The sequence below is a fragment of the Castanea sativa genome, chromosome 5, assembly GCF_040712315.1.
Source record: "Castanea sativa cultivar Marrone di Chiusa Pesio chromosome 5, ASM4071231v1".
In the NCBI taxonomy this organism is placed as follows: Eukaryota; Viridiplantae; Streptophyta; class Magnoliopsida; order Fagales; family Fagaceae; genus Castanea; species Castanea sativa.
The window spans coordinates 49,550,884-49,622,972 of NC_134017.1; the positions used below are offsets into that span (position 1 = coordinate 49,550,884).

The window sequence follows — 72,089 nt, forward strand, 5'->3', positions numbered from 1 at the left end:
TCCGAGATGCTTAATTTGAGTGGTGTGATCCTCAAGTAACTTGTTATGGATTTACCGCTGCAATAAAATTACAACTCATCATTCTACCATCATTTCGCACCCCGGTCGGTAAACACGTGTGAGGACCCACATACACGGTGACCATCCATAGATTTTGGAGCTCGGGCTTCATAACTGCGTAGACATACCACTTGCACGACTCATGCACGCATTTCGCACAAAAATTTTTCCTCGTCGACCTAGTGATCTTAAAGTTTTTGTTTTCCTTGAGGGCACAAATTGTTAATACGCGCTTCACCTCCACTTTACTCGCAAAAGTCAACCCTTTGCACAAATTCATCCCCTCTCTCCAAGTAGACACAAATGGCATCTCAATATGCGAAGGATCAACCATATTTTCCCAAGTATTTGCAGAGAATGACAACGCAGGAGGTGCGTAGGCAGGGATTGTGTTTGTAATGTTTTGGACACTAATAACATTGTCTGCATCAGGTTCACCGCCGTCCAATGTCTCATCGTCATCAATGTTCCTCTCAAAGTCCCCAAAGTCCCGAAAGTCCCCTCTCTCAATCATGTCTTCATAGTCATCTTTATCGGCAAAATCTTCACCGTTAATGGCAAGATTCTCATCAACATAGTCGTCATCATCATCATCATCATCATCATCATCATCGTCATCATCATTGTTAACGACAGTAGTCTCATCAACATAGTCGTCGTCGTCGTCGTCATCATCGTCATCATCATTGTTAACGGCAGTAGTCTCATCAACATAGTCGTCGTCGTCATCATCATCATCATCTCCATCGGCATGAACATCATCATCCTCTACATGTGTAGAATACTCATATTGAGCATCCGGAAGCGCAACTTGTAAGCTTCTAGTTGTTTGTTGGATATCCTCTTGCCATCCTACACGCGGCTCTAACTGTATGTACAACTCAATATTACTTACTTCAGCTATACTCTCCAACTTGTCAAACATGATCTTCACATGTTTGTCTTTTTCTATCAGCATATACTTGTAATTAATCCGGTGCTTCATGATTTCATTTGGCATACGATAAGTAATTTGCATGTTGTACGCATCGGATTCTTACCCAACTCTTCCATGACAAGTATCTTCAATTCATCAAGGGTTTTCAACCTACGATCAACTTCGGCATAATAGGTTTTCATACCCGGCCCCTCAAATGGCAATCCCTTGTTGGCATTGGGATTCTTAAGCGGACCACCATGGTATATGATTATAAGAATATCAGGCATTGTGAACCTGTTCAAGTCAAGTCCTATGTTAGTTAAATCACATAGTCGTAAAGTGAGGGAAAAAAGTAATGCAATCTTACCAATGAACATATTCAAGCTAGGTTATAGAGTGCCCATTAATATCTAAAGGCCAAGACGTAAACCTTCTAATCCTAGTGGATGGAGAGACGGAATTATCTATTACTCCATTGTGTGGTGACCTATAATGCCTAAAAGGTGAAAGAACTAGGTGGGTAGAGGAGCATGATTACATACCCATTCACTACATTCATTCACTACCCATTTCATACCCAAACCAATGATAAATAAAGTCAAAAAAACTTGAAAGATCATGATAAAAATAAAAGCCTAGAAATGATAAATAAAATTTTGATAATTACATACACATTCCCATTCATTACATTCATTCACTACCCATTTCATACCCAAACCAATGATAAATAAAGTCAAAGAAATTTGTAAAATCATGATAAAAATAAAAACCTAGAAATGATGAATAAAATTTTGATAATTACATACTCATTCCCATTCATTACATTCATTCACTACCCATTTCATACCCAAACTAATGATAAATAAAGTCAAAGAAATTTGTAAGATCATGATCAAAATAAAATGATGAATAAAATTTTGATAACAAAAACTATACAAATAAATACTCAAAAAATTAACACTAACAAAACAAAGTTCTATAATTCACAATATTGATAAATTAACTAAGTTATGTTAACTATCTACAAAATAAATGGTAAAACTCTTTAACCCACACCCATAGACAACATACCCAACTATAATGACAATCAAATTATGCAAACCCTTACCTTAGATATGAATTTGCTGAGAGGGAAGAGCAGTGAGAGTGGAGAATGTGGTTTTGTGAGAGTGAGTGGTGTGAGAGAGTTATGGGTGAGTGAGTTAGTGAGGGTGAGTGAGTGAGAGAGTTAGTGAGGCTGAGATTTTAGGTTTTCTCTGTGTGTTGAGCAGTGAGAGTGGAGAATGTGAGAGAGTTAAATGCCACGGGCTGAGTTTTAAATAAACATGCCCAGAGGAAATCGAGTCTATAAGACTCGAGTTACTGCATAAAACTCGAGTCTCTAAGACTCGAGTTATATGCGTATAAACTACATAATTTATAATACGATATATAGTTAAACTCGAGTTTATAAAACTCGAGTTTAGGTAGACTTAAAACTCGAGTTTATAAAACTCGAGATCCAGGTGGCATTTTTCCACCTCAGCAAGCCCAAAGCGAGCATAAAGCGAGTTTTTGAAACTCGATTTATTATGTAAATCTCGAGTTTCAAAAACTCGAGTTGCTATTTTCCTACATAGTTTCAAACTATGCCTAACTTACTATATTCATGCATCCGCATGCCTAATCTGCACATTCCCCCCAAGCAAAAGGGAAGAAACATGGTCCATCCTAGAATCATTAGGCTGCGAAAATCAACTACCGTGGCTCTGTATCGGAGACTACAATGAGATCGTTACTCAATCTGAAAAATCTGGAGGTTGGTTGCGGCCGGTTAGATAGCTTGACAGACTTCGCCAAGCCATTCATCGTTGTGGGCTTCAAGACTTGGGATTCATTGGCATGCCATTTACATGGTCAAAAACCGATCGTGTGGAAGGGCGAATGAGAATAAGACTTGATAGGGCTCTTGGCATGCCATTCATCATTGGCATGCCATTTACATGGAGATTGCTCTTTCATGGTGCTACCGTCCATCACAGCTCTATGTCAACATCCGACCATTCCATGCTCTCTCTCCGCCTTAAGGATGATCGTCACAGCCGCCGAACAGATAAGAAGCTTTTCCAGTTTGAAGAGATGTGGTTAAGCGACCCACGCTGTTCTGAAGTAGTGCAAGAATCTTGGCAAGAAGGCCTTTCTAAATCGGATGGCCTCCATATCACAAATTGCCTTGAAACTTGCCGAGCTAGGTTGCAAACCTGGAACAAAACAGAGTATGGCCATGTGGGACGAAAGATACAGTACCTACACAAAAAATTGCAAATGTTGGAAAATCAAGCCCATTGTGTGGAAACTGACAGAGAGATATATGAAGTCCGAAAGATGCTAAACACTTGGCTAGATGCTGAAAACACCATGTGGAAGCAACGATCACGGAATTTTTGGCTCACTGATGGGGACCGCAACACAAGTTTTTTCCATACTAAAGCCACAAACCGCAAGCAGCGAAACACAATCCATGGTATCTGTGACTCAGATGGTAATTGGCAGGAAGATGATCAACAAGTGGAGAATATCATTGTGGGCTATTTCACGGACATTTTCCGCACACAAGGGGAGACCGACTCAACCACTCTCATTGAAGCCATAGAACCAGTGGTCACCACTAACATGAATGACTCCCTTACCCAAGAGTTCAATGCTGAGGAAGTACACAGCTTTAAAACAGATGCACCCCAAGAAATCTCCAGGACCTGACGGTATGCCTCCTTTCTTTTATCAGCACTTTTGGTCTTTAGTAGGTGATTGTGTTACAAAAACTGTATTGGACTTTCTCAACCATGACATCACCCCTCCAAACTTCAACGAAACCCATGTTGTGCTCATCCTAAAAATAAAAAATCCAAAAAAACTCACTCAATATAGACCAATTAGCCTTACCAATGTTATATCTCGCCTAGCCTCAAAAGTCCTAGCAAATCGCCTAAGGCGTTTCCTCCCATAAATAATTAGTGAAAACCAAAGTGCTTTCATGTCTGACCGCCTCATTACAGATAATGTCCTTGTTGCCTATGAGACAATGCACCATATTAACCAAAAACGTGGTGGTAAAGTTGGGGGGATGACCTTAAAATTAGATATGAGTAAAGTTTTTGATGGAGTTGAGTGGGGATGCTTGGAAAAAATAATGTATAAAATGGGTTTCCATGTATCTTGGGTGAAGCTTATGATGAGATGTGTTAGTACTGTCACTTATTCAATAAAAATTAATAGAAGGCCCCGAGGACACATTACCCCTTCTAGGGGTTTGCGTTAGGGTGACTCTCTTTCTCCTTTCTTGTTTCTTTTTTGTGCAGAAGGACTATCAGCACTAATAAGAAAATCTGTGGAGTTTGGGTTTTTGAGCAGTGTGGCTGCATGCCCAAAGGGTCCAAAGATTTCTCACATTTTCTTTGCAAATGACAGTTTAATCTTTTGTAAAGCCAACATTGAGGAATGCTCCACACTAGAGGAAATCTTGGATATCTTTGAAGGTTCAACAGGGCAGCAACTAAATTGTGAAGAAACATCTCTCTTTTTCAACCGAAACACTCCTCAAGAGGTCCAAGAAGCCATCAAAAACCGTTTTGGAGCTGACATCATTCGGCAACATGAGGCATATTTGGGGCTGTCTTCTTTGGTGGGAAGGTCGAAGTGCAACACATTCAGAGCTTTAAAAGAAAAATTAAATAATAAGATTTTGGGATGGAAGGAAAAATTGTTATCCCATGCAGGCAAGGAAATCCTCATAAAAGCGGTGGCTCAAGCAATCCTAACATATACCATGAGCGTCTTCCAACTCCCTAATGCTCTATGTGATGAACTAACAACCATGATTAGAAGTTTTTGGTGGGGCCAAAACAATGGAAAAAACAAGATTGCTTGGTCTAGTTGGGACAAGATTTGTGTACCAAAAATTGAAGGAGGATTAGGCTTCCGTGACCTAAAAGCTTTCAACCTCGCCCTCTTGGCTAAGCAAGGTTGGCGCTTACAAATGAACACCTCCTCTCTTGTCCACCGGGTCTTCAAAGCTCGATACTTTCCGGAGAAGGACTTCCTTAGCGCTGAAATGGGGTCAAAACCTTCATATGCTTGGAGAAGTATCATGGCTGCTCAAAAGATAGTTCAACATGAATACAGATGGCAGGTTGGCAACGGGAATTCAATCAAGATCTGGGCTGATAAGTGGCTGCCCACTTGCTCCACCTTTAGAGTCACTACCCACCCACATGCCTTGCATCCTGAGTCACATGTCAGCTCGCTCATAGACAATGATACGGGGAATTGGAGAATAGGCCTTATTAAGGAAATCTTCCTCCCACATGATGCGCAAGCCATTTTGAGCATACCATTAAGTATTCGGAAGCCACCGGATCGCATGGTCTGGGCTTTCACACCAAAAGGACAGTTCACGGTTAAATCTGCATACAAGGTCGCTCTCTCACTCTCACAGGCCACTACCAGCTCTTTGGGTTCTACATCAAACAACCAGCATACTTCGGAGTTTTGGACAACTTTATGGCGCCTCAAAGTACCAAGCAAGATCCGATGTTTTGCATGGAGAGCATGCAAGAACATCCTACCAACAAAGTCCAATCTGTACTTAAGGAAAGTCCTTGATGACCCAACCTGTGAGGCATGCGGCATTAGAGTAGAGACAACCGGACATGTTCTATGGGAGTGTAACAAAGCCCAGGAAGTTTGGCGAGCTTCAGACATACGTGTTCTCAGCCATGGTTTGAGGTTCGACAGTTTCCTTGACCTCCTTTGGCACTTGATATTCAATCAACATGTTGGGGACGAATTGCTAAGTTTGGTTGTCACCATAGCATGGAGTCTATGGCTGAATCGCAACAAAGCTCGCACAGGAGGATCACGGCAAACCAGCGCAGTCATTTTGCAGTTGGCAATCAACTCGCTTGAAGAATATCGGCTTGCGAACCACAGGATTACGATACCAACCATCGCCACACCTACATACAACCTGGGCTCCACCACACAACCCCTGGTATAAGGTGAATGTCGACGGTGCCGTATTTCAACATCTCGACGCGGTGGGAATAGGGGTTGTAGCCCGGGATCATACAGGACAATGTCTGGCGGCAATGAGCAAGAAACTGTGGGTACCACTGGGTCCGTTGGAAGCTGAGGCAAAAGCCATGGAAGAGGGAATTGATTTTGCTTGTGTTCGAGACTGACTCGGAGGTGCTCCGCAGGTCTCTCACGGGCTCTATCACACCTCCAGCGACAATACACAATATTGTCTCCTCATGTATCCTAAGGCTTCAAGGCTTCAGGGCTGTACAGCTCACACACGTTCGACGAAACGGGAATAAGCCAGCCCATTTCTTGTCACAACATGCCAAAGGTTTAGAAACTTTTGTAACATGGATTGAGAATATCCCAACACCTATTGAGTCAAGATGTATTGATTTTTTAAGCAAGTTAATGAAAATTACAGCATTTCTCATTAAAAAAAATAGTGTTAGATACAAACAATTCTGAGCCTGAAGTCTAAAGAAATCAAACTAATTATAAATGCTAAAAGAAGATTAAAAAGTGAACTATAAGGGAATCAATATATATATGATTTTTTTCTAATGTTGATACAAATTTTTAAAACCCTAATTTTTTTATTATTCTTTTTTTTTTATTTGATATTTAGGGTTACCAATAACATAAATTATGTAACTTAAAACTGACTAGAACTTGCTCACTTTTTGGATAAATCAACCTAACAATAAACAAAGACTAAGTTAGGTCTAATCTTCTATAAACAAGTTCAAATAATTTTTTTTTCTAATATTGGCTCATAAACTTTTAAATGTTCATATTTTTCTATATCGTTACTTTAATATAAGATTTTGAATTTGGTTCCTGGAGTCAAATAAAAACTCTATTATTACGAAAAGTACTAAAAGTGACCTCGTTAAAACAGATTCATATTGATATTAATAATTCAAATGAATGTATGGAAGCCCTACTCTTGCTTAGATGATAAAAAGGATTTTTAAAGGTACTTGAACACAATGTTTGTAACTATAGCATTATAATTAAGTGATTTTATATTTGTAAATTGATAATTCATATGTTACACATATAATAAGATAATATGGATTTATAATCTCAAGAATGGTTTTGCTACTAATTATTCTAGCACAACTTAAAAGAGAGGAAAATGTAAAAAGAAAAAGTAGTATTAAAATTTAAAATACCAATACAAAATATGAGATATTGAGACAAACATATAAAATGATTTTTTTTTTCTTTTTGGACTAAGTGATAATATCTTTGAGAGGAAAACTACACAAACAAATAAACCAACCCTTTTAATTTATTAAAACATAAAAATAGAGATTCTTTAAAATGGTTCTTTCATCAATTGATATTTTGAAAGCACAAAGAAAAAGGGGTGAAAAAAATAACACTGATTTTTTATTTATCAAAAAATATTTGAAAATCAGTATTTATTTCAAGAAAGAAAAATCAGTAGTTTTTTTTTTTTTTTTTGAAAATCAGAATTTCATTTAAGACGTCATTTTGGTTATATCAAAGAAACTCGCACGTGCAAAAGTGCCAAGACGCAACGGCTAGTAATTATAAAACGGCTAGTCGTTTCAATTTCTCTCTCTCTCACTTTCCTTTCTTCACTTTTCTCTCTGAAAAAATTCTCACTTCTTTTCTCACACTTTCCCAGATAACCCAAACCATCTTCAAAAGCAGAAAATTTTTCCCTCAAGAAAGTCGGTTTTCCTTTCCACAAAAACAGACAGATTAAATTCAAGAAATGGACGGGTTCAAAGATCTTCCCCTCAAAAATCTGATCCTCTCTCTCTCTTCAAACGGGTTTTTAATTTTGAAATGCTTAATTTCTTAATTTTAATTTTTTTTTTCTGTTTTTGCAGACTACTGACGGTGATGAAGAGGAAAAGGGTTTGAATATTTCCTCTGGTGAGGGGGTTTTCCATGCCGCGCTGGCCGATGATGCCTATGTCAGAGAGGAAGACTAATGGTTTTTTTTTTTGGTGCTTTCATATGGTTTTGTCTAATGGGTTTTTTTTGTGCTTTCATATGGTTTAGGCTTTAGACTAATGGATTTTTTTTGTGCTTTCATCTGGTATATGGTTTAGGCTCATGGGGTTTTTTTTTGGTGCTTTCATATGGTATAAGGTTTAGACTAATGGGTTTTTTTTTTTTTTTTTTGGATTCTGATTTGTTTGCAAGTACCTGTTGATTTGGTTCTTGTTTGTAATGAAAAAAAAAAAAAAATTTATTTTTGGATTTTCTTTGGTCTCTCGCTTTTTGCAATTTCCTGGTTCTTGAATTTTATTGATTTTTATTAACTAGACTTTTAAATTTTGTATAATTTTGAACGCCTTTCTTGGTTTTTTTATTCTAGTTGGTGTGGAATATCCTTTCAAATGTATATGGGTCTTGGGTTTTGTTGGGGTTTACACGGAGAGGCTTTGTCTTTGTGTTTCCATCTTGATATTAGGCATGTTTCTTCATTGTGGGGTTTTAGTGTCTTACCATTATTGACAACATAAACATGATCTTCAGCTTCAATATTTTACAAGATTTTCTGTGATATATTCTGATGGATTCCTTAGATTTTTCAGTTAAAATTTGTAGGTGATTTTGTTGTTGATAGTTAATGTCTAGTTGTTCATTACAATAATCAACTTTCTTTTTATTTTTAATTTTTTCTCTGATCTCTCACTCTCCTTACATATTTATTCCCATTCTGTGAAAAAATAAAGAGAGTTGCTTGTTGTCTACCGTTTTGGTGGTTTCTTCAACTGATACCGAGATGCTGTTTTCTGTTGTAGGGTTTTTTTTTTTCAAAATTCAATGGTTAAATAATTCATAAACAAAAATTGATTTGTATATTGATGTGTTTGGAACTTGAAGCTCACAAAAGGGTCTTGTGGCATGAATCCTTAAAAAAATGGAAAACAAACTTAACAAAGTGATCAGCAAGTGCAGGGAAAAAAAATTATAAATATATAGAGAAAGAGTGAGGTGGAGTCAGATTTGTGCTTGTGGGTGTTACTGATTTGAGAAATATTTTAGTGTTAATAGCCAGTTGGTTATGTCTCCTTGGCTAACTGGGTGCGCCCAGGCTCCGTGGGCTTTGCTGCCGACCAAGGAAACGGTCTCTTATATGGCTCTCTTGGCATTGAAGAGAACCTTTTGTTTACAAACCCCATCTTGTGTTTGCCTTTATCTCTTACTCAGACTCACTTCTTTCTTTTTCCTTGGTTATTGTAAAAGATTCTTCACTCTCATAGTCATACTCATACCCCCATAAGCATATATCCTCACCCTTCTTTGAGATCCATCTTTGGAGACCAGGAAACTTGGGTTGGGCTGCATTCACAAATCTGGTCCCCACACCCTGGGAGTATCCCTTTCTATTTCTGGGACTTTTTCTCGATTGGGGTTGTTTTTATTTTTGTTCACTTATTAGGATGTGTGGTGGTGACTATAGGAGGTATCTGATTCAGGCATTTAGTACTACTGTTGAGTGTTGAGGAAGGTTAGTTTTGAAGGTATATTGAGGGGCTGAAGCAAGTTGATCTTCTTTTTCTTTCAAAGATGAAGTTTATGAAACTTGGATCAAAGCCAGATTCCTTTCAGACTGATGGGAACAATGTCAGGTGTGAGATTTTTTGGTGCTATGTTACTTTTCTTTTGAAACATGAATTAGGAATTGCTGATGCTGCTATCTTATGTTTGATGCATTTCAGTTCGTGTTGCATAAGCCTGTTATAGATGATTTTTGGATCTTTCAATTGTCTCTCTCTTCACTAAAATTTCTCTTTATGATCTCTTTTGTAGTAGATTTACCATTATTCTTTGGTAGATTTTCCGCTTAGCACGTACTGTTGCAGTTTGATGGAAAAGCTTGAATTTTGAGATATATTCTCTGATACTATGTAGACAGTAGACATACTCCTCTGCCCAGGTAAATAGTTGTTTGAGGTTTATTTCCTGCTCCCATTGGGGACTGCTAACAACTTTGTCACCTATTGAAATTAGGGCTTATTTAAATGTTGTTGGGTTTGAAAGTTCCTGTTTGTTTATTGTCATTCTTTTTGACCTTTCCCATTTTATGGCCCACATTTGTACTCATATCCTGTACTTTTGATATTGACGTTGAATTTTTGATGATATATATCTCTTTGGCATTTTGAGGTTTGAAGAATGGTGCTCTATTTTCTTAGTTCTAACTTCTAACTACATTAGGAAAATAGAAAATTCACTGCTTTTTTAAATTTCTAAATTTCTATAGTTGTGCTAAATTTTCTTCGGAAGATCATGACTTCACAGTTTGGATTGTTTGCTGCAGGTATTGTAGTATTGTTTTTCCAGTACCTCCTCAGTTGGCATTATTGACAATTGAATGTGATGGGATGTTCTTATTAATCAAGTGAATAAGTAGTTTTTGAGTAATTCAGCAAAATAAAAAAAATTTTGAGTAATAATTCACCAAATCTATATATATATATATATATATATATATATAAATTTATTTATTTATTTGGGACTTTGGGTTTATCTATCTACCAAAAAGTTCAGGAGTATGGATCTGATCCTCAAAATAATTATTAGCAAATTTGTATCACATATACATATATTAGGAACAGCAATCCAACTTGAGTTAAGATAGTATGATTGAAGATTTTCCCTTCTCAGAAATGTTGTGGGGAAATTGTGACCCTTGTGATTGTGAACCCTCATATTCTTTTAATAGACAACAGATGGTAACTATGAGGTACAAGTAGGTACTCTAATTTAGCTTTCATAAAGATAACTTGAACTTGGTGTATTTTAAACTTCTTTGGTCTAGCAATATTGCTTTTTGGCAAGTATTTGTAGTTTTATTCTGAATTCCAATAACTTTATGACTAAGGTCTTGCACCATCTCAGTATTGGGTCTGTTTTGGAATGTTTCCTCTGGTGAAGTGGATTCCTTGTATTAGTTTAATGCTTCAGAGAATTTGCATGGAAATGCGAAAAAGTTTGAATGACTCGTTATGCCTTGCTTATTAGTGAACTTTCCCATGTAGGTATCATATAAAGATAGTGTTGGAAGGCCTGTTGATGAGTTCAGGTATTATTGTTTATCCTTTAGGAATGCCTTTGTTCATGCTTAAAGTTTTTTGTATGCGTCATTCTAGTTATCAGTTCATTACGAGGAGCATAACCATGTGCAGGTATGTGGCAAGTGAGCTGGCAACGAACATCATTCTTATTGTAGGGGATGTAAAATTTTATCTTCATAAGGTACAGTATTCTTTGGCTGAGTAATTTAGTATGTAATGAAGATAATTCTTTTCAATGTTTTTGTTTTTATTTTTTTAAATTTTAATTTCTTGCTCTAACACCTGTATCACCGTCCTTGAATTGTGGAATTTTTGATTCATAGAAGGGACACTAGCTACTTATGCAGCATGAGTAATCTATTTGCACTGGCTGATCCTTATACAAGAATCTGCTACGATTGTTTCTATTTTTAAATTTTCGATCCACTTCCCTTTCTTTCTCTGGAAAAAGTACAAGCTTAGTTACTTATATATAAAAGTTGCTAAACTAATTCCAACATACAGAGTGACAATGATCTAAGCTAACACAGAGTTCTCACATGCTTGTTGAGCAAGGCTTAAATTTTAAGTGTGATAAATTGGTTTGTTTAAAATTCTATATATCTAATCTATTACTGGATAAAGATTATTAAAATAGTATTAGAATCCACTTAGTTGATAATTGCCTGATAATTTAATTATAGTAATCAAATTGGGCCAAAAAGGAATTATAGGCATGGTTATCAAGGCATGGAATTAAATGGTTTGTTAAGAGGCATTGGTGGGATTACCTTTAGCTTATAATTTTAGAACTTAGCCACTTTGATCTTTAATTTACAACTTCAATGATAAAACTGAGCAGACTAGGGAAAACATGTCTCAATCAATTCAATTGCACTCATAATAATCCAAGGCCTGTGTTGATGTTTCCAAGGTTGACTGGTCCTATACCTATAACCGAAAGAAGCTTCCAGAGGAAAATGGGAATGATCCAAACTGGAATGGCGTTAAGGTTGACTGTGTTGATGTTTTACATTAAGTGCAGTTGTACAACACTGATTTGAGATGTTATGTTTATTTGATTGTGGATGTTGTTTAGTTGAGGCACTCAAAGAAATAACTAGTATGATAGGTGTGAAGTATTGGAGGTTTAACGCTAGTTCTTGCCAAATTGAAATGGTTGGGGTAACACCAGAGAGACCAGGGAATGCTGAGAGCAGCATCATTTGTGATTGTAAGAATAATAACACATTCTGCCATGTCATAATGATGTATAGTTCCCTCATCTTATTACTAATTACTATTACTGCAATTCTTCTATCTGATGCGTGAGTGTATGTCTCCACACGATGGATAAAAGTCTAAAAGTTACTCATCTATATATTGTTATTGCTAATAATTTTATCATGAAAGTGAAAAAATTTGTTGTGGACCATACATTGTAAATGTAGTCCAGTAAACATTATTTTTAAAAGACATTATTTTTAAAAGAATTCTGTTTACATCTCTTAGCATGTTATCATTGATTTGGTTTTCATGACAGTAGTTACCAATACTCAATATTTTATTTCTCATGTGTATAGAGTGCTAAAGGGTTATAGTCTTCCTGGCATGCTTCCACCTCAACTTGTCAAACTTCCTCATCTCTGAGAAATGTAAGATTGTTTTCAAATGCTTCAATTACATGTTTGATGGTAATATTTTGCTGCACTTATTTCTAGCAAAATTCACAGGGTTTGAATAATCATTTTTTTCCAGTGTTTTTCAATTTATGCCTGTCTTCCTCTAATTGTAGTGATTTATGTACACCTATCTCAACGGAACGATACCACTGGAATAGGCTTCAACACAATTAACCTCAATGTGATCTTTTGTAAAATTGTATTGATAAAGTTTATGTTTATTTGCTCTTATCTTAAATTAACCAGCAAGTAATGTGCAGCTCTGTTTTTGTGAATCGCTTGTCAGGGGAAATTCCAAAGGATTTGGGAAATACTACTACTCTCACATACATGTACGTTTTGAACTTTGGTTTTACTCAATCGTGTATATCTTGTACAATGGACATTTATGGTGATTGAAGTCTTTGTGAGTGGGATACAATTGTGAAATGAAATAGAAAGGCTTTGATTTCCCTGTTAAATGTATTGTCATGACCTCAAAACCTAACTTTTCATCCTTTTATCTGTTACATAATAGATTTGATATCCCTGCACTCCATAGTGACCTCATGGAGGGTTTAATCATGTTTTTTTTATCAAGCTTTTTTAGTAATCTCAATATTTCGTTTTTTTATCTTGTTTTTCCCCCTTTTCAAGCAGGTGCCTTGAAGCAAACCAATTCTCTGGAAGTGTTCCTCCTGAGCTTGGGGATTTGATCAAATTGCAAACTTTGTGAGACGCCTCATTTCTTCATATTGGTGTTCTATAATTCTTAAATTTTCTCTTCACTTTTAACACTTTTCTGAAGGATTTCTGTGGTTCATTGCTTCAATGTTGTAATTGCAGGGTGCTCTCCTCCAATAATTTGACAGGGAACTTGCCTATGGGTCTTGCTAGGCTGAGAAACCTAACAGATTTGTGAGAATTTATTATATCTACCTCTTTTTATATATTTGCCTTTCTTCAAAGCTTAAATATTTACCTCTATTTACATATTTGCCTTTCCCTTAAAGCATAAATATCAACCTTTCCTGATCAACAATCATTTTATTGCACAATGCAGTAGGATAAATGATAACAACTTCAGAGGAATTATACCTGATTTCACACAGAATTGGAAACAATTGACAAGATTGTGAGATCCTTGTTCTTTTCGAAAAATATCTCAAGTGCTTTGAGTTCTTAATGGTATTTAAATCTAAATTCAGCGTATATTCTCATTCAAATTTAAATTCTTGAAGAGAAATGTATGCGAATGGACTTGAGGGACCCATCCCACCAAATATCTCTTCTGAATAATTTACTTGAGTTGTGAGTAAAAAACCTTCCCATTTCCATCCAGAAGTATGATAGGATGTGAGTTTGATTTTGTATATTAATCGATGGTTTTGGCTTATGGTTTGCATCCTTACAGTAGGATTAGTGATGTCAAGGGGCCAAATCAGGATTTTCCTATGTTGAGAAACATGACTGGCATAGGAAGATTGTATGTTTAGTACTTACACTGTCAAATTATATAAATTTTTTCACTTGATGATGGTTGATATGATATTCGGTTATGCACTTTAGGGTTTTGAGAAATTGTAAGATTTTAGGGGAGATACCTGCATACATTTGGCAATGAAAAATCTAGAGATGGATTAGGCAGATATCTGGAAGAGTTTCTGGTGGGGTTTCAGAGTTTTTTCAATGGGTGGTATTTGTAGTTTTTTCATTGAATTTAATTTTTTTCAATTGGTGGTTGAGGAAGGAAGAAAGTTTTTCTCCTTAACGTATTTTCGAACGAGGCAAACACTTCATGAAGTCAGTATTCATGGGCAAGAATGCAGCGTTATGGTTGATGAAGAATATAGAACACACGGTGGTCGGAATCAATCCCAAACAGTTTTTTACGCTTAGGGAAGGAGATACCGTGTACACTTTGCAGCGGGGATCAAACTCCTTTGGTCAGTTCCTTTTAGTGTATGAACTCAAAGTTGGCAAGCATAGAAGATCCGTCATAATTCCTGGATGCAAAGCACAAAATGGTTGGAGGGCTTGAACTGTGGTGCCTGACCAATATGCTTTAGGTGGTTTAGGCCAGGCCAAATTTGTGTCTCAGCCATAGAGGAGAATGTCGAGGTTTCATCCCTCTCAGTCTTTTGTTGAGACGCTGAAGGGTCAAATGCAGCCAGGGGATGTGACTTAGTCACAACATATTACAACCAAGGATAAGGAGAATAATATGATTCAGGGGGAGTTTGTGGAGAGGCAGAATAGTCAAGGGGGTTGTTGGTGAAGAATCCGAAACTTACAGGTGCTACGGTGGGGGATATTCTGGTGGGCAAGGCTAATACAATGGTGGTGGGAGGAAGGGATAGGAGGGAGCAGTGCATTCATGTCAATACAAAATTAGGTGAGCAAATTCTGGCAGAAAATAGGAAACGTATCCTAGTAAGATTCAGTTTGAATTCAAAATCAGATGAAAATGGGAAGAAGAGTGATATAAGGAGATCATGCTGGACAAGGAGTGGTTTAATTGTGGAAGTTGATGTGAAAGGAAGGAGACAGGTTTCCTGGGATACCAATAAAGGGGGAGTAAGAAATTTTAAATGGGGACTTATCAAAAAAAAAAAAAATAATTTAAATGGGTAACATGGGCTCAAATAAAGGATGTGGTGGGCCTAGACATCAACTTTGACCAACAGGTGGGCTTCCCTAACTTAGAGCTCACAGGCTCATTTAGGATGGAAGTGGGTGAGAGCTCCTAGTTAGTTGACCCGAGCCCACCAAAGCCAGAAGCCCACATGTTAGCGATGGCGGTGATGCCCACTACCCTTCACGAAGCTTCGTTGAGTCAGTATGAGGAGTTGGGCCAACTTGGTGAGCTTTAGAGGGTGGTCGACGTCACAACAGATGGTGGATTTCTTGCCGAGAAGTCACCGACGCCAGTGATTTAGGTGCGAAATCATCCATCGGCGACGGGTGGGGATGATTGTCAGATCGTGGTTGGTCAAATCGAGACGATGGGCAGTCTTGTGAAGCCCTCGGTGGTGGCTAAGTGTACTGTTTTCGATGGTTTTAGCGTTGAGGAGTCATCGACGATGTTGGACAATCCCGATGCTGATTTAACCCATTCCATGAGGACATTGATGAACCCTGATAGTGATTATGAGAAGTCTGCTCCTCAATCTGAGTTAGGAATGGCAACGGGTCGGGTTTTTTGATACCTGGACCCGACCCGTGGGTCTTTTCCTGTTACCCGGACCTGGCCCGTTTAATAAACAGGTCTTTTTTTTAGCCCCAAACCCGACCCGTCAGGTCTCTGCGGGGCCGTCCAACCACTTCTAGGCCTAATCTGTGGCCCAATTTGACCCAATATATATACAAAATAAAAAAATAACCCAAACACAAACACAAACAGCAACACAAATAAATCACCATTCTTATCAGATTGAATCACCATTCTTGCTTTTCAAAAAAAAAAAAAAGGAATCACCATTCTAAACCAACACAAAATATAGACATGCATTACATTCTATACAAATTGAATCCTCAAACAAATACCCAAAAACAAAAAATACTGAGAGAGGAAATGAACCAAAAAAAAAAAAAAAAAAAACTCAGACCACTAAAGCTCCATTGGTGGTGCTCCGATCTAACAACACGATCACATCTCTCTCCGATCTAACAATCCCATGCTCCGATCTATGGATTTCGTGCTCCTTCGTGACAAACGGCAACCACCACGAGGGTGAGGGTGGTCCGATCTATGGATTTCGCGCTCCTCCGTGACAAACGGCAACCACCACGAGGGTGAGGGTGGTCCGATCTATGGATTTTGCGCTCCTCCTTGACAAATGGCAACCACCACGAGGGTGAGGGTGGTCCGATCTATGGATTTCGTGCTCCTCCGTGACAAACGGCAACAACCACGAGGGTGAGAGTGGGTCGGTGACTATGAGTGTAAGAGAGTGTGAGGATGAGGCGTGACAGAGAGATTGAGGGTTAGGGTGAGGGCAGCAGAGAGAAGTGAATGGAAATAGGAATGAGAGGCGGTTGTGGAATTGGGTAACTGACTTAGGGTTTACAATGATATATATATATAAGGGGGGGGATTAGTAATCTCACATAACCGGGTATTATCCGGGACGGGTTTCGGGTCGGGTTTCAGATTTTTTAATAAAACCTGGACCCGCTTCGGGTTTTTTTTTTTTTTTAAAACCCATACCCGATCCTATTCTTTATTGGGCCGGGTAAAATTCGGCCCATTAGGGTCGGGCCGGGCCGGGTATCTGCGGGTCGGATCTAAATTGCCATCCCTAATCTAAGTCAGTGGATTGCCTTGTGGAGTCATCGATGGAGAAGGTGGGTATCGGTTTGGGCCCGAAACAGTCAGAAGCCCATTGCGTTTATAACTTAAGCCCGATGACCACAAGCCCAGGTATCTCAGAGGCTGGGGATTGCTCCAACACTTATTCAGGCCCATTCTCTTCTACATCTACTCCCGATGGGTCTGGTGAGAAGCCCACGGTATTTCCAAATTGTTTAGTGATGCCGGTAGAGATGTTGAGGAGTGATTCTGAAGGGAGCTTCTCAATCTCTCAGTTGCAAGTGGCTTCACAGGTAAGGGCTCTCCAGACCGATGCAGATGGAAGTTTGGTTACTCATCCATGGAGTGCTTCACCGGTAGGAGTGTTAGGCTGCACCGAGTATCTTCAGAAAATGGTTTCTAGGTTTAGTTCTGACCGGAAAAGTATTTTGGGCTCAAATATGGTGTTGGGTGGGTTGGTTTCTGAAGATACGAGGTCGGTCACTCTCGAATTTGTGCCGAGATTGATTGGACCACCTTTTCCCGATCATTTTTTGGAGTTTCTGAGAGCTGGGTTAGTGGGTTTTGGAGCATCGGGTCAAGAGGTAAACTCTTTTTCTAGTAAGGAACTCTTGAGCCTTTTTGGGGAGGTCATGCTTGTGGAGGATGTAGCTGATTTTTCTGTGGGTTTTGGTGAAATAGAACTGACAAATTGTTTGCCTCTGAGGATTAGTGCTCCGAGTGCATCGACAATTTCGGCAGAGTTGGAGGAGGTCACTGAGGTAGTAAGTATTGAGGCTAAGTTGGATATTTCTGGGTGGATGAAACACAGAATTCCTGGCTTCAGTAAAGTAGTTGGGTTGTCAATGACTCGGCATGAGAAGTTGTGCATTGCTTTCTTACAGAGGCTAGAAACTAAGATGGAGGCAGCCAATGTGCTACATCGGAAAGTAACAGGTAGCCAAAAAGTAGCTAAGTCCAAAAACAAAGGACATAGAGAGCTGCAAAACTTGATCTCTTCGGTGAATTATGATGGGAGATAGAGGATTGGTTTTGTGCTGGTTCAGTAGGTGGGGATATTTTTGTGGTGATGAAGATAAAAATAATTTTGTGGAATGTTAGAGGTTTAAATGACCCTTGGAAACGACTTGTGGTGAAGAATTTGTTACAGGAGTGGAAGTGTGATGTTGTTTGTTTACAAGAGACGAAAATTGCTAGCATGAATAGATAGCTGGTTTGTGGAGTTGTACATACGTGGATTGGGCTGTTTTGGAGGTTGATTGGACTGTTGGTGGTATTTTGATTATGTGGGATAAAGGGGTTTTGGATAATGTGGAGGTTATGGTTGGTACATTCTCAATTTCGGTTAAGTGGTAAGGGGTGGGGGACGGTTTTATATGGGCATGTTCAAGGGTTTCTGGCCCAAATGAGAATAATGAGAGGGGTCACATGTAGGATGAGTTGGTGGGTATTCAGCAGTATTGGAGGATACCGTGGTGTTGCCTTGGGGATTTTAATATTGTTCGCTATCCTAGTGAGCATAAGGGTGAGACTTGTTTGACCCTAGCTATGGAAAAATTCTCTGAATTTATCGAGGATCTCAACTTGATTGATTTGCCTTTGAAAGGAGGTAGCTATACATGGTCAAATGAGAATAATGAGAAGGATCACATGTGGGATGAGTTGGTGGGTATTTAGCAGTATTGGAGGATACCGTGGTGTTGCCTTGGGGATTTTAATATTATTCGCTTTCCTAGTGAGCATAAGGGTGAGACTTGTTTGACCCTAGCTATGGAAAAATTCTCTTAATTTATCTAGGATCTCAACTTAATTGATTTGCCTTTGGAATGAGGTAGCTATACATAGTTAAGTGGTACTGATCAACTAGCGATGTCTAGGATTGATAGAGCTATGGTCACTCCAGATTGGGAGAATCAATTCTCAAATGTTATACAAAGGATTTTACCCCATCCTATCTCAGATCATAGTCCAATTCTTTTGGAGGGAGGGGGAAAAGTCCATTCAGATTTGAAAATATGTGGTTGAAGTCGGAGGGGTTTGTGGATAAAGTTAAATCCTGATGGAATCGGCATTCTTTTGTAGGTACACCTAGTTTCGTGCTTGCCAAAAAATTAAAGGCTTTGAAAGAGGACATTGTACAATGGAATCGCCAAGAATTTGGTAATGTAGAGCGTCAAAAGAAACAATTACTGAAGGAGCTGAAAAAATTAGATGCGAAGGAAGGGGATTTAGGTCTTACTGATGGGGAGAAATGTCATAGGGCAGATTTGAGGTCCCAGGTGGAGCATCTTCTTTCCTTGGAAGAAATTTTCTAGAGAAAAAAATATAGGATGTTATGTATTAAGGAAGGGGATAATAACACCAAGTTCTTCCACAAAATGGCTAACTCCTATAGAAGGTATAATCATCTCAGGACCTTGGAGGTGGATGGGGTGGTTTTTTTGGAGGATTCCAAGGTTACTAACCAGGTAGTCTAGTTTTATAAAAATTTGTACAGGGAGTCTGAGGGATGGAGGCCTTTTGTGGAAGGTTTGAAGTTTGATCAAATCGGGGATATGGAGAGGATTTAGCTTGAACGAAAGTTTGAGAGAGAGGAGATGCTTCAAGTCGTAAGTGACTTGGAGGGGGACAATGCTCCAGGTCTGGATACGTTTACTATGGCGTTTTATCATAATTGTTGGAGAGTAGTGGAGAAAAACGTCTTAGCGTGCTTTGAAGAATTTTTTCAACATTGTAAGTTTGAAAAATCCATTAATGCTACCTCATTGCTTTAATTCCTTAAAAGAATGGCGCCTCTAATATTAGAGATTTTCGGCCTATTAGCTTGGTGGGGAGTGTGTATAAAATCTTGGCTAAGGTTTTGACAAATTGTTTGAGTGTGGTTTTAGATTAGTTGATCTCTGAGACTCAGAATAGCTTTGTGGGTGGGAGACAAATCCTTGACTCGGTTCTCATTGCGAATGAGTGTGTAGATAGTCGAGGGAAGAGTAGGGTTCCTGGAGTCATTTGCAAACTTGATATTGAGAAGGCTTACGATCATGTGAATTAGGAGGCTTTGCTGGATTTGTTGAATAGAATGGGCCTTGGAGTGAAGTGGTGTGAGTGGATCCGTACTTGTATATCTACAGTTTAGTTCTCTGTTTTGATTAACGGGTCTCCAGCTAATTTTTTTGGTAGTTTAAGGGGTTTAAGACAAGGTGACCCTCTATCTTCTATGCTGTTTTTGATTTTGATGGAGGTGTTTAGTAGGATGTTCAGAAGAGTGGAGGGAGCTAGCTTGATTCGTGGTTTTAAAGTTGAGGGTAGGAGGGGTGGTGGGGAAAGTGTTTCACATCTATTGTTTGTAGACGATACTATCCTATTTTGTGATGCAGATGTGGAGCAAGTTCTTCATATTCGGTTGTTGTTACTCAGTTTTCAGGCAGTAACAGGTTTGAAAGTCAATGTGCACAAGAGTGAAATGGTTCCAATAGGGGAGGTTGATGATGTGCATGCCCTAACTGATATTTTGGGCTGTAGAGTTGGAACTTTGCCTATGTCTCATCTTTGCATGCCGTTGGGGGCTTCACATAACTCCCCTTCAATTTGGTATTCCATTTTGGAAAAAATTGAGCGGAAATTAGCCGGATGGAAGAAGTTGTACTTGTCTAAAGGGAGGCAATTGATGTTACTCAAGACTACGTTCTAGTCTTCCTACCTATTTTCTATATCTATTCACCATTTTTACTTATGTGGCTAATAAAATTGAGAAGTTGCAAAGAGATTTTCTATGGGGTAATAACAAGACTCATTTGGTAGGATGAGATAAAGTTTGTGCGCCTATAGCTAATGGTGACTTGGGGAGCTAATACTCCTCCACTAGATGTTGGAGACTGGATGAGATGGAAGTTGAAACCTAACGGGGAGTTTGACATCTGGTCATATTATAACAAATTGCGGGATTCCCCTTCAATTGTCTTTCCTTGGAAAGGTATATGGAGAGTAAAGGCACCTAGACGGGTTTCTTTTTTTTGTTTGGTGTGTAGCTTGGAATAAGATCCTAATGGGTGATTATTTGAGATTGAGGAGATTGAATTTTGTAGACTGGTGCATTATGTGTCGGCATTGTGGAGAGACAGTAGAGCACTTACTTCTTCATTGTGAGATGACTCATCGGTTGTGGAGCTTTGCCTTAATAACCTTTGGTTTGTCTTGGGTTATACCTAGATTGATCCAAGATTTGCTTTTTGGCCGGTGAAATTGGTTGGGGAAGCATTTGTCTCAGATTTGAAACTTAGTTCCGTTGTGCATCATATGGTGCATTTGGAAGGAACGGAATCGGCGGACTTTTGAGGATTTGGACAGTTCTGGTGATCAGATGCTTGCTTCTTTTAGTGGAACTCTTTTTTATTGGTCTCGGGCTTGGGGACTCATGACTAGTGATTCTCTCCCTTCTTTTCTTAGTTCTCTTTCTGTTTTGTAATTATTTTGTTGTTTGGTTTTCTTTTATGTTTTCTCTCTATTTTTTCTTCTTGTACTTTTTGGGTCTACTCTATGTTGCATAGAGTAGCCATTCGTATATATAACATTCTTACTTATAAAAAATAAATAAAAAATTTGGAGATGTTGTAAGTAAAGCATTTCAAGTATTGGAGCATTGTTTTTCCTTAGTTTGCAATGTTTAAGTTATCATTATAATAGGTATATATGCCTTTGATTTGGATGGAATTTGAAGATACAAAGCAAACATGCTTTTGTTTCAATGAACAAGAAAAATGGAGGCCTTTAAAATGAAGATACAAAGTGAGGGTGGATTACTGTTAAGTATTATTTCCACTTATAAAATATAGACATTGGGCAGATTTTTTGCATTTATTTGATGAATAAAGGTTGGGAAGATGTTAGTGTAGATAATTTAATATAAAGATTCAGTGTTCTGAATGTTTATGAGCATTTATAGATTCTAACAGTTGTCATTGTAAATATGCAAATGTTAATTGACATTTGCAGCTTTCAATCGGTACTTAGAGAATACACAGCAAAGAAACGTAGCAAAAGTTTATACAACGAAGAAAATTAACATGTGAACATTACAAAATAATGTAAAAAACCTTAAATAAGAAGAAAGATTGTAATGATTCTGAATAATGAGGTAGAAATAAGTTCTAACTCAAATGTTATTGGGAATACACAGCAAAGAAACATAGCAAAAGTTTATACAACGAAGAAAATTAACATGTGAACATTACAAAATAATGTAAAAAACCTCAAATAAGAAGAAAGATTGTAATGATTCTGAATAATGAGGTAGAAATAAGTTCTAACTCAAACGTTATTAGGAACATCATGATTAGCTAATATGTGGAGACACTTATGTAAATCCTTGCAGATATTTGGTATGTATAAGACATGAACAAGTGGCATCAGTTGTTTTCTTATTACTATTGTCTTTTTTTCTTCTATTTTTTGGAAACAGGTTAGTAGATGCGTAACATTTTGATAGAATCAATGCTTGTTTCAAGAGAAAATTAACTACTAGTAATGCTAATTGAATGATGCCTAATGCCTTGTCAACTACTTTTTCCTTTTTTAAATTACAAATGTTCTACTTTTTGATATACTGACTTGGAAAACTGCCCAAGGATTGATAATGGTTATATGGTCGCTTTGTGATTATGATAGGGATGTTAGTTTTAACAAATTGGTCGGGGAACTTCCACCTAGTATAAACTTAGAGCCCCTAAGATTCCTATAAGTATATTGAAATATGGGCATATTTGCTTACATATTAAAACTAGTAAGCATTTCATTTTCAAAGTCTGGAGGACTCAGATTTGTATAAACACAAGCACCTGAAAAGTGAAATACATGCATACACAGATGCATGCATGTTGTTCACGATCTCTTATGATTAAACTTGCCTTTTGGTACAGAACCATTTCTTAGTATCCTACCAGATGCTGGCTTAGATTTTCACATTGGATTTGTTCAATTGTTTTCACATTCTAGTATTGGTATATCGTACTAATCTTCCGATGTTGCTTTTGTTAGCTTTTTAAATGGCAACTTGCTAAGTGGAAATGTGTGAGACTCGGTCTTGAAAGAAGGAAGTAGTATGTATGTTTCTTATCTAGGATGCTTTTAAAAATATTGTGAGAAAAGAGAAGTAGTAATCAAGTGGCAATTGTGATGAAACAATTGGATCGATCTGATGAGGCAATTGAGGCTACCAAATTTTTCGTCATTTCTGCCCTTATGATTCTCAAGAATCTCTTGGCACTGTGTTAGTTGAACTCTACTAGGTAAAATTAAACCAGTTTTATCCAATAAATAGTTTCTTATATTTTACTTTGTCATTTGCCGTTTAGCTAGTTACATATGTTTCGTCACCTTAGAAAGGTTAGTTGGGTGAAATGCTTGTATCACCTTAGAAAGGTTAATTGGATGAAATACTAGATCTTGTTGCTGTAGAGATGGGAAACATATGATGTTGTCGCATATGAAAGATGCTTCTTTTGTCCTTTTGAGTATGCTCTCCAGCCCCCTCTATGGTATAAGCCAGTGCACGTCTAATTATATAAAAAAAGTGAACTTTGCCAACACTGGTTCATTCTGTATTGTTGTGTGAGTTCTAATTATATATATAAAAATAAGGCTGAATATCATATTGTCTGGTTCTATTCACATATGAAAGGCACTTCTTCTGTCGTTTTGAGTATGCTCTCCAGCCCTCTCTATGGTATAAGCCAGAGCACGTAGTTGTAAACAAGCCTGAGGTACCTTTTGGGGTTTCCGAACTGAAGCAATGTGATAGACCTCAGTCTTCTATTATTCCTAAAAACCATGGTTTGTATAAATTCTGAGTCTGAGCCTTTCATGATTTACTTTTGTTCCTCCACAAAAGAGAAAAGTTTTTGGAACTGATGCTGTTGTTTTCATTTATGAATTTATAACTGCATTTATTTGATAACATGAACTAGGATCAATTTTTTAGACCCTGATTTTGCTCATTGAGAAGCCCTTAAACTTTGTAACCGTCTAAATTGTCATTATGGTGAAATAGTATTCTCTTTTTGAATGCAGATTGGTTTGATGGTCCTAATACCTTTATAAGGTTTATATGTCATAAAAGCTGGTTGGGCGGGACGAAGAGCTATTTTGCTTTGCAACTGCCTAAAAGGTGGTGGGTATTTGATCTCGATCTAGCACTCCTTGGTGATATTGATGTATACCAATTCAAATTCTTTTCAGAATTAGTAAAGAGCAAGGTTTTTCTTCTTTTCCTTTTTGCTATTTTAATACTTATCTGAAAACATCACAAATGGATGAGATTGGTATTGCACCAGCAATCTTACCAGATGGGATGCTTGCTGCATGAGAGTTGTTTCCGTGGTCCCCTCGTTTTTTTTTTTTTTGGAAACTGAACTTTCATTCAAGAAGAAAAAATATACAACCAGTGTAGAAAAACAGGACGAAGGCACCAAAATAGACAAAAAACCCGGTTAAGCTAGCTATAAGCATCTGTGTGAAGGTCAGCTACAAACTCTGGAGCTGTACCAAACCAGCTCTTCAATTCTCCATACCTCTTGGCATATTGTGCAAGTTCATGGGCTACCTTGTTGCCATGCCTGCTTATGTGCCTAGTCATTGCCATTCGAAATTTTGACATTTCTTGGATAACACCAGCAATAATGTGGCTAGCCACTCCCCTCTTTGGCTTGTACTGCTTGAATAATCTGCAAAGAGTCTCCTTCCAACATAATATTTTCCAGGCCTAACATATGGGCTAGGACAATGCCTTGTTCCATGGCAATGGCTTTAGTTTCCTCAACTGCAAATTTACCAAATAAGGGCAAGCTAATGGATGCAACCACTTGATTTTCCTAGTCCCTAATCACAACACCCACATCAGAATGACAATCCATAGCAGGGATAGCTCCATCCACATTTATGAGGATCACACCTTCCGGGGGAGGCTTCCATGCTCTAACCTCATTTTTCTGTAGCCAATGGGTTGTTTGCATTCTTAATATCTTCAATCATACGAGTTGTTGTCCCCCATACCTGATTCGCTGTTGTTTTACTGGCTTCATACACTAATCTTATTGCCCACCCAAATTATGGAGTCTTCCGGTAAGTGGTGACTGATGGGGATGTTGAGAATCATTTCCACCTCAAAAGGGAGGAAGATACTATCTAGCCTATCTTTTCTCCATCTTCTTGCGTCTACGTCTATGAGTGCTGATGCCATTGGGAAATCCCCAAAATCTTTTTGCGGGGATATGACCTTGTAGGTTGTAGGAGTTGGCAGCCGCTTATCGTCCCAAGTATGAATCATTTTTCCATTGCCTACTCTCCATCTAGTGCTTTGCTTAAGAACCTCCAAACTTTTGTAGATACTCCTCCATGCATAGGATGGGTTTCTCCCCAAATTGGCACTAAGGACATTACAATTTGGGAAATACTTTGCTTTGTACAACCAGACCTTCAAGGAGGGCGGCTCTTCATGCATTAGCCACTCTTATTTAGAAAGCATAGCAAGATTGAAAGCTTGAAGATCCCTAAATCCCTTACCTCCTTCCTTTTTTCTTTGCACATCTTTGACCAGCCCGCCCAAGCAATTTTTGATTCTTGCTGCCTTTGCCCCCACCAAAAGTTCTGCATCATTCCTTCAATATCATCACATAAGCCCTTTGGGAGTAGGAAACATCCCATTGTATATGTTGGTATTGCCTGAGCCACGGCCTTTATCAAAATTTCTCTGCCTCCAATGGATAACGACTTTTCCTACCACCCCATCAGCTTCTTCCCAACCCTCTCCTTTACTTCATTGAAAACTTGTTTCTTAGACCTGCCAATCATTGAAGGGAGACCCAGATATTTTTTGGGTTAAGCATCTTGCATTGGGCTGAGGCTTTCTTTCATTTTAGCTCTTTTCTCTTCTTCTACATTTTGGCTAGACAACATAGAGGATTTGTCTGTGTTAATTTTTTGGCCTGATGCTTCTTCGTACTTTTGAAGTATATCTAGTAGTTCCATGCTTTCTTGCACAGTTGCTTTGCAATATAAAATGTTGTCATCAACAAAGAGGAGATGGGTGATAGTTGGTAGTTTCTGCATATGGAAATTCCAGAGTCTTTTGTGCCTAGTTGCTTCCAAAATTAATCCTGTGAAGTCTTCTGAAACTAGGAGAAATAAGTATGGGAATATTGGGTCTCCTTGATGTAAACCCCTTGTAGGGGTTATATAGCCATGGGCAACACCATTAATAAGCACAAAATAAGTTACAGAAGTAATGCAATTCATAATAAGATTTATCCATTTTTCATAAAAACCCATTCTCTCCATGACTTTCTTTAGGAAATTCCATTCTACTCAGTCGTAGGCCTTGCTCATATCAAGCTTCTCGGCCATATAACACTTCTTTCCTTCTTTCTTTTTTGAGTAGTGCATGATTTTAATAGCAACTAGTACATTATCTGTTATAAGACGACTTGGAACAAAAGCACTTTAGTTTTCTGAAATAATGGTGGAGAGGATTGTAAGACATTGCACAGACTTATAGGCCAAAATTCACTCATTTTGGATGGGCAATTTTTTTTTGGAATAAGGGCAATATTAGTTTGGTTTAGGGCAGCTACTGATGCATTTGAGTTTAGAACATTTAGCACAGTATTGATTACATCATCTCTAATGACATCCCAATATTTTTGGTAAAAGATAGCAGACATACCGTCAGGGCTCACGGCTTTTTCTGGATGCATATTTCGGACAGCTTGAATAATTTCCTTCTTTTGAAATTCCTTCGTGAGTTGCTCATTCATCTCAAGTTACTTTTCCTGGAACTAGATCAGCTACTTCCTCCATTCTGGTTGGAGAAGAGGTAGAGAATAGCTCTTTGAAACATTCTGTTGCTATGCTTGCAATGCCCCCCATATCCTTGCACCATCTTTCATCTTTATCCCATAGCCCTTTAATCTCAATTTTTGTTGGGATGTTTTGTAGTGGAAGTATTGAGTGTTCCTGTCACCCTTCTGAAGCCATTGAACCCTTGACGTTTCGTGCCATTTGGTCTCTTCCTCATCCAAGAGCTCATTAATTTCTTTCTGAAGCCCATTTATTTCTACTCCCCTAATCAGTATACCTGAGAAATTTGTCCACATATCCTGGATAACTTCCCTGCATTTTTCATACTTAGTCCAAGCAATTTCAAAGTGGAATCCTCTCTTCCTATATATGGGCGATTTTGTTGGATTGTCAAGCAAATGGCACATTGGTCAAAAGTTGACTCCACAATCTGAAACATTCTAGAGTTTTGGTAATGCTCTATCCAATCCAATGTAGCTAATACTCTGTCCAATCTAAGTTGGATTCTTCCCCTCCCATGTCTTTGGTTGTACCGAGTGAAATCTGACCCTTCATACACCATGTCTTGGAAACCACAGATATTTAGGGCCTCCCTAAAACCCTCCATTTGTTGCTGGGATCTTTCTAGACCTCTTGCTTTCTTTGTTGCCAATAAAATTTCATTGAAATCTTCCAAACATGCCCACGACATTTGGTACTAGGAATTGAGATATCGAAGCAAATTCCATGATCCTCTCCTCAAGCTTGTTTCTGGGTTTCCATAGAACCCTGTCATCCTCCACTTGAATATCAAGATAGGATCCATAACAATCGCGTCTATATGCAATCGAGAAGCTTTTAATTTCAACATCCACATCCTCAATCCACAGTAGAGCCATTCCCCCACTTCTACCTTCACTAGGGATGATTAAGCCATTAGGAAAACCAATTTTTTCTTTTACCTTCACCGTTCTTCTAGTTCCTACTTTCCTCTCCATTAAAAAGACTAATTTGGGATTACTTCGTTGCACCATATCAGGCAACGCTCGAACTGTCCGGGGGTTCCCAATCCCCCGGCTGTTCCAGCTTAAGGTATTCATGGCTCTCGGTGGTGTTGCCTTGCAGCCACGGCTGTTTGAATAAGAGAAAGAGACTCACCTTCTCATTTCCTTTTTTGTCTGCCTTCATCTTCTGTTATCTCATCTTCCAATAGCCTATGCTTTGTTCCCATTGTGCTTTCAATATCTCCATCACTGCTTCGGTGTTTTTTAATTTTCCTCTTGCCAATTTCTTCCATTTGCCCTTCTTTGTTTGGGCCTTTTCACCTTCTATGTTAGTGTACATTTCTTCGTTAGGCTCATTTTGCGTTTTCATTGGGCTTGTCACCTCCTGCTGCTCTTTGTTTTTCTCAGCCCATTTACCGGTTTGTGGGCCCCATTCATCACTACCAACCGACTCCACATTGTCTTCAAACACATATGATTCCATTCCTCCTTTCTCAACTCTTCTATCGTGGGTACCCACCCTTTCTTGCCTGGCAGATTTTTCTTTGCTTTTTTGAATTTGAATTCGAGTTGCTTCTTCCAAAAAGCTTCCGTCTCCATCAACTGACACACCAGGTAAGGTTACATTATCTTTTTTTTTTTTCAAGAAAGTTTTCCGCCTCCTGGTTTTGCCTTATAGAATCTTGCCTTGGACTTTCCTTTTCCTCAGGTGCTGTACTTTGCCTTGTTTCCCCTGAATCTTGAGGATTAGTTGGCGCCACTGCTGCCTTTGCTGGACCAATTTTTAAGATTCCCATTTTGTTTCCCCCTTGAGCTCTTAGCCATTCTCCATATTGCTGGGGTTCATTAGTAGGATTTCCCATGGATTGGCAATGTCGCTCATCGTGCTCCATTATCCCACATGAAAAACAGAAAACAGGGAGCCTTTCATATCAGAAATAAACTCAATAGATCTCTCCTTCCGGACTAGCTTTCACCCCACAACGCCTCAGTGGTTTGTCTAAAGGAATATCTACACGAATCCTCATAAATTTTTCTTGGTCCAAAGACCATGATCTCGAATCTGCAATCAAAAAGTTCCCCATACTATTTCCAATATCTCTTCCGGTTTTTTCCAACATCATACCTAAAGGAAGACCCCATACCTCTAGCCATAAGGGAGAATGGTTGAAGTTGATATTATTTGCTGCCACCCCTTGTTATTGTCTTAATCTTGTTGGGTTGAGTCTGATGCCTATAATCAAATTTTTAGAGATGGGCATATTACATTGTGTCTGTTACACGTTGACAAGCACTGTATGGAGTGCATATTGGACTTTTGTCATTGTGTCAAGACATGCCTACTGTCACATGTTTGACAAACACATTAACAGATAACTATAGTTGAGGGAAAGTAGTGAAACACTTAATCTTGCAATGTTGGTCTAAATGTACTTCCTTTGAGATGTCTATATTATTGGTCATCCCCCTCTTTGGGGCCAAAACTTATTAAAAAAGGATTACCACCTTTTACCCATGTAGGTTTATATTTTTGAGATGGCAACTTTTGTGGGACTACTCACCTTTACACTTTTGAAGTTAGTGTTAATATGTTAACTGTCGTTTAGAAATTTATAAAAGTGTGGACTTACAAAGCCAACAAACACTTGCATTACTTTCTTGTGGTTATGAATCTGGATTTGATTTTCATATCTTTCAATGGAAATATTATTAATCAAAATAATCCCCTCCACTAAAGGAGTAAAATACTTTGCTTATAAGACTGCTAAACCCTAATTTTAATTGAAGTAGGAAATTCTAATACTAAATAACTTGGGAATTATCCATTATTGAATTACAAAAAATACCCTTGACTTTAAATAAAATACTAATAAACCCAATTAACCACTGGGGCCTCGAATAAAATACAATTGACAAATGAAAATACAAGACTAGTAAAAGCTCAAGGAATCCAAAAATTCTAAGAACCCCTCTATTGAGGACTTCAGAAATGAGCACTTTAGCTTCACCATACTCATTCTTAACCTCCAACCACCAACCCCCCCCCCCCCCCCCCCCCGCCGCGTCTCTCTCCTTCCAACACACCAACATATCCTGAACCAAATTCAGCATCACCCAATAGACTCCAAATATACAGAAAATCATGTACCATAATTCCTTAGCAATTTCACAACGTAAAAAAAAGTGATTAGCGTTCTCCCCATACTTCTTGCACATGAAGCACCATACCATTCTAACAGTGCCCATCATCCTTAAATTATTGGCTGTCAAAATCTTCCCCAAAGCCACACACCATGAAAAGAAAGCCACCCTTGGTGGGATTCTGGCTTTCTGGCTTTCCATATATTTCTCCTCAAAATTCTATCTTAGCTCTTTACCTGGAAACCTTGGTTCTGCTAAGGAATCCACACCAACTTATCTAACTTCCCATGCCTGTTATTTGCTTGGGAAAGATCCTCCAATAGCTGTGCCACAAATTCCATTTCCCAATCATGAACTGCATGAATGACTACCAATGTCCAAGAGATCTGTCCAGACCTTATCTCTGCATAATCTGCCACTGTATCTCTTGCACCACTGTATCTCTTGCTATTAAACACAAGTTGGGACACCTCTCCTTGAGCGGAGCCTTCCCCTGCCATAAATCATGCTAAAACCAAACTCTAGTGCCGCCTCTGATATCATATCTAATGAACTGTGTGAAGTTTTCCTAACTGCCTCAAATATACTTCCACAATCCCACTCCATACAACCCCCTCACCCAACCTGAACACCAAGGTCTTAAAGGGTTGGTAATTCTCAAGTATATGATACCATCTTACACAGATTAAAAAATTCAAATGTATATTTTGTGTCAGTGAATGCAGAGTCTTAGTGTTCTGTGTGTGCAATAAGATGGTCTACTACACATATATAGTGCTCAATAGTTTACAAGTAATATCAACTATCTCTGGCAGCTGTTAACAGAAAGTTCTAGCACCAGATACCATTGACCAGCCCAAATGCAATTCAGATTTGTGTACTCAAGCAGTGCTTTTGTTGACATATTATTCACTTGTCCTTTGTCTTAACGCTTCTTTTTTTGTTTTCTTCTTTTTCTTTTTCTTTTTTCCCTTTTAATTCCAGTTCTTCATAAATGCAGAATGGTAGATTTGGTTAGTGCAAAGATTAATTTCAAGTTTGACTTCGGATGGTAAGGTTTCTTTGCAACATTATCTCTTTTGAAATATCTAACATTGTTACTTCAAATACTTCCTTTCGTTATCCAATTTTTTGCTTCCTTTTCTTTTTTCTTTTTTGGGTGGGGGTGGGGGTGGGGTGGCATGGGGAGGGATTGATGTCCTGAAATGTTGTCTTTTACTGTTTCAAAATCAATAAAATAGTATTAATGTTATATCCTGACAAGACATGCCTTTTGAGATACTAATTGCTAGTATTACTCAGATTCAAACTATCTTTTTGTTTTCCTTTTTCTAAAAATAATTAAAGAATTGACGTTATTTTTTCCAATGCATTGCTGCAGTGATCTTTCATACAATACTTCGCATGGCAAAGCCCTGAATAACCAGCTTGTTATGAAAACATGTCAGACTGCTTGTAGAATAATTTCTTAAATATACTTTTCGGTTTTATATGGTTTTAGTCTGATAGATATTTCACCTTATATTTTTCTTGTCAGGAATTTACAGCTTAACTTGTTTCAAGGCTCTTTAATTGAAGATTATGTGTAAGATGCCCTTTCCTCCTTTTTCATTGATTTATTTTCTCGTTTCTTTAGTTCTGTTATAAGTTTTCTAGTTTACCAATGTGAAAGAAGGTTTATGTAAGGTGTAGATTTTTATACACTGAATGGTGTCCATTTTCCTACTAATTTATTCTTTTGTACTCATTCAGCAGCAGAAGGCAAGAACCTCATTGCTCGAAGAATTTCAACTGTCCACGATGTAAGGATAGGTTTCTGTAGCTCAATCATCATTAATTGGTATGAAAATAATGTTAACTTGTCCAAATCCATTTTTGAATTTCTTCTTATGAGAATATATATCAATTATTTCAGTCCGTTAAATGAAAATTACTTACAGAATTTCACATTCATAAGGCCTTTCGTACAAAGCAAAGAAAAAAAAAAAAAAAAGAGTGATGATTTGAGTAATTGAGTTTGAACTTTTGCGTCTTCAGTTTTGACATCAAAAAGAGAATATAATGAATCTTTAAAGTCCTCATTACTTTTAACTCCATGCCCCTTTTGTGAGTTTTGAACCATGGGGAGGTTAGATCATTTTCTACTTATCAGAGTTAACATGGTGTCAGTTTGGAACTGCATTCAAAATGGATTGGATGTCTGTGCATGGTGTCTTTGCTTTAAGCTGTAGGATGAAAAGATTTCACAGGATGCTTGGTGTGGGCAGATGCCTTTTCATCTCTTGTTTTCTGATTTATTTCCATCATTTAGAATAAGTGCAAAAATGGCAAACTATAGGGGCTGGATGGGTTTGATATTACATACAAAACTGTGGTTTTTCAAACTTACTAAAGATTGGAATCAGAATCAGTTGAGGTTTCAGCCCATGTGCTTCATGATGTTCAAGGCTGCAGTTTTGATGATGATAGATATTAGAAGCTGGGCCAAAAGTCATCAGATTGAGTTAAATCTGACTGTAAGTTATTGTTTGTTTTGGGACTGTAGTACTTATTTGTATTGTTATGGTGGACAATTTGTTAAAAAAGAGGCAATTTAATATCAGCGGGTGTCATTTGTAAAGAGATTAAGGACAGTATCATTTGTTTTGTATTGTTGTCTGTCCTCCTTTCTCTATCTGGATTTAGCGGGTATTGCCTGCATTAGTAATAAAGATTTTGGCAGCATGAAGATGAGGATTTAGAAGTAGGAGTCAAATGACATGGTTAGTAGTTCATCTTTGTCTGTTGTGGGGAATTTGGAATGAGTGGAACAATATGGTATTCATGGCAGTGACTCCAAAAGTACAATTTATCTTCCTTTTTTGATTATGGCGCTTTCCTTGGGTATAATTGAAACATCGAACTAGTGCTTAATTTTTCCTTTCACTCTTTGCTTTTCTGGTGTTTCTCTTGTATACCTTTCGTGCTATAGGGCTACACCCTTTCTACCCAGCATTTCTCTTAATCAGATTTGTAGTGCCTAAAAAAATGAAATTGTAAAACTGTACAATATGACTAGAATAGTGTGATTCATTTTCTGAAACCTTGTTCTTGGAGAAAGGAGAGAATACCTTGAAATGAAAGTGAATCTATAGTTGTTATGATAGCTTGCTTTGAAGGTTGTGATGAATAGCTAGGATCACTGAAAAATATAGCAAAAGATTGTAAAGTGTGCCCGTGTGTGTGTGCATGCATGTGTGCCCATGTATTGATATCTCAGTTCTCATTATACCAATGTGAAATCCAATATAGCATCCTGGAAAAAAGAAAAGAAAAGAAGAAGCTGTATAAAATGATGACCTCTGTATTGTTGCATTATAGTTGATATGTAAGCTTGCTTTCTCATATATCGTTTTTCTACATGTATCATGGCAGATTTGAATTGTTTGCATGTTAATTATGGTGGAAAGGAAGCAACCATCAAGGAGAATAAAAAAATGTTGTATATATTAAAGGAGATGGAGAAGTTGAAGGTGGTGCTGCAAAATACTTTATTAACAGCAACATTTATTGGGGATTTAGTAGCATTGGAGACTTCATGGATGATTACAACTACCAAAATACACGTTGCATTGTACCTCCATCATTATCAAATATCTCTGAATTGTATACAACAGCACTTAGATCTCCTATATCACTTATTTCCATTATTGCTTAGAAAATGGGAACTACACTGTAAGTCTTCACTTTGCAGAGATACAGTTTACAAATGAGAAGACATATATCAGTCTTGGGAAGCGTATATTTGATATCTACATTAGGTAATTGGTCACAATGATGAAAATATATATCCTTGATGTTACAGTTTAAGGTTTAATCAGTCCACTTTGTTGCAGGAAAAATTAGTGTGGAAGGATTTCAGTATTGAAGATGATGCTGGTATTGCTCTGAAGCCAATAATAAAACGTGCATCGAACACTAGTGTGGCAAACAATGTCTTAGAGATCAGATTCTATTGGGCTGGTAAAAGAACAATGAGAATTCCTGGTAGAGGAGTTTATGGTCCCCTTATATCAGCTGTTTCTGTGGTTTCTGGTGAGTTAGTTATGTGAATGTCTCTTTTTTGACATTTTAAAGATGCTGTGTATCTGAGGGCCCCTCTAAGGTCACGACTACTTGATGAGTCCTCAAATCAAGTCCCATGATTTCCAACAGAAATGTAATCTTTTGGTGGAAAAACTAATTGCAATGCAGTTATTGCTCTGACAGTCCTGTGAAATCGAGATAATTATCTCCGGTTAAAAAGTGTTATAGAATATGTTACTTTTGAGATTAGTACAGTGCAACACTGTGATTCCTTTTTTATTTTTTATTTTATAATTGTTCTATGTGAGTCCCTTGCTTTCAACTGCAGAAATAGCTGATAATTAATAAGTAGCCCATTGGTTGATTTCAGTTAGATATGCTATGTTTTACTTGGAAATGACTGTCTAGGGGTTAGTGGTTTGATATGCCACGTACTGTAGTATATCTCTTCTCTAACTCAGTTAGAGTGAACCATTTAGTTTGAATTTTGTGATAAATCAAGAATTTTATAGATGGTCTCAGGTGGGAGGTTTGGTTTGGATTTTAAGATGACTGCTTCAGTTAAAAAAACCACCCCATGTGCTTTTTCTGCCTATTTCTTTTCTCTGCCTAATTAACAAAAATATATATTTCTTTTTGTTGATGTTTGTGTCTACCTTATTCAATAAACATATGGGTGGCCAAGTTTTTGAGTCTTGTTCACTTTCAATCAATTGCTTGTAAGGATGATTTTTGAATGTGCAGATTCCAAATTTTGTTCAAATGGTGGAACCAAGCGAAATGTTTATATCATTGCTGGGGTTGCAGTTGGAGCTTTATTCCTTTCTCTTTATAGTGGGAATTTTTTGTTGGAAAGGCTGTTTGTGGCTAAAGAAGGGGACAAAAGAGTAGGCTGTTTGGAAAGGCTGATTCTCAAATTAATTTAATTGCCTCTACCTAGTCAACTTTGACAGTAATTATGCAAAAAGAGTAGGCTGTCTTGACTCTTGAACTTCTGCAGTTGTGTGTTACAGATATTCAGTTGCTAGGGAATTCTCTGATTCTCAAATTAATTTAATTGCCTCTACTAAGTCAACTTTGACAGAAATCATGCAAAAAGGATAGGCTGTCTTGACTCTTGAACTTTTGTGATTGTGTGTTACAGATATTCAATTGCTAGGGAATTGTGTGCAAATAGGCATGGCCTAATTTTGATACATATTATTATAAGTTTGCTAAATAGCAGCAGCAGGACTATACTTGGCTTCTAGAATAGTTTCAGTATGTATGTAGTGAAATATCTAAAATATTTTTCTCAAGGTATAGTTTCGTGTTGTTTACTATGATAGAGATTGTTAGAATTATGTTCAAGTGATTAAATTTACAATTTCTTAAAAGTTCAAGCTTTTGGGACAATTTATAATTTTTCATAGTATTAAATCAGGAAGTCGAGTTCAATTCCCACTCTTCCTCCCATTTAAAATGTTAAAAATCTCATGTGTTGGACCACACTTATGGAGGGGCATTTTGGGTCTATGTGAGAGGGATTGTTAGAATTATGGTTAAGTGATTAAATTTATCATTTCCAAATAAATGAAGCTTTTGGAACAATCTATAATTTACCAGAAATATGAGTTAACTAGAAGAAAAAAAAATTTCTTCAAAATTTTGTTGTGTTAAATTGTTAGGTTGGATTTTTCTTTTACTGAATTAAATTCTCAAGTTTTGATTCAAGTAATTATAAGTTTCTGCGCAGTTACACTTAAAATTTACAATTCTAATATACCCAAGCATTTAATTTTCATATGAGCATATCATCTTTCCTTAAATGTAATTCAAGAAAGTAAATACAAAGAAAACTGACAATTCCTTATCATACTGCTTTGTATGTGCCTCATTGAACAGATATTAAAGAACTAAATTGCAGACAGGAACTTTTACCTTAAATCAAATAAAAGGTGCCACTAATGATTTCCATTCTGCCAACAAAATTGGAGAAGCCGTTTTTGGTCCTGTCTACAAGGTATTACTCTTACATGGCTGATCCCATTTGAGTATGGATTTTCCTGCTTATTTGAGATAAGGTTGGGTGCAGGGTCAATCACCTGATGATACTGTCATAGCAGTTAGCAGCTCTCACCTAAATCAAAGCAAGGAGATCGTGAATTTTTAAATGAAATAGGCATGGTTTCTCATTTGCAACACCCAAATCTGGTGAAGCTTTATGGATGTTGTATTGAAGGGGAGCAATTATTGTTGGTCTATGAGTACATGGAAAATAATAACCTAGCCCATGCATTATTTGGTGAGCATTATGTAATCTTGCTTAGCACTGAGCTATTATGAAAAATAATAAGAGATGAAATTTTGTTTATGATTTGAATATAATTATATGAAGCAAAAATTTAAGTCAGGTGAGCTTGTCTGGCTTCCAGACCATTCTTGGATTCATTTCTTGATTTTCTGGTTGGTCAGCTCTATTGGATTCGAATTTGAGTTTTCTGGTTATTGATCTTCTTATATTTATGCCTTAGCTTTTCTCCATCAAGAATCAAGACTCAATACTGTTCACAGAGACATCAAAGCTACTAATGTGTTGCTGGATGGAGACTTTAACCCTAAAATATCTAACTTTGGATTGGCTAAACTTGAATAAGAGGAGAAGACCCACATTAGCACCAGTGTAGCTGGAACTATGTCAGTTCCCGTCTTATTAATGAACTTTTAGTTATATATGTTATAATTTCAATAATTACATTTGAGGTTAGCAAAATTTCCCAACTTTTGGAGTTGAATTATAAGACATTGAGGGGATGTTTGGTAGAGTAGTTTGAGATGGAATTTTTGTAGTTTTTTGAAATACGTGTGGGTGAAAAAGTATATGGAAATGCGTGTGAAAATGTGTGTAATGTTGTTTAAAATGTGAAAATGTGAATTTGGGATTACTCACCAAACAGGCCTTGAGATTTTGATTTGTAGTGGATATTTGGCACCAGAATATGTATTATAGGGTTATCTGACCTACAAAGTAGATGCTTATAGTTTTGGAGTTGTGGCCTTAGGAAGTTTTCAGGGGAATGAGCAACAATAATTATATGCCAAGTGACATTTGTGTTTTGCCTTTTAGATCTGGTACTTTCTAACTTCATATTCCTGTTTGATTCATTACACATCGTTAATGCTTCAATTATTACTTACTAATTGTGTAGCTACTAGCAACATTTGCATGATAGTAATAGGATAATTTATATATGGGGAACTTGATGAAGCTAATTGATGAGAGCTTCGGGTCTGAAGTCAACATAAAAGAAGCTGAAATTTTGGTTAAAGTGGCTCTTCTGTGCACAAATGCATCCCCATCATGAAGGACTATCATGTATCATGTCTAAAGTCGTAAGTATGCTTGAAGGGCGAATGACTGTTCCAGACATGATTCCTGAACCACGTTCCTATAGTGATGATCTAAGGTTTAAGGCTATGAGAGACCTTCGTCGACAAAGGGAAAATATTTGAGTAGAAACCAAACCCAAAATTCAACAGAAGTCCAAACATTCTCCTCTCCGACTATATTTATCTATCCAAGATTATTTTGAAATCAATCCAGAATCTATTATCAGTTCCACATTGAGCATATATATTGTTTATTCTTTAAGTCTGTCCCTGACTCCCTGTGGCTATTACTGAAGCTTCAACTATACACATGGATGTGATTTGGTATGATAAATCATCCGGGAAAAGATTAAAGTGGGGATGCATGCACTAATATAATGTAACGATGATTTCTGTATAAATATTTTCTTAGGTTAGAGAGGGAATACGTGGGGATTGTTTTTCATTTTTTCTTGTGTTCTATGTGTGTGTGTGTGTGTGTGTATATATATATATATATATTTTTTTTTTTTTTTTTTTCTTTTACCCTTTTAAGCAACTTCTTATATCAAATCAGTAGAATCTGAATATATATTACTTGGAAAATTCTCAAAAAATTTTGAGTTCGTGTGGGTATGGTATTGTCTCAAGTAAGAGAACTTTCGCAATATAAATTATTCAAACACAAGTAGCTAAAATAAAAACTAATTGGAGTGTAAATGAACAACCAACTTGCATTAATTCAAGTGTTAGATACGAGCAATTCTGAACTTGAAGTCTTAGAAATCAAACTAATTCTAAATTAATGCTAAAAGTTGATTAAAAATTAACTATAAGGGAATCAATAATATATATATATATATATATATATATATATATAAAGTGTAAGTTTTGTTAAAATTTTCTAATGTGCACACACTTTTAAAAGCCCGCATTTTTTTTTTGTTATTTTAATTTTTTTAATTTGATATTTAGAGTTACCAATAATGCTAAATTGTGCAACTTAAAACTAACTAAAACTTGCTCGCTTTTTGAATAGATAAACCTAACACTAAACAAATTCATATTAATTTAGGTCTGATCGATCTTCTATAAACAAGTTCTAATCATGTTCATCATGTCTTTTCTTAATTTGGCTCATAGACTTTTGAAAGTTCACATTCTTCTATATCATTGTTTTGATATAAAATTTTTAATTTGCTAGCTAGAGTAAAAAATAACTATTTGTGATCTAACTATTATGAAAACTAATTAAATATGATCCTGGTAAAATAGATCCATATTGATATTGACAATTCAAATGAATATGTGGAAACCGGCCCTAGCATCAAATGAACATATTAATCCACCTAATATGCGATCTCAAATATTTGGACACCTGTACATTTGAGTGTAGAAGACGTGTGAGATACAAATGTTTCTACGAAGGATAAAATGCACAGTGGAGTTCAGCAACATAATTCATGCAATGTTTTGGTACACCTACAAGAAACATGATATAAATAAACACAGACAATTTTTTTTTGGAAAAAAAAAAATTAATATATATTTTATTTCACCAATAGTTTAGAATCAGTGTCCAATTGATTATGTTGGATATAAGCAACCGCATTAGCCGTTGCAAAATCTTGTATAATACAAAAAGTGCATCTTTTTGCACATTTCAACAACAACAAAAAATACACGCATCAGTCAGTGTAAAAGTGTGCAAATATGCACCACTGCTATAGTAATTATGCATATATGCACGGTTATTGTAACTCTGTCATTTAATATTTTAGTATTTGTTTCTCTTTCCTCTCTGTACCTCTGACTTTGACCTCACTCTCTTTTTCTCATTTCATCAAATCAACTCTCTCAAGCTCACAGCTCTCTCTTTCTCTCATCTCATAAATCTATCTTCCTCTAGCTTCCATCAATCGTTGATTGTTGTTTGCTCGGGTTTCTTCCTCTCTCTCTTCCTCTAGCTTCCATTCGGGTTGAATGGGGTTACTCAGTGCTCAGGCCGGAGGCATCGATCTTGTTGCTCAGGGTGTTGATCTCGTTGTTTGATCAGTGGGTTTCTTGTTGATCATTGATCGCTGGGTTGATCGTTGTTTGTTTTGATCCATTTTTTATTCTTTGTTTGATTAGTGGGTTTTGGGATTTCATATGGCTAGGTTGATGATGGTGGCTGTATGGGTCGTGTTGGGTCTGTGAAAGAGATGATAGTGTTAAAGAAATAAATATTTTATTGAATAAATGTGTAGAATAGATAAACTAATGTAGGTGTTTTGTAAAAGTGGATGTATAAAATAGAAAAAATAGGTTTTTTCTTGCAAAATAGAATGAAATTTTGCACTAAGTGATGTGGTTGCTATAAACTATTGTATTAAGGCCTTATATATCTCTTACTCGTTGTGGCTTTTTCCCTATAACCCATTTTTGGTTCCCCTATAACCCATTTTTGGTTTATATAGATGAACCTATCTAGGTCTTATCTCTTACTAATAATATCATTTGTATTAATATTCTTATTGTTGTTTTTGCATCATGTGATTAATTCAACATTGGTTGAATCACTCTATAGTCTATACATGTTATAAACTGTTTGTTAATCTCACATCATTAGTATACTCACTTTTGGATTGAGATTCGATACAATAGCAATCTTGGTTTTCAGACCTGGACTATTTAATGAATTGTTAAAAGGAGAAATTTAAGGTTTTGAAGGTCGAATCAAGGTTGAACCAAGGTTGAACCGTAATGATATCATAAATAACTTAATAATTATTCAAATATAAATAATTTTAATTTAAAATTAATATAAATATAAAAATTGACTAAAATAGTCTAATTAAATGTATTTTTCATATAAGGGTACGTTTAGATATTGTTTATTTTGCTGAAAATTAAAAATTAAAAAAAAATTAGTTAGTATTCATAAATAAAAATACTATTCATTTACTTATTTATATTGTTAATGTTTCATAAATAATGCAAGTGGCGCTTGTAAAAAAAAAAAAAAAAAGCGAAACGCTAACTTCAAAGCCCAATCCAAACGTCAGTTCCTAAATTATTTAACACGTTAGTGTCTAAACAAAAGGTCACAATCACATTGACAAAAACAAAACAATAAATGCACTCAGATATTTTCAACAAAAATTGAAGTATAATAATAATAATAATAATTATTATAATAATAATATAAAATGCGATCAACGCATGTGGCTGGGTGGCTCTTCAGGTCATATGTAGGCATTAGGCACATTGAACACGGCATATTTAGTGGCTATGTGATATATGTTTTTAAATATTTGTTTTTAGTTTTTAAATAATATTATATGTATTTTTAAATATTTTTATATCTGTATGTATATTTAAAAATATAAATAGTATTATTAGAATAACGTTGCCAAACAATTCCTTCGCTTTTAATTTTTTGTTCTCTCTCAAAAAAGGATAAAATCCACAAAATTACTAACTAGCAATATGTATTACACGCATACACTTTTTTATTATACAAAAAATGTATAAAAAATCCATAAATTTACTAACAAGTATAATGTACCACATCCATACTATCTCATTATGATTTATTTGATGGAATTATTATACACTACGTACATCAAATGGATAAACATCTACGGATATAATAATAAGTAATATGCATCACTTTGATACTAGCTCCACAAGGAAATAAACATATTATTATAATTCATGCGATGAAACCATGACTCTATGTGTCAATATGTATTGAATTTGCATATATCACTTAAAAAATTAAATAAATAAATAAAATATATGATTGTTAGGTGGTTTATAAATCATTGAAATTCACATTTATCTTTTATATATATATATATATATATATATATATATTTGATAAGCCATATATCTTATAGTTTTGCCAACTAATTAAGCCACAATCGATGGATTATTTTTTTTTATTTTATTTTTTGCTTTGCAATAAATATAATCATTGTTCATTTGTGGGGAAATCCTAATTGAAATTCTCATTTTGTAAAGGCTATTCATCTGTTGTGGGTGGGGGTGCCCTTTAACCCAAGAGTAAGGGGTACGCTAAAGACTCTACAGTGGACAAACCTTGACTAATCACATCTACTTCAGCCAATTACAATATACTTTTAACTAGTTTAATGCCCAAACTCAAATACAAGCTTATGTTACTAAGCGTGACAAATATAATCATTGAATAAAAGAGAAACATTATACAGAAAAGGGAAGAAATAAGGAGGCTTCCTCCCTCACCAGTCAACACACACAAAAAGGAGAGGACCCAGTAGAGAAAGCAAAGCTAAAGCAAGAATTTTGAGGTATCCATTTATCTCCAAGATGTCTTGACTTGTGGACTTTTATATAACCTCAATTAATATCTCTCTCTTTCCCACACGTCTGTGGTCTCCTTTCCACAACACGGTTACTACTTTTCTCGCTACATATAAGAAAACAAATGAAAAATAGAATTCTGGTTTTCTCTGCAATTAATGAGAACAGATTTCTCTGCCATGTCATTGGTGATTTCGCCAAGACTTTACGTACATTTAGAGGCTTGTTTAAATACTGAAAAATAATATTTTTGATATGTACTTCTAGGTCAAAATGGGCCTTTGTCCCATTTTGCCTAAAAAGTATAGCAAAATATTTATATTTTGAAACTATTTAGTAATATGTCTCTATTTTGAAATTCAATTTTTAGAAAATCGAATTTCAATGAAAAATTTGATTTGATAAAAATTGAGTAATGTGAGAAATTTTATATGGAACTTGAGTTTATGTATGTATTTTTTTTTTAAGTAAGGTGAGAAATTGAGTTTTTTTTATTTATTGAAACTCTATTTTTAGAAAATTGAGTTTAAAATATGAGTATTTTGCAAGATAATTTCATAACAGAGGTATTTTGCTAGAAATTTTTGGCGAAAAAAGTTTTGACGAAAATGGCAAATGCCCATTTTGGCTTTTTTTTCTATAACACTCAAACTGAGCAACAATACACTACCAAACAAGCCCTAGTTGTAAGCATGATAAGAGAGGGTGAATCAGCATGGATGATTGAAAAATAATTCAAACATTCATATAACTGTAATCCACATGGAGGTTTGTTGGCAACGTACACATATTCATGATTTATTTATCTTGCCAATTTTCTCTTTGTTTTATTTATTGAATTTTTTTTCGTTCAATTCAATTATTATTACTTATAAAGTTGTAAGTGCAAATAAGAAGATTCATCCTTAGAAATTAGTGGGTTTCAGTTCAGGGGGTGGCGCTACAGTCTGACTTCAAAAAATATATATATATATATTATTTTTTTGTTAATTTAATATTTTAATTTATTTTTAAAAATATTTATGAACAGCTTAACTTATTTAAATACCGCTTATTTTACTAAAAATTAAAAATAATAAAAAAAATAAAAAAATTACTGTCCACATGACACTGTTGCCAAACTGTGATGTCAGAGGCCTAAATTCACTAGGCACTCTCCTATGCTCTCACTTAAATTAATTAATTAACCCAAACGTAGGGTAATTTTTATATTTTATCCGAACTTAAGGTACGGAGAGAATTAATGCTCAACGTCTTGTACACGTTAATTTCATAATTTCAGCCCATCAAGAAAAAAATTTCACAATTTCAGCTGGCATGCAAACAATTTCAGCTGGCATGCAAAAGTAGTACATAAGTGATTTGAAAGCTATGTCTTCGTCGTCAATGGAGATAAACAACAAAGTTAGTTGATTGAAAAAGAATGACAAGACTTATAAATAGTATAAAAAGCCTAATAAGACTTATAAATAGTAATAAAATAAGTTAAATAATAGAATAAGTTGGCAAAAGAGTTATTGAAATGCAATTGCCTCTCAACTTAATTTACAAAACCAAGTCCCTATTCATTAATCTCTTTCTGTCAAAAGAAAAGCTGCACCTTCATCCTCTTCATACAATACAAACCTCAAGGAACACCAATTAAGTCTTTGAAGTAGAAGATGCCAAGGCAAGCTCAAAATTCAAGAATCAGTTTGACACTCATTAAGCTCCTTCTTCTTCTATGCATCGAAGTCAAAGTACAAGCGGGGCATCTTGCTGATGATGAAGGTAAGAAGACTCTTCTTCTTTCATTTTCTCGTTTCAATAGCAGTAAATTGGGGCTATATATAATGTATTAATATTGACGAAAAGGTATGTCTATATAATGCACTGATGGTCTCAAATTAATGCAAGTTATGGGAGCATGATCATTTTTTTTATTAGATAATTTCAACCTTATGTTTCTAATAATAGCTCTTTATCATCAGATCAAAATACCAATAAATTTTTGGTGTGGGAAGATTTTTTATTGCACTACTATCTATAACATTATCTCTCTAATTAGCCATTCTTTTAATTATTATAATAAATTTAACATTTTGGAGTCTTAATAAAATATATTGAGCAACAATTGAAAACTAAAGTAAAGATACATGAATAATTTGATACAATGCATAAGTCATTTGCATATTTTCTTAGTTAATAAGATTTTTAATATATACTAGCATCTGAGCACACGTGTGAGACTCTTTTATTTTTTGGGTAAAAATTAATAATTTTGTATTTATTATAATTTGAGATTTCTACTTTTCCAATCACAAAAAAAAAAAAATAAATAATAATAATAAAACTGAGAGTGTGATGAATACATGGGGTGAATTTTGTAAATTGGAGGAGTTTTAAAACTAACAAAAAAGTGGTCCTATTTTGTAGAGAGTTAGTGAGTAGATATAGGAATTTAAATCAACGTAAAAGTAGGAGTTTATTAGAAAGAGGAGGACATTTCAACGTAGAAGTAGGAATTTATTATTTTTGTCAATTTACTATTTTAGCCTAATTTTTAAGTTTTAGGTAAGGGTATTTTTACAGTAAAAAAAAAAAACAATAACTAACTTTCTTTTGCTAATTTACTATTTTAACCCCTTTTCTAATTTGTTGGTTAATTAATTTAGGGGTATTTTTGACAGGAAAAAAAAAACAATAACTAACTTCCTGAATCCTCTTGATATATACAGATATTTATTTATTTATTTTGTTTTCTAATTAAAAAAATATTTTTATTTTTATTTTGGAAGGGGACACTGACTACACATATGAGAAATGTGGCCACAAGATTCCATTAATTTCATGTCCATGAATTAACTTATTACTTGTAAAAAAAATATAAGATTAAAAAAATGGCCAAATAATAGAGAACCTTTTTTCTTCAGTTAAAAATGGTTTGAATTTTTTTCTTTTTGAATGGCTAATTAGGGAGATAATGTTATCCCTAAGGACCTACAATTAAGTTGTAACACTCTTAGTAGGTTCTAGTTATCCTAATTGGTAAATTATTTGATGGTTAAATAAATAATTTGAGATTTAATCTTCACATACACTAGCAACTGATTGACGTATTGGTTTAATAATACATATTTTCCTCGTATGTGGATATGAGCTAAGTTTCTATACTCCACAATCCCATCTAGAATAGGATATTCAGAGGTAAAAGGAATTTATAAGAGCATCAGTATTAGTGGTGGCAAAATTTTAGCAATTTGGCATCACAAAAAACCATTTTATCTATTTTACTACCTCACTTTACAAAAAATCCAATATCAGTGGTTTTATTTTAGCATTCAACACAATAAAAAAATATAAATAACAAAATAAAATATTATACAAGGCAATAAAATAATATATCCACTACAACAGTCATTTAATAATTTGAGTTACAGTGGAGGACCTAATAAATCAATTTCTTTTTCTTTTTTTGGTTGTTTAACATTGCACACACAAAGATGGCTTTGCACTATAACTCAACATAATTTTTTTTTTGGCTTTTTCTCCACTAATGCAACCAAAAATCTTGGCTTTACCTCCACTGATGTAGTGCTATTTAGTTATATTTGATTGCTAAATTTAACAATTTAGCAGTTTGCTTCCATCAATACTAATGCCCTAAAACACAGTTGAAGAAGAGCGGCTGCAGGGGACAGACCCAAGGTGGCCCGGGACCCCCTGGCCCAAAGAATTAAAAGAAAAAAAAAATTGGGCCCCCTTGGCCCCAAGAAGAAAAAAATTATGGTTACATTTTTTTTATTTCTAAAGTTACCTATCTCTTCCAAAAACTTAGACCTCCTCTTTTTTAATCAACTTATCACAACTAGTAACTATTCAACTCAAAAATTTAATAAAAACAAAACTTTAAAATAAAAATTAAAAATCATAATTAGCTGAGTATTAGAGGACAAGCATTAGGTATTCTAAATGATCAAATATTTAATATTTACAACATCAAATATAAAAAATACTAGTGTACGATACATTTCAAATACTATATTAGAGTAGTAAAAGTAAGTTTTGATATGTAAATATATATATTTGCAACAGTTGATGATGCTCTTAATAAACAATATTATTGTGCATTTTTTTGTCATTGTTGCCTTGGTAGATGATTGCATCTTAATGTATTAAGAAAAAAATGATTTTGTATATTTTTCTTGGTTGATAGTTTGTTAATACTATATGAATTCCTATTTAGTTTTATTTATTTATTTTTATACTTTGACCCCTAGCTTGAAACCCTAGATCCACCCCTCCCTGAATGCAGCTAGTTTAATTTCACCCATTCTTTGGTTCTAAATTATTAGACTCATTGCAATCTTGTAAAAGATGAACAATTGATTCCATGTCTCCATTACACTTGGGTAAATAAGATAACTTCTCTCCTTTTTATTTTATTTTTATAATTAATTTATTTAATGTGAAGATTAAAATTACATTTTGAGAAGGATAAAAATTGTACAAATTTAAGTTAAAGCATGCTAAATAAATTTGAATTCTAGAAATGTATGCTTTATAGTTGATATTATATTTTCATGTGTATCCAGAAAAGGAAAAAAAACAAAAAATAAGTTGTTTGTCATATTCATTAGTATTGTATTTTATTAGTTCTTTTGGGGACATTTGAGAATGTGTCCTATTCTCAAATTTCATCCACAACATTATTATTGATCTACATGGGTTTCAAGATGTTTTATGGACAGAAAATAGAATATATATTCACATGTACACTACACCCAACTTAACATAAAGTATTAAAATTTAGAAATTAAAATATTTTTTTTTGGAGAGAGTTCAACTCATGATGTTCATTTTTGATGATGTCTTTTTATTATTAGACCAAGATTCCAATTAGTTTTTAGTGTAGGCGATAATTGAACTCTAAATCTCTTATTCAATTATCAATGACTTTACCAATTAAGCTTCATACATATTCACTTGGCTTATTGTAGTGCAAAAAAAAAAAAAAAAAAAAAGATAAGATAAGAAAAAAAAACTCCCTAATAGACATTTATCACACTCCAATCTCCAACCATAATGCCAAAGATATTTTTTCTAATGATTTGTACTATATAATCTTCATTAGATAGACAGTAAATTTTCATTTATTTTAAAAAGTATAAGTTGATGGTCTCACTCATAGTTAGTATTATAAGAGGCAAAATATATATATATATATATATATATATATATATATATATATATATATTCATATAGTTGAAGATTTTAAATGGAAATGATAAGATTTACATGTGAATTACAAACTTTAACAATTAAAAGAACTATCTATGTTAAGCTATTTATTTTATTTATTTATATATATATTTTTTTTTTGTGAAACATTTATATTCTAACTTAGTAGCTTGTTTATATAATCTCAATATAATTTGATAAGATATAATCAAATATCTAGAAATTAAGTATTTAGTTAAGAGTATTATAGTTCAACTAAGTAGCATCTCTTAGTATTTAATATATATATATATATATATATATATATATATATATTTAGAGTTTAAATCCTCGTTCTCCAACCATCGAGTTATCAAAATAATAATAATATTTCTAAAATGTACTGATGTGTAATATATGATATAATATGTGTATTTTAGTATTTTACTAACTTTTTTCAACCTTTTGATTCCACTGAAAGTTATACGAAGAAAAAGACAAGCGTAAAATTATAGCATTTTCAAAGTGTTGGTCTTATTGGATTTTTAAATTTGCATTGAGACTTACATTTTGGGAGCAGAGCATGCAAAATTGAGTAATGGATCTTAGAAAAATGATATTTTGAATGGTTGGAAGCAACTTACAATCTTGCGATATGCGAGAACAAAATACTATTGGCGGCTTTGCCTATCTATCCTATTATGACTGGCTTGTGGAGTATTTATTTAGAAAAATGACACGTTTACAATGTTTTTACAACAAATTTTAGATGGTAAGATGTTATATATTCTAATTTGAATCCACCACATAAATTATTATTTTTGTCCACTAATAAGTAATAACAACTGATCATTTAAGATTTGTTGTAAAATTATTGTGAAAATATTTTGGACATAATATTTTTAATTTATTTATCAACTTTATAACCTCTAATTTGTCTTAACAATTATTTTCAAGGAATTTTTTTTTGAAATTTAATACTAAAAATAAAAATAAATAAAGAAGAGTCAGGTTTGATACTTTAGTAACGAAAAATTTCGAAATTTGATTGTGAGAAAGTATTCTCTATCCCTTATTTGTGTTTGTTTCTTAAGAGAAATGAAAGAAGTGTCGTTAATGTAACTGGTTTAGATAACTGGACTGGCTATACCGATAGGCCCAATTAAAAAGCCCAATGCAGAATACATATCATACCAAGTCGAAAGCGGTAGAATATATTTATAAAAAAAAAAAAAAAAATTGTGGCGCTTGAGGATCGGCTGCGAACGACAGCACCGTGAGCCCCTTCAATTACAATTGCACTCTTTCTGTTTGATTAAAATTTTAGAGATTCTACACCGCTTGATGACAATTAGTTTATGCAGTTAGAGCCATCGGTGAAATTGGTAATCAGTTGGGAAAGAGAGACTGGAATTTCAAAGTGGACCCGTGCACTAGTAATGACCAAAGCTGGTGGACAACACACGTCAATTCAAATCAGCCGTTCTACTACAACAATACTCTCATCTGCGATTGCAACCTCACTAACGATGGTGTATGCCACGTTGTTCAAATGTACGTACTACTACTTTTTTTTTTTTGTGGCTAAATTAAAAAAAAATGGCATCCTAATAGGGACTATTTTTAGTTAATTTTTAACTTTATTTTCAAAACTTTTAACAAAATATTTTAAGTTTTAACTAAATAAGACGTATCAAAATGGACTTTAACTTTACTCTTATTGATTGATTTATTTGTTTATTTGAAATCCAAACTAAGGAAATAGTGCGCAGCGCATTTACACTTGACGTAGTGCTATAGGCACTGGTTTTTATTGGGTCCATTACTTTTATACTTCACTAAACGTAAAAATTCTTGATTAAATTTCAGCTTTTTAATCCTTATAGCAATAGGGGACAAGAAAGATGAACAAATGGGGTCAAGGCTTGATGATTATTATGTACTTGGGTGGCACATTACTCGACGTGGTTATTGACTTTGATACCAATTAATACAAACTTATGGATATAATTTTTCCTCAAAAATCGGTTTACAAGAGAAAGGTGGTTATGAACTTATGTACACATGATTAAAACTTACGCTAAAACCACGGAAAACACTATGATCATAACGCTCCTACGTTGTTGTAACTTCAAAAAGATGTATTCAGCAAAAAAAAACTTCAAAAAAGATGTGCTTGTGTATATATATATATAACCTCATGCCAAGATATGGGTTCTGGTTATAGTATGCCTTGGCATTGTGAAGGTGCTCTAGCTAGAGAGATAGACATTTGTAGTATTCTAATCTATGCACTTTCACCTTGCTCCAAGTTCGTATTTCAAATTTGAATCAAATGTTTCACATTTGGTTGGATTCTGATTTACTATTGAGCTAGCAAACTTTTTCTTTAGGCATAAATACGTGAAGTTGACTCGTGTTCTAGTGGATTTAAGTTTGAAGGTTGGTGTTGCAGGTCTGAAAATTCAGATTGTATTTAATTTTTCTCCTGTAAAAATCCTTGTCATACAGATTTCTTAGAGTGCAGGGTCTTGCTGGTATACTTCCACCAGCTCTTGCAAAACTACCCCACCTGAAGATTATGTAAGGAGAGTAACTATTACTTGTTTTGTTTCCTACCTGAAAATCGGATTAAGTTTCTTTGAACAATTTCCTCTTGATTGTAGTGATCTCAATGCTAACTACCTCAGTGGTAATATACCACAAGAATGGGCTTCTATGCAGTTGGAATATCTGTAAGTGACTTCTGAGTTCAAGTCCAAGTTTGCCAATAAGTGCTCATTCTTACTGATTTAAATGAATTCACTGCAGGTCCATCTCCACGAACAACTTATCAGGACCAATTCCAACCTACTTGGGAAAAATTACCTCTCTTAAAATATTGTATGCTCTTTTAGTATCTTTCTTTCTCCCAATCATTTAGACAGTAAAATTATATCATTTTTCATTTGCTCTAGCTATAATATTTAAGATTATATTCAGGAGCATAGAGAGCAATCAGTTTTCTGGAATTGTTCCCCTTGAGCTTGGAAATTTGGTTAACTTGGAGTACCTGTTAGTGTTTCTTTCTTTTCTTTTATTTAATTTTTCAAATCACATTTGATTGGTCATCTCTAAATTCTCACTGATTTTCTTAATCACTTAACAATTGAAATGGTCTGAAGTTTCCTTTTGGTGATTGCAGCGTTCTTAGTGCTAACAATCTCACAGGAGAGTTGCCAGTCACTCTCGCTAATCTAAACAAATTAACAGAATTGTAAGTTGGTGGTATTGATTCCATAGGTGTTCTAATAGTAATTTTGTTGTTTTCATTGAAAGCTAATCTTTGGTGTTTGTATTTTGTTCAATCTTGTTTCCATTTTGGCCATGTGCAGTAGAATTAGTAGTAACAACTTCACTGGAAGGATACCTGACATTTTTCGAACTTGGAAACAACTTCAGAAATTGTACGGGCTTTTCTTCTATATTGTTTTCTAAATCTCTTTTTTAAGTAAAGGTTTCAGGTGTGATCTCAATTTGTTTGAGCTGTTCTGTTAACAGAGAGATCCAAGCTAGTGGTCTTGAGGGGCCCATTCCTCCTAGCATTTCTGCCTTGAGTAATTTAAATGAGCTGTGAGTTCTGCCTTCTAAGTTAACAGTTCTTGAGTTGCTTAACCTCTAAGATACATTCATGTGATTTTAAATTTATAATATTTATATCTGAAGAGCCTGACAGTTATTGATGATGCAACTCTATTCAGACGAATTAGTGATTTATTTGGAGAAGGTTCAAAATTTCCATCCTTGCACGGCATGACAAACATGAGCAGATTGTACGTCATTATTTTGTTGTAGACGGTGTAAATTAGAATAATACACTGTTCAGATCAGTTTTCCTTATATGAATTCTGTATAAATTTCAGGTTGTTGAGGAGCTGTAATATCTATGGACCAATCCCTCCTAATATTTCAGATTTGAAACAACTTCAGATTTTGTACTTCTCCTGTCCTTTATCTTTTTCCCTTTTTATTTTTCATCTTTTATTGAAAAATGTGTGAAGTGCATAGTGCAGATCCCTATAATTGGATAGAACCCTTATTAGAGCATGATATTAAGTTGAGTTGAAAAAAAATGAAAGATTAGGGTGAAGAGAAAACAAAGAGGAAGAAAAAAAAAATATATATATATATATATATATATATATATATATAGAGAGAGAGAGAGAGAGAGTGGAAAGGATTAGGGTTTAATCAATCAATCCATAGAATTAATCAGGGGCTGATAATCAAACTCTGTGGTCATGAAGTTTGGTGACTGTGCCTGTGCCTGTCAGTGTTGATGTCATCAAACGGATGCTTAAGTCAGAACACCTCTATCATTTGATGATGATCTATAAATGATGTGCGCTTTTACCCATTGCATCAGCTACCATAAGATACCTATGAATGATGCCCACTTTGGTCACTTGTCTGTTTGTGTGGCATTTTCTTCACTAGAAAAAGAAAAGTAATGGAAAAAAAATTCTAATTAAAGTTGTTAAAAAAACCTGTTACAAGATGCATCTACAATGTTTAATGAACATTTTTGGAATATCTCTAATTGGTTGTTAAAATACTTTATCTTTTTTCAAAATTATTTTTATTCATGCTTGTTTTACTTGTGCACATTTGGTGTTCAGCAGAACAGTCATTTTGTAAACCTTCTTCTCTGCTATGATGACATCTACATTGTTACCTTCTTGCAGAGATCTCAGCTTCAACAGATTGGAGGGAAATGTTCCAGATTTAGGTGGTCTAGCAAAGTTGCAGCTTGTGTAAGCTTCACAACCAAACCCTTAATTAGGTTCAATTATAGAGTAAATTCAAACTAACAATTAATAAGGAGCTAAAATATTAACAGATTACAGATGCGTAACACAGCTTTACTTTTGGCCAATGTCCATGGGTTAATGTGCAAGGTCACTGCAAATTATTAGCATTTATCTCTATCACAATCCCTAATCACCAAATAAACCTAAAACTAGAATCCTCTCCATCCGCTATATCCTTTTATGTAAACCTAAAAGGACCCTTATATAACCAGGACGTTACAACAGAAAGTAGAATATTATGTAATAGTTAGTTCTGGCTGCTTCCTGCTATAGTAGTGAATAGCTTGACTTTTTGGTAGTCTAGGCTGTTAAGCCTATTTTGTTCAAATTGTACAATTCTTCCTGCTATAAATTCTTATTTTGATTCATCCAAATATAAATATATATATATATATATATATATCTATTTATACTTTAGGTGCTTAACTAATGATATTGTCTTGTTTGCTAAATAGGTTTTTGACAAGCAACTTGCTCACTGGGAATATTCCAGAGTGGATCAAGAATAGTACCAGGTATGGGTTTCCCTCTTTAATTCTTCATGAATTTTTCATAGTGTGGAGAACAAAGTTTTTAAAATTGTTTTAACATGATGTTATATACATTACTCTGGAAGCTGATTTTGAGCTGGCCAGAGAAGCACGGAGGAAGGAGCTTGAATTGACGCTGGATTAAATTTGACAAACCAGTTGTTGATTTAGGAATAATGCAATATGAAAGATAGCTTAGAATGCTGATTCAGACTGCATGTTTCGTGCATTCAATCATACCACTAGCGAAGAAAGACTTGAACGATGGCATTGAATGACAGTAAATTAATTAAATTCTAAAAAGGCCATGTTTTCAATGTTGTTGTTTCCAGAACGTTGAAATGATTTCTTTTAACAATTCTTTGTCCATAATAAATTGTTTCTAGTATAAAAAATTGATCAAAATTCTCTTAAAAATTACCTTTGTACTTGTTCAAATTTACGTTGAGCTATAATAATTATGTTTTGCTTACAGCAAAATAGATATTTCTTACAATAATTTTTCAGAGAGTTCTGCTCCTGCATCACTTTGCCGAGATGATCTGTAAGTATCTGCCTTCTTGAGGGTTATACACTTGCTATCTTTCTAACCTTTCCAGTTTTCCAAAACTAAGTGTTTTTTTTTTTTTTTTTTCTAATGCATCAGAAATTTGTTCAAAAGCTCTTCTGGTAGAGACAACTTGTAAGCTTCAAACTTATGAAATTTTAAGGAGAAAGTTTTATTTTATTTTTTTCCTTTATCACTTTGATTTTGGATTACTGACACAATTTATCTACTGCACAAATTAAGAGAACTTCTTGAGTGCTTGGATGAATCTCCATGTTCACAAGGTAATTATATATATATATATATATATATATATATATTCAAATCAAATTATGAGGTATATTCTCCAGTTATCTTGTTGGGGCCTCCTCTTTTGGTAATTTATTTCTAAAATGAAAAAAATAAATAAAAAAAGAATCTGGTTAGATAATTCATCTTGCACAAGACAGCTACAACAATGAATTCACAAGATGATGGAAATTTTATTTTTGTTCTATTGTGTTTGCCTGTATTTGATTGTCATTAATGTGGTGCTGCTTCTATGTAGATTTGTATTCATTGCATATAAATTGTGGTGGGAACGAAACCACCATTGGACGCATAAAATATGAGGGGGATGCTGAAGACCCAGCTGGTCCGGCGAAATATTTTCATGTGAAAACTAATTGGGGATTCAGTAACACTGGTCATTTTTGGGACATTGACATTACCCCAAATGACTATTTAGCAAATAACGTATCCATACTTACAATGGAAAATTCCCAACTATACACAAGTGCACGACTATCTCCTCTTTCAATCACATATTATGCCCGCTGCCTAGCAAATGGAAATTATATAGTGAAACTTCACTTTGCAGAGATAGTATTCAAAAGCACTATATCTTCTTACAGTCTTGGGAGGCGGATATTTGATGTGTATATCCAGGTAATCCGTCACATTTATTTTTCTCTATAGGTTATAGTTAGAGGATTTGATTGATAATTTGCTGCAGGAAAAACTGGCATTGAGAGATTTTAATATTGAAAATGAAGCACAAGGGCTTGATAAAGCAGTCATTAAGAATTTTACAGCTGTTGTTAGAAATAAAGTTCTGATGATTCGATTTCATTGGGCTGGGAAAGGGACAACAGCTGCCCCAAAGAGAGGGATCTATGGTCCGCTTGTGTCAGCTATCTCTATGGAATCTGGTAAATGTATTGGGGTTTGATAATCTTCTTTCATGCTTGGATTTGATTGACATAAAATGTAATCATAGCAATTTGGTGGAAGCAGAGCCACATAATTAGCTACAGTTAAAATTTGAAAAGAACGACTAAAAACAAGCTTATAGTGCATTTAGACGGAAGAAATCCAAACATTTTATCATCTTCTTTTTACCACCATTCCCCACTAGTTTGTCTTTGAGCCACATATTGCAATCTTGCCTTTTATTTTCTGTATTGTGCTACATATATTTCAGAATGCAGAATTTTAATCACTGTTCTTAGCTATGTTTCTTTTTCTGTAGATCGTAGTCCCCCTGTTGATGGCAAGATTGTGGTTGGAGTTGTAGTTTCGGTGCTACTCCTCATTTTTATAATTTTAGGCATTCTTTGGTGGAAGGGCTGCATGGGAGGGAGGATATCAAGGGAAAAAGGTAATCAATTGTGAAATCTTGATCTATAAATTATAAAGGACATTATTCATTTTCTCCAACTATGGTGGGAAGTTAGAACAATGTGAAGAAAAATTTTCCAAGGGCTCATATATTGTTGCAGTTCAATATTTAATTTAATTTTTCTATCTACTTCCATAGAGGAATCAGTATTCCAAAGTACACCATGCAAAGCAACTGAATGACTGTTGGATTATGAGCATATGACTTATCTTGGGATGATGCATGATGATTGGAGTGATTTAGTTCTAATAATGGTGATAATTGAGCTTGTGTAACCATGCAAAAAACTCATATCGTTGCTATTTTGTAAAATCTGCATAAAATGGATGACTTGTGCTAACTATAGTTGAGTGAATGTCTAATTATCTGCAAAATATCTTGGCTATTTATTTATTTTTTCACTCCTAATAAACTTTTTGTGCAAAAGTATGAAAAGAAATAAAGACAAGATGTTGTGACAACTTGGGTTTGAGTTCCATTTCATATATTTGAACACCCTCTCTCTCTCTCTTAAAGCTTCTGTGTGATCAACTGCATACTGCCTTCTAAAGGCGTTTGCTTGTCTTCTCATTCTTTTAGATGATACCTAACTACTCAAGAGGCATGCATCTATTTGGTTAAAAATTTGTCTTGTTATACTGTAAGATGCAGCCTGACATCTACCCTGATGCCTTTGACAGAGTTTAGAGGATTAGACTTGCAAACTGGTTTTTTTACATATAAACAAATAAAAGCTGCCACTAATAACTTCAATGCTGCAAATAAGATCGGGGAAGGTGGTTTTGGATCAGTTTACAAGGTATCTAACAGCTATTTATCTATTATAGAATGTGTGTGTGTGCGTGTATTTCATCTTTTGCCTTGTATTCTTCTCCTGATCCTTGAGATTTGTAGACATATATTATGAAATACATACCTGAAAATATATATATTTCTCAATACCTAATGCAGGGTATACTATTAGATGGTACTACAATTGCAGTTAAGCAACTTTCTTCAAAATCAAAGCAGGGAAGTCGTGAATTTGTGACTGAAATAGGCATGGTATCTGGTTTACAACATCCGAATCTTGTTAGATTGTTTGGATGTTGTATTGAAAGAGAACAATTATTGTTGGTGTATGAGTATATGGAAAACAATAGCCTTGCACGCGCCTTGTTTGGTAAGCTAATGTTTTATACCTACAATGCATTTTATGTTCATAATAGAAGAATGAGGAGAAAATACTTTTGATGAATTATATTGATTGGGTTCTGAACATCAGTTTTAGGTCTTGCAGGTGGCCGATTAAAATTGGACTGGCTTACAAGGCAGAAAATATGTGCTGGCATAGCAAGAGGTCTGGCTTTCTTACATGAGGAATCAACATTGAAAATTGTTCATAGAGACATCAAATCTACGAATATATTACTTGATGGTGATCTTAACCCTAAGATCTCAGACTTCGGTTTGGCCAAGCTTTATGAAGAGGAGAATACCCACATCAGCACTAGAATTGCTGGAACCATGTGAGCTACCTTCCTTTCTTTTGTTCTCTATTTACTATCTTTTGAGTTTTTTTCCTATTCTTTTTTGTTTCATCACCTTTGTAGATCTTGATTATGAGTTCATGTGAATGGATATTGATCTTATGGTCTTTAGTGCTGTGTTGCTGCACAGAATATGGTAGTAATTATTTCAAAGAAGTCTTTGCACATAGACAAGTTTGTAAAGTACTATGAGATAAGTATATACATTTGACACTTTAATTTGTATGTGTTTGGTATCTACATGTGATACATAACCATGCTCATAGAAACTCTTTGCAACATGGTTTCGCATTGATCAGATAGGGTTCTTGCTTTTTTATCTATAAGACAAAGTGATACCCTTTTATTTATAGTGTTGAATATTTTTTTTACCACATTACTCATGCAATATAAATTCATGTCAAGTTTCTTGTAGAAGGAAAAACCATTTTACAACATTCTTTTTTTTTTTTTTTTTTTTACATGGTGGCCCAGTTACATCATTCCTTGGGTAAGCTCAAATCTTAACAAAGTACATTTTTTTTGGGAATCTTCCCAATTATCAAAGAACAACTTGTATCAACATAATAAATGACTGGGAAAAGTCTTGATTTTTTTTAAATTAAAAAATAAGACTATTTATTAGATACTCTTTTCTGGAAATCATTTTCCAAAATGGGGGGTAAGGCTCCCTATCAACCATCACTCTCAAACCTCACAAAAGTGGGAACCTTGTGTACCAGATACAACCTTCCTATTGCATACTCAGATATAAGATCTTTGCTATTTGCTCAATTGCATGGCTCCTAGTCCATGTAACTCAAGCTCTTTGATCTAATTTACCAAGTTTAGAAAATAAAATTTTTCTATTTTAATTTACTTATTATTGTTGCTTTTATTGTCTTGCCACAATTTGTAGTGCAATGAAGTTAAACTCAATTATGGTGGCTTTGTTAATTGCATGATTGCATGCATAACCATAAATTGGATATATTGGTGCTTGGAAACTTGATAGATATTACACTTGTTGATTTAGAAGTTCATAGGATCATATTAGCGAACCAATTATCAAAGCTTAACTTAACATATGTTTTGCAGAGGCTATATGGCACCAGAATATGCATTATGGGGGGTTTTTAACCTATAAAGCAGATGTTTACAGTTTTGGAGTTGTTGCATTGGAAAGTATTTCTGGGAAGAACAACATGAAATATAGACCTGATGAGAACTGTGCATGTCTTCTAGATTGGGTACGTTACATCCTTCTCATTCTCATGTTCTTTTGAAACTTGTGGCTAAAGCATATTATAGAACCTAGGTAAAGTTTGCTTCTTTTGGAACTTCTCCATTTGACTAGGTCAACCTACTTTATGTCACCCTAGGCTAACCTCATGAAAACATATTTCAGTTGAAAATTGCTTGACTATGAAAGGCAAGAGTTTGGCCAAATAAGTAGTATATATTTGCTTGCATGTTCAATGTTCAAGTTGCATAACTAGTATGTCTTCATTGAAATTGAAGTGATATGTGGATGATATCTTAATGTCTTGTTAAAATGATTTTCACCGCTGGAAAAGAATTGCATTTGGTAAATATGTGAAAAGGATGAAACTACAGAAAATGTTGTTAATGAATTGCTTTATCAATATTTCAAAATTTTTTTTAAAGATATTCTGTTATTATTTTTTTTTTCATCATTTAAATTGGTAGCCTACTCAAGGGAATTAAAATTTTTTTTTCTTCTTTTTGGTTCTCATTCACTTCCAAAACTCTTATTTTTTTCACTTCAGGCCCTGGTTTTACAACAAAAAGGGAATTTGATGGAGTTAGTGGATCCAGAATTGGGGTCTGAGTTCAGTAAAGAAGAGGCTATTATAATGATTAAAGTAGCTTTATTATGCATTAATCCATCACCAACACTTAGGCCCACCATGACTGCCGTAGTGAGCATGCTTGAAGGACGAACAGCTGTTCAAGAATTGACCATGGAAGCAAGTATTTATGCTAATGATGTGAGGTTTGAATCCTTTAGAGGCCAATGTCAGACCCTACGAGCAAGCTCAGGAGATAGTCAGAGCCTCCTTCAGTCATCAAATGCAACATGGATTGGCTCTTCTTCTACATCTGCCCATGATCTCTATTCGATTAATCTCAACTCTCAGTAATATGAGGAGAATGCTACTTATCTCCAGCTGTGGTTAATGATAAAATTTAAGAGAATGAACAGTGTGATTTTAATTCCATCATGACGACTTTGCATAGGATTAGGTTGATTGTGAGATATGGCTATGCCAAGGGCGCACTCAGTTATTGTGAGTTCATGTGAAAAAAAAAAAAAAGTCTAGAGCTTCTAAAAAGTCTCCCTATTTTGTTACTTCCTTCCCTTTAATGAGTTACTAGATTTATATTTCAAATATCTTCTGATTTTTTGTATGTAAAGAGATGGATAGTGTCTGGGTCATATTGTTCAGATACGTGATGTCTTTCATAGTTTCATTTCCTTGGATCATAAGAATGAGAATAGCCAGTTGGGCCTTGGGAAATTGTTGATCTGCCTGCTTGGAATTAAAACCAAATAAAAGATTGAAAATGTGTACGTTTTTAGAGCCCTTAAACACAAGCAGATTAACTTACTTATTTAGCCAAGTGATTAACTTAGGTAAATTATGCAGATCTAGGTTAACACATATAAATCATATTATTGTAAAGTGCGGAAAATAAAGAACACAACAATATGATGACTTAAGAAAACTAAACCGGTAAAAAACCTGGGAAGGATTTAACCTAGCTATCCTCAAGCTAAAACTGAATCCACTATGAAAGAATTGAAGTTTACACAATAGCGACTTAGACCACTAACATCCTATTGCTACCTCGAGTAGGAAACTTACTACCACGACTACGTGACAGCTCCGAGTCCACAGACTACTTTTTTGAATTCCTAGCAAGCACAAGTACTCCCGCTTGTATATCTTTAAGCTCTTGAATCTACAACTGGATTGATCACCAAGCTCTTGACATCAATCTAGATCTTGATAACCCTAAGTGTATGTGAAAGCAAACACCTCTAGATCTTACAAAAGATTCACACACACAGCATAAAAAGCATCCATAAAACGTGGCTAGGGTTTTCCCTTTTATATCTAGGGCAAAACACAAAACCCTACACTCAAAACGAGCTTGGATTGAGTTGGAAAAATCTGTAGAAAAACAATCTGCCCGAGCTTCAATTGGTCGAGTCTAATTCTCGATTGATCGAGCCAGGCAGATTTACACAGTAAATCCTGCAGCAACTCGATTCCAACTTTACATAAAAGACACATACTTTGAGCACGTTTAAATAAGACTAAACCGTTTTGATCATGGTTTGCCAACATTACAAATTAGAGTTCTAATACATTTAAACCTAAAGTCTTAGAACCCAACAAACTCCCCCTTTGGCAATCCGTGACAAAACACAAACATAACAAAGTGCTTAAAGTTTACATAAAAACAGTCCATTATAAAGACAAAGCCCAACACAACAAATTCAACCTAACTACTATCTATCAGTTGCAAGTGTAGACAGCAGCATGACTGAATCAACCTTTATATTCCTATAACACTTAACAAGCACATAAACGCATGTGTGGAAAATACAAGTATAACTTCTTGATTTCACATAACATACAATAACGATATATATCATAAATAACCTCATAAATATAAATCAATAAACAATGTGAAACATAAAACATATATAAACAAAGTATCTCTCACTATCATGGATAACCCATACACAATACATCATGAGCAAAAAAAAAAAATTAAATATATATATATATATATACACACACACATATATAAAGAAGCACCTAGATACAATCTAGAAACACAAAGCTCCAAAACATCAAAATCTCCCTCTAACATCAAAAACTCCTCTCTACAACATATGTACTCCCCTTTTTGTGACGAATTGCCAAAGGGCACTCACTTATCATCAAAAGGAGGGGGCGATCTAATACTCTCCAAATCCGCTCATAAAGCACGAAACTCAATAAACATGTCCACCAAAAGCTGACCATGAGCCGCTTGAACGGTCATGACAGTCTCCAACATACAACGAATGTCTGAATCATCCGAAGTAGAAGGTGGAGGAACATTAGAAGAAGAAGTAGCAGCAGGATTGACAGACACCTCAACAGAAGTATGACCTGTAGAGGAAGGAGGAGGAGGTGTGACACAAGAAGACTCAACTTTAGGACGTTTAGAGCTTACTCTCATCTGAGTAGCCATCTGCCTAAGAAAGGTGGCATCTATAGAAGCGATAATATGAACAGGCTTAGACGCGGGAAAGGATTCTAAACCAAGATGTAAAAGAATCCGGTGAATAAAAATAGGGAAGAAAAGAGCATGAGCAGTAGAGCTACTCCTATAAACCTCGTTCAAAGTGTTGACACCTCATTTTGTAACCCGTATTTAGCTTCACATGAAGGGTAAAAGGGTAACTTTGCCTTGAAAATATGTATCTTGATTTTGGTCATAAGATCCTTAATCTCATTTCACCAAAATGATCTTGATGATGTAACGATCAAATCGACTAGTCATAAGCCCTAATCGAGCCATCAGATTGAAAGTTATCATCAAATCAAGTTTTAACGACTAAGGTGCACTATCACAAATTGAGTCTGACTATATGTGATTATGGACAGTTGATTCCAATTGGTTATAATTATAATCAATTGAAGATTAATGATGTGTCATAATTTGATCAGTTAGGACTACATTTTATGGTAAGGTTGCACACACCTAATTAATTAGATAATTAAATATTAATTATTCAATGAGTAATTTGTGCAATTATTTTTTAATTAGAGTAAATTTGGAACCAATTAAGTCTGAAATGGAAGTGATTGGAGCCATTTGATGTTAAATGGGAGTTAATTTGGGACCTATTAAAGTTAATTATGTTAAAATCATTTTTTTAACAAATGACCTCTGCTCACTATTTTATCGATATCTCTCAAAATGTTTTGAATTTGTGAATGAGGTTAATTTTACCAGAAACTAGACATCCGGGGCTTTAATTTGAGCATAAGAACGAGACAATTCCAATCAAAATTGAGTCAGATATGGTTTTTCGAAGTCGGCTCTACAGGCTGTTACAATAGCTACGGGAAAACCGAATTTTGGCTTGCTCCTCACTCCCACCAATCCCTACATTTAATGCTCCAGATTTCCCCCAAGGCTAAAATAAGGTCTAGATTCATGATTCTTTGTCAACCCTCATTAATGACCTTCCATTCATATTTCTTCCACCACTACTATATAAACCCCCCATCTCCTTCATTCCAAGACACAAAAACCCACTCTCTTCTCCTCTCTTGAGTTCTAGGAAGTTGAGTAGTCTTGTCATATCTTGGTCTTCTTGAGACTCAAGGTATTGAGTGAGACTCACACTTCCTTTCCTAACTCTTCTTTTCTTCCACCCTTAAGACCTCATTCAAGAGTCTCCTCATCCATCATATAGATCTTGCATGAAGGTATAACCCCTTTCCCTAATTGTTTTTGTGTGATGAGAGTTTAAGGTTAAAGCACAATAGTAATCATTTAAATTCCCTTGAATATGTTTGAATGTTCTTAATTGTTCTTATATGTTGTTCACATGTTCTTGTTTGTTCATTACATGTTCATGCATAACACTAGTTTTAATCTTAAATCCACATCGAAAATATGAAAAAGATGTTTGTTTAATAGTTCTTTCAAATCCTTGAATCTAGGATATCACCATCCACACACATTCACTAGAATTTATTTTTCAAATCCAAATGCAATGCTTAATAAATTGAATTAGGGTTTATCACATTCACACACATTAAATTTAACATGCAAATTAATTGATAACATATTGGATTATGTGATATGAATGTTGGCCACCATAATCTAGAAGACCAGTTTCACCGGGCAAGGTGGGTGCCTAACACCTTCCCACCTTGTAACATAGCCTCCGAGCTTAGAGTAAGGGTTGATAGATCAAACTTTTCCTTATAATTTTTCAATTTCTAGATTGTAATTAGGAAACAAAGCCATGTATTTCATCTTAGATTGTATTTAGGACCAAAGCTATGTAATTTCCTATGATCAATGTAAATTCAATTGAAAATTAATAAAATGAGGAATTTTTCAATTTTGGTTTTCTTATTTATCCTAATAATTAAATAAGTGGCAACTCCATTGTAAAACCCTTAATTTAAAGAGGAAATTATGACTGGTTGAACCTCCATTTTGAGAGGCAATAACACAACTCCATTCATTCACGTGGGTTTGGCCCAACACTCTATAAAACGGGCCGGGGGCGCAGTCTCTCACATAAAGAATGAATAAACAGATGAGAAAAACTTATAGGAGCATCAGTAATAAGGGCATACAGAAACACACATCGCTCAATAGGGATGGTGTGCAGATGAGAGATAGGCCACAAGGAATGACAAGCAATCCTAAAGAAAAGATAGTGAATCTCAATGAGCTCAACAGTAGTGATCCGAGGATCAGAACCCCACTGGATAGAAGACCTAGTGATGTAAGACATGATGTTGTCTAGGGGAGGAGACTCATCATAAGGGTAGACAGGATGCTGAACCACAGGTACCCCAAGAGCATCAGCCACTACCAAAGGAGTAATGGTGTACTCTTCACCTCGTATCCAACTCTTAACTAAAGTGTTGGAATCATAGACGTGGATAGAAAGGTTCGAGTAGAACTCTCTAATTAGGGTAGCCGGAGGTGGATGAGAAATATCCAATAATGGCAACCAACCCCTATGCTCAAAGTTACGCCTAATCTCACTATCTAGTTCGTCTAACACAACTTTCCTCTCAGCCCAAATGTTCCTCTTAAGATTAAGCGTCTTATAAGTCTCTTGGTGTTTCTCACTCAAGAATATTTCACTCTCAAAGGATGGAGTAGAAGAAGATGAGGGTTTCCTGTTGGGTCTAGTTTTCCTAGGTATGGTGCTAAGGATAGGACAAGACACACAGAAAGAACCAAAACAAAACAAAACAAAACCAAGGGCAGACTGTAAGTTAGCACAAAACAATATAGAAAAATAACAATCTATATGATGCATGAACAGTACAATTGAATGATGCATGATCTAATGCAGTGAGAATAAGTTTAATTTAACTTTAAATTCACAAAATTGGCTTGAGGATAGAGTTTATATCAAAAACCCCAAAAATTTTGAAAAACCACTTGTACACTTTTCAAGAAATTGACCAATTGATCATTAAACAAGACAGATAACACAATATAATGATCATATGAATCAATCCAACAAGCCAATTTCATCAAATTAAACCTAATTGAACAAAATCCCCAATTCGAGTAGTTTCAAGCCCTAGAAAATCCAATATCTCACAAACCACCAAATTGATCAAATTAATTCATAAGAATCATGTTTATAGCATCCCACAACAAAAACCCAATAATCAATTTTAAAAGAAAAGGCTTGAATCAACAAAAATCCCAAAATCCCTTAGGTTCAAAATTTTCAAAACAACGCATGATTTAATGCATGAAAATGAAAAAAACATGAAAAAAGAAGGGCAATATGGTCTTACCAGCCTTGGGAGAGAAAAACCTTGCAAAAAGATCGGAGGAAAATGACAAAAATCTTGATTGGGAGCCTTGACCGATCAGATAGAGAGAGAGAAAAAGTTTAAAAAGTTTGAAAAGTGTTTGAACACGTGAGAAACAAATGTTTTTAAAAAACTCTCTATATGACTTTTGATTGATCAAAAATTAGATTCGATCGATCGAAAATGTTTCGATTGATCCAGCACTAATCGAGCACCAATCGAAACAGACAGAGGCTGACCAAAATTTTAATCGCAATTTCGATCAGTCAAGAAATAGGTTTGATCGATCAAAATTTTGGAATTTTTTTTTTTGAAAATCAAAACAATTTTATGCAGAAACTCCTCAAAGCATTGAATTTTATAAATAAAATGCATGAGTATGAGATGAAATGTTTTTCAAAAACACTTGTTTTGAATCCATTTTTCCCCAAAAATTAGAGTTTCCATCAAATATCCTTAAAATCCCAAACAGCAAGTGTGTTTTGCATAAAACTCAAGGAATTTTCAAACTTGGTTGGCCAAACCAAGATCACACACAATAATATGTACAAAATTTAGCAAAGAGTAACTTATGTAGTGTGTGCAACTAGCAAAAACTTGAGATACATGGGAGGTGATATGTGAATAGTAATTAATCACAATTTCTACAAAATTTATCACATAAATTCGAAAGAGACTATCACTTAAAGAGTTACATCATATAACTTTCACATCTCCTAGATAAAAGCTTGCAATCATGTAAGTTTCTTGACTTGCCTCATAAAATACACACCAATTTTTTTGATCAGAAACTTATTAGAATAGCCTGGATAATGTACACACCAATTTTAATTGATTGAAATTATTATAGTTCAATAATGTACACACCAATTTTAGCATTTAAATCAAGGCTACACCTTATGTTCTTTTTGTGCATGTGCTACACTTTCTCGAGTACAAAATCTTACGATATGCACTAAGGTGTTCATGATTGGCTAATAAACAGTGGTGAGATGGTTATTTATGTCTTTCTCAATAAGTTCAAGTCCGACAATCAAAGACATGTGACTTCAAGATCAAGATCAAGATCATGTGATCGAAAACTATAAACAGCTTCTCACACAACATGAACTACAAAGCTCAGACTAGTAAAGTGCAATAAAGAAGCTCATCCAAGCTAAACAAGGTACATAAACATGTTATATAAAAATAATATGGCCAGCCTTGATATCAAATCTAAGAAAAATTAATGCAAAACACATTTTGCTTTCCTTTTCACCCTTTTTTTAAAATTAAAAAAAAAAAAAAGCCTAGAATGAAATGCATGAATGTTAGGCATGAGTGTTATGCAATGCAAATCCTAGAAAAACAAAGAAAACAAAAACAAAAACAATCAAGTTAAATGGTCACAAAGAATAGAGTAATGAAGCACAAGGACCATGTCAGAAAGACTCACTTAGATTGAGTCTTTTGCATCCAAAGCTTTTTAGATGCACCTTGAGCATTGGAGTTCTTATTCACATTAGAATGATTTCCAACTCCAAGATTGGAATAAAGATTTAAAGCCTTTACCAGCTTACCAATAAGTACCATAGAATCTTGTGCTTGAGGCACATATACTTTTGGTTTATTTGCTTGCTTAGCAGCATGCAACTTGAAACAATTTGGAGGAATGTGCCTAGACTTTCCACAAAAATGACAAATCCATGCAGGTCTATCCTGCAACTTGCCCTTAGAAGGATTAGAAGTCATAGGTTTAGACTCTTGAAGATCAACCCTAATCTTCCTAGGAGGTGTAACTTCTACAGGTTTAACAACCTCACTTACAGGGGGTTTAGAAGAAGGAACAAAGTTTGTGGAATGTGTTTCAGAAATAGAGATGCTTTCTACAAAACCTAAGCCAGTTTTGTCTGAAGGAGGCTTTTGAGCAATCAGCATATGATCAAGTTTGGAACTAGCAGACCTATTAGTTTGTTCTCTAGAAACAGATAGATCATGTTCCAAATTCTTAACTTAATCAAGTAAAAGCATGTTCTCAGCCTTCATATTATTCAAAAATTCATTAGCATCAAACAGTTTCACAAGCAAATTCATTTTATCAAGCTTAAGAGATGCAATTTTCTTTAAGCCTAAATCAACACTCATAGCATCCTTTGCAGCAACTTTGCAAAGTTTATTTTAGGCTTCTTGTAAATCTACATTCTTAGAGAGTTCTCCATCAGAAGGGTTCTTCTCAACAACAACACTTTCAACAACTACAGCAGTAGATGTGAAGGCAATGAAGTTTTCATCCTCATCACTACCAGACTCATTGTCAGAAACTTTATCATCACTAAGGGTTACAACCATAGCCTTACCCTTAAACCTCAAGTATGTAGGACATTCAGATTTCATATGACCATACCCTTGACACCCAAAACATTGTTGTCCCATAGAATTATTAGAAGGTTGACCTACTAAGGTTAATAACACTGTTACCCAAAACAGTGTTATTAACCTTGGTGGGATCATTCCTCCTAAAATTTCTAGGTTCAGTAGTGTTCTTACCTCTTGCCTTTCTGTTGTTATTCCTAAGAAAGTTTTTAAAGTTCTTAGTAAGATAGGCAATCTCTGTAGCAGAGAGCTCATCATCATATCCACTCACATCAACATCATCAGCAGACTTAAGAGCCATTGATTTGGATTTGCTAGTCTTAGGTAGATCCAACTCATAGGATTGAAGAGATCCTCCAAGTTCATCAACAGGGATGGAGTCCACATCCTTGCTTTCAGTGATGACAATCACTTTGGGTCTAAAGTCCTCAGTCAAAGATCTAAGAATCTTTTTAAAATCATTAGGTTGATCATAGATTTCACCCAGATTATATGCATAATTAATAATATCATTAAGCTTAGCATAGAATTCATCAAAAATTCATCACCAGACATCCTAATGCTTTCAAATCTAGTAGTTAATTGTTGCAACTTATTAATTTTAACTGCCTTTATGCACAGTCTGGAGGATATTCCAAGTAGTATGAGCAACCTCGACATTAGAGATTCTCTTAAATTCCTCCATAAAAACAACACTAAAGATAGCATTCATAGCTTTGCTATTGAAAGCGGCTGCTTCTTTTTGAGAAGTTTGCCACTCACTCACAGGAGTAGTGGGCTTCTCCCATCTGTATTCAACGGAGTTCCAGACTCTCTCATCAATGGATTTCAGGAATGCTTTCATCCTGATTTTCCAATAAGCATAATTATTCCCATCAAAGTGAGGAGGAATAACAAGAGAGTGTTTGTGTTCCATGACAACCGGGGTTAAAGATCAGCTCAGAGATCAAAAGATCTACAACAAAAGAGCTACCTGTTTTGATACCACTTGTACGTTTTTAGAGCCCTTAAACACAACCAGATTAACCTAGTTATTTAGCAAAGTGATTAACTTAGGTAAATTATGTAGATCTAGGTTAACACATATAAATCATATTATTATAAAGTGCGAAAAATAAAAAACACAACAATATGATGACCCAGGAAAACCAAATCGGTAAAAAACCTGGGGAGGATTTAACCAAGCTATCCTCAAGGTAAAACTGAATCCACTATGAAAGAATTGAAGTTTACACAATAGCGACTTAGACCACTAACATCCTATTGCTACCTCGAGTAGGAAACTTACTACCACGACCACGTGACAGCTCCGAGTCCACGGATTACTTCTTTCTTGGATTCCTAGCAAGCACAAGCACTCCTGCTTGTATATCTTTAAGCTCTTGAATTCGCAACTGAATGGATTACCAAGCTCTTGACATCAATCTAGATCTTGATAACCTTAAGTGTATGTGAAGGCAAACACCTCTAGATCTCATAAAAGATTCACACATACAGCATAAAGAGCATCCATAAAACATGGCTAGGGTTTTCCCTTTTATACCTAGGGCAAAACATAAAATCCTACACGTAAAACGGGCTTAGGCTGAGTTGGAAAAATCTGTAGAAAAACAATCTGTACGAGCTTCGATCGATCGAGTCTAATTCTCGATCGATCGAGCCAGGCAGATTTACACAGTAAATCCTGCAGCAACTCGATTCCAACTTTACATAAAAGACACATACTTTGAGCACGTCTAAACAAGACTAAATTGTTCTGATCATGGTTTGCTAACATTACAAATTAGAGTTCTAATACATTTAAACCTAAAGTCTTGGAACCCAACAAAATGAACCCAATTTGTGATTACAAATATTCGTTTTGTAACTGTACTCTTTTGATCCTCCTCAAAAAAAAAAAAAAGGTACTCTTTTGATGTCCCATGAGGGCTTGTTTGATAGTGTTGTTTAAACAACAGTTTTTTTTGTTTAAATAACACAACACGTTTTTCTATAACACTTTTTCACCCACATGATTAACCTATACTCTTAAAATTAAAAGTTAAAACATTTCTCCGTTCTATTTATCTTTTATTCTCATTTAGCAACAATATATATATATATATATATATTTTATTCTTTATTGACTGGTTAGACCGTTTGAACCACTGAGTCACTGAACAGATCTAATAAGTTTGGCTAAACTTGTGTTTTAGTTGATTTGATTATTTTTGTTAAATATCTCTTTTTGGAACCTCAATTTTTCTTAAAGATGCAGCAGTTGCATAAATTTGTCAATAAAAATAAGTTTACCCAAACACTAACCAAACTTCGTTAACGTTTGGATTGAGCCAAATTTGAGCATGGTTTAATTGTTGAACCACTTGACTTTATAAATCTAGGTAACCCATTTTTAAAAGCAATAAAGAAAAAAGAGGTGATACAACCATAACATTTTTACAACAAATTATAGGCGGTGAATTGTTATTGATTCTAATTTGAATCCACAACTTAAATTACAACCCACTCATAACAACCAATAACAATATACTATGGGAACAACTTATTTAGCTGAAACTGAAAACTTATTGCTGAAAATATTATAAGTAAAGCTAAAAAGTAGCTAAAATAGTAGGGAGGCTTATAAAGAGTGACAAAAAGTGAATGAGACCCATGAATAGTAGTAAAAATAAGTTGAATAGTAAAAATAACTAGTTTTTTAAGCAATGCCAAATGCACACTACCTATGATTTTTTTGTTTATAGAGTTTCAACTTTTGGCATTCACTCCTAATGATATCTTTTTATCATCAAACCAAGATACCAATCGGTTTTTGGTGTAGGCTGAGATTGAACCACAAATATCTTATTCAACCATCAAAGACTTTACCAATTAAACTAACTGGAACCCACTGTTGATAGATTATTTTGTTCGCCCTCGATTTGCGTGTCGGGCCCAAAAAAATCCAAAAATATTATTTTCTCTCCATGGGGCAGCGAGAAAATCCAGAATGACGTGGCGCAACCTGTTCGAACACCAAAGCACCCAAAGTGCCTTTTCCAGCCAAAATGACCAAAACACCCCTAGTGGACCCAGAAACCCTAATTTTGATCCGGCCGTCAGAACGGGTTGAAACCAATGCCATTGTGAAGATTATCAAATTCTCATTTCAGCAACTATTCACGGGTCAAAATCAGAGCTAGAAAGGTCGAGATATCATGAAAACCAAGATAACGCATCAATCTATGTACCACTAACTTCCCAGAGCCATTACTTTTGATCCGGCCGTTAGATTTTCAAGTTCCATACCTTTTTAGTATCAAGAAGTCAAAATCTTTCCAAGGGTTTTATGATCAACCCGATCAGAGGGGCTTTCAAGGTGGCGGCCCTACAAGGGCCGTTGCCTCAAAAAGCGCGCCTAGGGCTAAAAATAGTCCTAAGCGCCCTGTAGACCAAAAAAAGAAAGATTTTCTGGGTTTTGCTCTCTGCCAAGACACTATTTGCAAACACATCAAAACCTCTTGATTCTTCCATCTTCACCAAAAATACAAGGTTGTGTTCTTGCACCTAATCTTCATTTCCTTGGTTCTACATCTTGGATTTAGGGTTTGGGGGTGTGGATGTAGATTTTTAGCTACTATCCACACCCCTAACCCTATAAATCTTTTTCTAGCATTTACCTTGGTCTTTTTGCCTTAATAACATGATTTATTGCTTTCCTTAGCATGTTTCTTGCTTTAGCTTGCTCCTAGCATGTTTTTAGCTTGGATCCATTTTCTTCCATGCTTGTTTATACGTTATTTGTCTTGATCTACATGTTTTATGCTTTATGACATGTTCTCCCATGTTTTCTTGCCCTTTTTGTTCTATGTTGATGTTAGGGTTACATGCTCACATGCTTGTATGATGTTTTTGGCTATGCCTTGTTTGGATCTATGTGTGTATGTGTACACTTCCATGCTATATGGTTAGATCCTTGTCTTCACATGCTTATATGCTTGGATTCATGTTCTTCCATTATTATGTGCTAGATCTACATGTTTACATGCATGTTCCTATGCCTATATGTCTAGATCTATGTTTTCACATGCCTAGACGCTTAGATCTATGTTCTTTATGCGCTCTATGCGCTTTATGTCATCTTTCATGTGCTTGTGCGCTCCATGCCATTTTTGTGTGCTTAGGCCTAGGCTATGTTTGTCATGCTATGTGCTATTTTAGCCCCTTTGTTCCTTTTATTGCATTTTCTTGTGTTTTGGCCTAATGGTTAGGACCCGATGTAGATCCTATGGTCTTTATCATTTTCCATACACCAAGGCCTTCATCAAAGGGTTTGGATCATCCTATTTGTATGTCCATGCTTGCTTGCTTCTATGCTTTATGCTTGTGCTAGCCTTTCTTGTTCTAGGCTTTGCCATGTTTGATGCCCTCTGCGGGCTTGATCTTGTGTGGTTACATCCGACGCCCATGAGGCCTCATTCGAATGTAACTTTTTGGGTGGCATCTCTGAGTGCCGGGTTGTTCCTTGCATACCCTTTCCTTTTCTGCTCCGCGCGATGATATGCTTACCATGCTTGTTTGTGCCACTCGTTGGCTTTCTATGCATCTTTACACACTTGCTTACATATCCATGCATGAGTCTTGCTTGCTATTGTGTCGTCCATGCTTCAACACAATGAAGTTATGGACATTCGATCCAAACCTACATTTGTCCTTCACGAACACCACCTTTGTTTGTTTTCTTGCTTGTTCGCCTTCTTGTTTGTTTGCTTGTTTTCTTGTTTTCTTGTTTCTTTGCTTGCCATGTCTATCACGCTTATCTGTTTTATGCCTCTTTCATATGCTCTTTGCATCTTTTCCTTCCATTGCTTGTCTGCTGGTTTCTTGTCTTTACCTTTGCGTGTACACACATGGAGCAAGGACACATGGAGCTAGGGCATGATCTCCCAGGCATAAGTAAAAAGGGCGCAGATGCAAGCATGTAGAGATAAGCCAAGTGGCTTTGTTTAGTAGGTTTAAGGGTCTAGCCTTTCCCTTTGGGTTATGTACTCTTTTAAACCCCTTTCCTTCCTCCCTCATTTCTCTCTTAGATGGGTTGTATTAGGTATATCGTGTCGTGTACCATTTGTCCTCATCTGTAGAGTATGGTGACTCTTGTTTACTTTCTTGCACCTATATTTTGGGCTATGCTCTAGGGATGTAGGAATTTAATTTCCTACTTCATGTGCTAGTATTGTGGATGATGTATGTGTATATATACCTACTCCACCCCTTCCGATGTAATTGTCACAGTCCATGTCATTTAAGGCAAAGCAATGCCTAATTTTCGCCACGAAAGTAAGGTGATATGTCACTGGATTTTCGTCGTGGAAATCTGGTACCTTGCCCGAATGCATTAGGAAAGTATAGATTGGGACCACCCTCTTTCAAAAGCCAAACCTCAAAACCCTCATGCATGCAAGGCCTCGAAAGCCAATGCCAAGATCATGTTTTTACTGCCAATCTCCAAAAATTAATGTTTTATCAAAACAAAGGACTGTCCTTGGACAGGCGTTGTGGGGTGGCTAACATCTTCTCCACACGTAACCAAACTTTGGACTTAAGAATCAAGATTTTTTTCCATCCATATTAGATTAGGAAAAATGCCATTTTTCTTAGCCTAGGATTGGTAATAAAATCAACTAAAAATAGGTGACCAATCACACCTTAGCAAAACCCAATGATTGCTGGTGACTTCACTCACATTTGGTAAATCCCTTAAAATTTGGCCAAGATTCCCGCCACACCACCAAAGGTAGACACCTACCCTCCTCCACCCAGAGAGAGAGAGATAGAGAGAGCACTCGAAGCTCCACACAAACCACGCAAGATCATTCCGAAAGGGGTCTCCAACAGGCCCTGCATGCACAGGAGCCTCGCCACAGCAGGTGGTTGAACAAAAGCCCAACGGCGGTCATCCGTCTTGAGGCTGGGCATCGACACCCACCTACCAACTATGATTCATTTTGAAAGTATTGTGAAAATGTTTTGGATATAGCATTTCTCTATAAAAAAAAATGCCAAAAGTTAACAAT

At 35.3% G+C, this 72,089-nt stretch overlaps 1 protein-coding gene, 1 long non-coding RNA gene and 3 pseudogenes across 3 annotated transcripts; all 5 read left to right on the forward strand.

Annotated features, from left to right (window-relative positions):
* The first annotated feature begins 2,860 nt into the window (after positions 1 to 2,860).
* Positions 2,861 to 3,718, forward strand: LOC142635340 (uncharacterized). Its single transcript, XM_075809521.1, has one exon. The coding sequence runs from the start codon at positions 2,861 to 2,863 to the stop codon at positions 3,716 to 3,718; it is 858 nt and encodes a 285-aa protein (XP_075665636.1).
* Positions 3,719 to 7,641: 3,923 nt separating this feature from the next.
* On the forward strand, positions 7,642 to 12,652 carry LOC142634542 (uncharacterized). 2 transcript variants are annotated; one of them, XR_012844207.1, is made up of 5 exons: positions 7,642 to 9,660; positions 9,842 to 9,968; positions 11,074 to 11,117; positions 11,221 to 11,290; positions 12,188 to 12,652. It is a non-coding gene; the product is annotated as an uncharacterized LOC142634542 (long non-coding RNA). The 2 variants fall into 2 exon arrangements; XR_012844206.1 differs by lacking the exon at positions 12,188 to 12,652 and adding an exon at positions 12,023 to 12,155.
* A 237-nt stretch (positions 12,653 to 12,889) lies between these two features.
* LOC142634541 (putative LRR receptor-like serine/threonine-protein kinase RFK1) lies at positions 12,890 to 36,275 on the forward strand (annotated as a pseudogene).
* LOC142635341 (putative LRR receptor-like serine/threonine-protein kinase RFK1) lies at positions 34,046 to 37,441 on the forward strand (annotated as a pseudogene).
* A 5,852-nt stretch (positions 37,442 to 43,293) lies between these two features.
* On the forward strand, positions 43,294 to 58,598 carry LOC142634540 (putative leucine-rich repeat receptor-like serine/threonine-protein kinase At3g14840; annotated as a pseudogene).
* Positions 58,599 to 72,089: the final 13,491 nt, after the last annotated feature.

Excerpts from the sequence above, each read along its gene's own strand:
- LOC142635340 (XM_075809521.1), top strand. The coding sequence starts at position 2,861 with ATGCCATTTACATGGTCAAAAACCGATCGTGTGGAAGGGCGAATGAGA.